Source organism: Hydra vulgaris, chromosome 05, assembly GCF_038396675.1.
Source record: "Hydra vulgaris chromosome 05, alternate assembly HydraT2T_AEP".
Classification (NCBI taxonomy): Eukaryota; Metazoa; Cnidaria; class Hydrozoa; order Anthoathecata; family Hydridae; genus Hydra; species Hydra vulgaris.
In genome coordinates, this window is record NC_088924.1 from 33557032 (window position 1) to 33629120 (window position 72089).

The 72089-nt window shown below is 27.3% G+C and overlaps 3 protein-coding genes across 6 annotated transcripts; 2 read left to right on the plus strand and 1 right to left on the minus strand.

The window, feature by feature from the left end:
• The first annotated feature begins 2475 nt into the window (after nt 1-2475).
• LOC100204596 (uncharacterized) lies at nt 2476-37310 on the plus strand. The gene is made up of 24 exons (XM_065797966.1): nt 2476-2808; nt 8509-8544; nt 15634-15702; nt 16710-16775; nt 16932-16978; nt 19545-19634; nt 19753-19813; nt 19892-19978; nt 20477-20518; nt 20621-20676; nt 20809-20872; nt 29316-29383; nt 30488-30918; nt 30993-31130; nt 32432-32611; nt 32761-33102; nt 33197-33307; nt 34657-34881; nt 35513-35577; nt 35655-36051; nt 36241-36344; nt 36424-36645; nt 36731-36916; nt 36997-37310. Exons 2-24 carry the CDS (start codon nt 8521-8523, stop codon nt 37222-37224), a joined length of 3303 nt encoding a protein of 1100 aa, XP_065654038.1. The 5' UTR covers nt 2476-2808; nt 8509-8520; the 3' UTR covers nt 37225-37310.
• A 780-nt stretch (nt 37311-38090) lies between these two features.
• On the plus strand, nt 38091-40585 carry LOC136080032 (uncharacterized). The gene is made up of 3 exons (XM_065796661.1): nt 38091-38618; nt 38761-39010; nt 39199-40585. The coding sequence occupies exons 2-3, from the start codon at nt 38788-38790 to the stop codon at nt 39465-39467; spliced, it is 492 nt and encodes a 163-aa protein (XP_065652733.1). The 5' UTR covers nt 38091-38618; nt 38761-38787; the 3' UTR covers nt 39468-40585.
• A 7249-nt stretch (nt 40586-47834) lies between these two features.
• LOC136080796 (uncharacterized) lies at nt 47835-53014 on the minus strand. 4 transcript variants are annotated; one of them, XM_065797970.1, is made up of 8 exons: nt 49894-53014; nt 49339-49436; nt 49104-49234; nt 48900-48996; nt 48615-48680; nt 48407-48491; nt 48168-48319; nt 47835-48023 (listed from the first exon to the last, which is right to left on the minus strand). In XM_065797970.1, exons 1-3 carry the CDS (start codon nt 50014-50016, stop codon nt 49135-49137), a joined length of 321 nt encoding a protein of 106 aa, XP_065654042.1. In that variant the 5' UTR covers nt 50017-53014; the 3' UTR covers nt 47835-48023; nt 48168-48319; nt 48407-48491; nt 48615-48680; nt 48900-48996; nt 49104-49134. The 4 variants fall into 4 exon arrangements, with proteins under 4 accessions (XP_065654042.1, XP_065654040.1, XP_065654039.1 ...); XM_065797968.1 differs by having other exon boundaries at nt 48615-48684; XM_065797967.1 differs by having other exon boundaries at nt 48615-48684; nt 48900-49032.
• Between the last annotated feature and the right edge of the window lie 19075 nt (nt 53015-72089).

Here is a 72089-nt window from a genome sequence, read left to right on the forward strand (position 1 = left end):
AACTTTTGAACCAAGCTATGTTTATATTTTTGATTCCGTAGTTTTCTAATTTTTTAATTAAAATACTATGATCAACAATTTATGTTATGCAAACTTTGTTTCTTATTTTTGTTTACGTATTTTAGATACAATATCTTTACTAATTAATGTTTGTAGTTCTATTGTGGGAAGCTTTTTTCACTTGATGACAATTGCATGGTTTATAAATTAAATTATGATTGTTTGTTAATAAATTTATACGGCTTTTAAAATCAATTTTTAAGATTATAATTCAATATAAATTTTAGCATTTTTTAGTCACGCTTTAAAAGAGTGAAGTTTTCGGCATTTATTAATAAAGGTATGTATGTATGTATGTATATATGTATGTATGTATGTATGTATGTATGTATGTATGTATGTATGTATGTATGTATGTATGTATGTATGTATGTATGTATGTATGTATGTATGTATGTATGTATGTATGTATGTATGTATGTATGTATGTATGTATGTATGTATGTATGTATGTATGTATGCATGTATGTATGTATGTTTTTTTGAGACTTATTTAAAAAAATTAACTGCGAGTAAAAGTATTTTTTTTAAACCTGATTTAATAATTTAAAAATTGTAGAACCACGTTAAACTTAAAAGTGGTTTTGTAGTAAAGATTTTGCAGAAAAAAATCCTTTATTTCAGAATTAAATTTGCTAATTCCTGAAAAAAGTTATAGAAAAAGATTGAACTTTAAAACGTATGAACTTTAAAAACTGAAATAAATTCTAAAAGATTGTAAAAAAATTGTAAAAAAAAGATGTAATAAAATATTAAAAATTTTTTTTTTACTAAAGAAATTATTTAGTTCATTTAAGTGTCTCATTTAACATGACTAAACTAGTATTCGTAAAAAGTGAACCTGATGAGAAATTTACAGTTAAACTATAACTCGGTTGTTATTTATTGTGACACGTATAGAACAACAATTGGTTCTCGGATTTAATAAAAATCTTAGGATAATCTATGGATGGCAATAGTAATATAGAACTCTATTTTTTTTTTTTTGCATTTTAAAGGTTTTATATACATTTAAAGACTAATTAAAATTAAATATTATTTCAATGCAAGTTTATAACTTTTTTTTTTTTTTTTTTTTTTGTTTCTCCTAATTTTACAATCTTTAAAGCTTTCCAAACATTCCTTTACACCATTTCAATTACTTTTTTTAATGTTTCAATTATTTTTATTTAACATTTTAATTTTTTTATTGAACGTTTCAATTATTATAATTTGAAAAAATGTTTTAAATGAAGCCTTTTGAAAAAGAAGCATTTGAAATAAGAAGCCTATGAAAAGATGCATTAGAAATTCAATTTATTTGAAAGGTTTTGATGTATACGAAAAGGTGATAATAATGCGCTTTATCAATCTGTGAAAATGACGTAATATTTAATTCTGCCAGCCCTTATAGTGATATGAGCAAAAAAAAAAAAAAATTATACAATTGGGTTGCCAATCCAATCAAGTTTAAAATCAATATTGTTTTGTTTACATAATTTTTTGATTCATTCGAAATAAATGATTTTTTGTCAACAAAATTTTTTAAATAATTCATCATCATGATGCAGTTATTTAAAAATTCAAAATTACATTAATTTTAACAAATATTTCTTACTAACTTTAAACTCTTTAAAAATATTTCTTTTAGTTTTTATTATATTTCTTTTACTCTATTATAACTTTTAATCTTATTTAAGGTTGGGCTAAGATTTTTTTTATCAACCAGGCGATCCTACAATGCAACGCGTTTTTATTAATTTTTTTTTTTTATCAATTTTTATTTATTGGAAATTAGGAGTAGGTGCGATTCTAGTTAAAAAAAAAAGGAAATGCTTTTTTAAGGATTTCAAAAAAGGTCCTCAAAAGTAAAAATCTGCCAACTGAAATGTGTCAAATGCCGACTAGCTGGTTATAATCCTCAAATAACCGACTATAAGTACCCCCTCCCCTCAATTATTCCCTCTCCCATTCCATCACACACACACCCTTAAAACCATCCCTGATTGGGAGAAAACTTTGCTTTCTTTTTTGCTTTTTTAAGATAAACTTTCAAAACAATAAAATTTTAAAACAGTTAAAAAAATCATTTAAAATATTTAAAAATAACATATTAAAGTAGCACAAGTAAAAATAAAAAAATTTCAAAATATTTTAAAGATGACTGATGATGATTAAAGGTGGCTAAATCTTTTACAAATGCTCATTATATTACTATATATGAGATAATATAAATTGAGAAATTTAGTTAAATTTGCTTTAACAGATAGGCGAATATACAAAAAAAACCTAAGGGGTTAGTTCTAGCAGAAATTGTTTATAATGCTTGTTTCAAAAAACAGCGAAGATGTTGAAAAAAAGTATAACTATTTAAACTGATATGCTGCAATTGGTTGTTATATTCTTATTGTTGCAAATACTTTTATTTGTAATTTTGTACACCTGACGTGAACAAACGCGTTCGTTTATAAACTCAAAAAAAGCACGCAAATTTCAAGCTCTGTTTGAGATTTAACTTGGAATTGAGTTTTCTTTATTTTATGTTTACTGCATTGAAAACTGTATGCTACGTTTAGTTGTGTATTTAAGATTTAGTTGTATGTTGGCTGTGCCAACTTGGTGCAAATAAAAATTTAGTTGCACCTTTTTTATCACTGCGCATAAATTGTTTGTTCGCTTAAAATTTCGATAATATTTTGTTTTTGATTCATTTTGAAGATCATCATATAAAAATTATATAATATTTGTGTAATTTTTTTATTCATTCAAGTAAGTTTTATATGCTAAATGATTTTTTAGATTCTTTGTTTTTTGTTATTATGTTTTATTTTGATTTACTTTTTATTTAAATTTCTTTTTTTAATTATATGATTTGGTAATCAATTGTTAATCTTGATACTATTATTAGACTCTTAATATTACCAGGATTTATTGTTCATTTGATAAAGAGTACGATTTGTATTTGGAGTATATATCCTATATAAATTGTTTTCACAGAATTCAGAAATTTATTAGTTGTATTATTGGAAATTTCTTCATGTTGAAATCAATTTGAAGTATTTACTATCAATCAAAAAGAAAACCTTCCTAAAGCTTTTAAAATATTTTCTGATAAAAAATTGAAAAATCTTACTGCTTATGAAAGTTCATATATAAGCAATTGTAGACAATCTTTTAATTTTTGAATTTTATTGTTTTATAAAACAGAAGTTGATACTACTAACCCAAAGATAAGTTAAAATTATTTAATTTGCACTTTAAAATTGTTTTTTTCTAAAGATATCTACTAAAGTTTTTAGGTATTTACTGAAATATAGTCTTTAATTTATGTTTATATAGTCTTTAAATTATGTTTAGCATATTAGACCTTTAAATTATGCTCAGCATATCATCTAGATTAAAAATTGAATAAAAAATAAATAAATTGTAAGATAAAAAGATTTTTTTTGCTTAAGCACAGCTGTTTTAATGTAGACTTATTTTATAAAAGTGTTCATTAAGTGGGGTGTCACTAAAACTGATTTAAGTATAAAAATATTTTCGATTTTGTTTTGAAATTTTTTATCTTACAGGCATTTCCATTTCTGTGCTTGATTTTTTATTTTTCTTTATTTTAGCAATTAAAAGCTGGAACTTAAAGCAATATGCATACTATTATGATTTTCTTCAAAAACATTTATAACAAAAATATTATTATCATATTTTAGGCTACCTTAATAAATTAAATATATATTTTGATCTTTTTTTTTTGCGTAATAATATTGCTATACTTTGAAAATAAACATCAATTTTTAAAACACTATACTTTAGCTCGAAATAATTGATGACTGCCATTTCTCATCAAAAATATATTAAATATGAATCGTAGAAGTATAATATTGCACTTAAAATACTCACAAACAATTTATTTTCTTAAAAATATCTACATGAAATTAACAAATTCGCAACTTCTATGCATGACTTCTGTGCATGATCATTCTTGAATTGCATTTAAATGATTGCTGTGACTCTATGATATATAGTGCAATCATGTAACTCTCTAGAAAGTTTTACTAATGTTTAAAATATTATTTAGAAAAATATATATAATGCTGAAACTTAAATTTTCTGAGGAATTAAAGTTTATTTATCTAAAATTTGAGTTTTTCTGCTCTGTGTGTGATTCTGCTTCAAATTTAATTTATTCTTTGTTAACATTGCTCATGTATACCATTTTTTGTTTACAAAATATTTATTTAGCTTAGAATTAAATGAGAGCAAGTTGGAGATCTTCAGTTTTATTATTATGAAAATAATAGGCAAAACATATACGAGTTTCCGCGCGTGATTTTTTGGAAATAATATAAAATTTACTTTCAATTAAACCCCGTTTAATTTTTGAGTAAACACATTGAACTTTATTGAATAAACTTTAACTTTAATTGAATAAATTTTAACATAAATTTAACTTAGTTTAATAAAAATAAAATATCAATAATATATTTTCAATATTTATTATCTAATGTTAACTCTGGCCAAATTTAAAGCATAAAAAATTACTTTACTGAAACCTATTGTAAACGGAAATAGGAAAAGTTATAATAATCTTAAAAGTTTGTGTTTTAAAAACACAAACTTTTAAGATTATTAATAAATTGTGAAATACTTCAGATATTTTAGTTCTTTAAAAAGATGTTCACAATGCTGATAAAATTTATTGCATAAAAAAATAAAATTAAGGATTGATTTTAGAATAATTAAACCAAACAATAAAATACTAGCGAGTCAGGCTATAAGATAGTCAATATAGCAACACTCCGTTGCGAGTCAGGCTATTTGTCAGTCGATGTAGCAGCACTCTGTTGCAAGTCAAGCTATTTGTCAGTTGATGTAGCAGCACTTTGTTGCGAGTCAGGCTATAAGATAGTCAATGTAGCAACACTCTGTGCATGATTTACAGTAAAAAAAATAGAAATAAAAACATTTTATTAAAAAAAATAAAAGCAAAAACATTGTTTATATTATTAAAAACATTAAGAATGTTTTAAAAACATTCTGAATGTTTTTAAAAATATTCTAGTCAATTAAATTTGCGTTTTTGCGGTTTTTCAAAAAAATGATTAATTTGTAATTAAATTAATGGTTTTAACTTTCTGACAACACGCAAATGTTGGACAAAAGTCAAAATGCAGCAATCTATAGAACTATATATATATATATATATATACATACATACATACATACATACATACATACATACATACATACATACATACATACATACATACATATATACATACATACATATATAGAGAGTTCCTACAGTTAAGCAGCCTAAAATAGTTCTATTTTTTGAGCTCTCTTTCATAGAGATTTTAAAAATATCATAAAATATTTATTGCAATTATTATTTTGAATATTTTAATAAATATAATAACTATTATTGTTATAAATATACAAAGAATCATAAATAGTTGTTATTATCATTTACTTTTTTTTTTTTTTAAATGCATTTGTAAACCCTTCTCTGTTTTTTTAAAAACAAAAAATTAAATTGTTTTAGACTGCTTAACTGTAGTATTTTGCAGAACAATAACAATAAATATTCCCAATATCGCAAAAAGGCAGTAAAAAATATATTCCTGGCTGAGAAAATAAAGCATAACCACCTTAGAGTCATAATAACCTTAGAGAGAAAAAAGAGAAACTGGATACAAGCTAGGGTCAGAAACAAGACACAAATCTAGGAGTGAAGGTAAATGATTAGGGCTTTCAGGAAGAATCATGTTCTATCTGAGTAGGAGATTAAGAAGTGTAGAAGTTATAGGCTTTAATGCCAGCAGGGTCAGTGGAATTAAAGTCGAGCCATTTAGTGAGGTAACCATTAAAGTCTCCAATAACAACAATATTGGTAGAGGGGTAAAGAGAAAGGACATGGTCAGGTGAGTGCAAGGAGGTGCTAGGTGGAAGCACTTAAAAGAATGGTCAAAGGATTCAAACCTGATTTCACAACAAATAGGTGAGTTGATGCATATATATACCCCTAAGGCAAGCATGTGGCTATTGGAGTCTTTGTGATTCAAAGGATATTACCCATCAACACTGAGATTTGAAATTTAGCGGAATTCCAATTAGTCTCATTAAGAGCAAGCAAGTCTAGTGAATTTTGCAAGAGGTAAGATTCAACTGATGGAAGGTTGCTTCATCGACCACGAATATTAGAAAAAAGATATTTTAAAACAGTTAGGTGATGGGGATGGTTTTTTATGCTTAATATTTTGATTTACTTTTGGCATATTTAAGTTTGAAGAGAACTTGACTCATTCATAGATCGAGCACAGTCTCCTAAGCAATGAGCTATATAATTTTCTCACTCCTGTTAATTAACCCTAAGTCATAACATAGGGCTGCTTATTTAGCCTCGACAATGTGCACCAAAACCATTAACACCATTCATAGACAACATAGCAGTGTTGTCTATGGATACTCTAATATTTAGCAGCTGTTGATGGAATCAATCTCTCTGAGAGCTATCATAGAGTTTAGAACCCTTACTACTAGCTCATCTCAGAACCATTAAACTGAGTTGTAGAGCTGAAGCCTCATTAGGAGATAACAGAAAGAGTTGAATAGGCACTATCAAGGAAGCGCAAGCAAAAAGCTATGAGTAGAGTCAAGAAGATCCAGCTGTTATCATCCTAGACAGGAAACACTAATTAATTATTCGAAGACCACAGATATTAGTAAATTATCATTTACTAATATCTGTGGTCTTCGAAGTAACTTTCTTTCTGTTGAGTCTTATCTCTTGCAAAGTTCAGCAGACCTACTTGCTCTTTGTGAGACTAATTTGAGTCAGCTGTCTCATCTTGTGATCTTGATGTTAATAATTAGTAAAGATTCCAATAGTCACATGCTTGGACTGGACATTCGTAAGAATTCACCCTTTTGTTGGGAAACTAGGTTTAAATCCACAGACAATTCTTTTATGTGTTTCATTTAACACCACTTCATTCTGTCACTTTTTTCTTTGTTCTTTGTTACTCTTTCTCATCTCAAGACTGCATTTTCAATATTATTTCTTTTCAATGTTATTTCTGATCAAATTCTTTCCAATCATATTTCTGATCAAATTGACCAAGCCCAATCTTTTTACCCTTCAACCAATATCATTGTTGTTGGTGATTTTGATGCTCATCATACTGAATGGCTTGGTTTAGTGTCAGCGACTCTGCAGGTGTTAAGACCCTCAACTTTTGCTTCTCTTAATTCTAACACAAATAGTCAACTTTCCAACTTGCTTTCCAGACAATTAAAACTCACAATAAAATAAGTTTATAAAATTAATTTAGGAGACACTCAAATAGTTACAATATAGTGTCAGCATCACTACTAATAGTTAACCATTTGCTTGTCATTGTTAAAATAAAAATGTTCTTGTCCCATTTTGAATTATGTGTGTATAACTTCAATACAGGAGGGGTTTTTTTATTATGTTTTTTGAAGTTTTTTAACCAATACTATAATCTGAAATTTTTTCAGATTGTAGTATTGTTTTATTTCTTTTTTAATGACTTTCAGTTGTTCCATACCACTGCAGGGCTTGAATTAAATGATAACGAGTTGCTATATCTCGAAATGCTTCCATTTCTTAAATTTTTAGCTTTTAAAAAATGGTAAACTCTGTTTTTATCACTAAACTTAGCTGTTTTTCAATAAAAAGTATTTATATTGATCTTAATTTAGGATATAAAACCATATTATTAACTATTATTTTTGTTATAATTTTTTTTTATTATTATTAAAAGTTATGATTTAAACTTTAATATTTTAATTAATTTTATAAATCATCAGATAAAACTGTAAAATAAAGCATACAATACGATGTTATATTAAAAACAACGGCAAATTTCAGCAGTCTTATTTAAAATACTTGATCATCAGTAAATTCAAATGAATTTACTGATGATCAAGTATTTTAAATTAGACTATTGCTAAAAACTATTTTAAATAAAAGATATTGCAAAATAAGATATAAAATATTTTTATATTAAAATCTTATTCAATATTTTCTTATAAATTAAAAACTCTTTAGCAGATATGTATACAAAATTAGACAGTGAAGTTTAAAGTTTTTTATAATCCTTAAATGATGTTTAAACAAACAATAATTTAAAATATGTAGATTTTGACAGATTATTTTTGCAATATTAAATTTATTGTTTTGTTTTTGCATTTGATGACCAGAAATCCAGATATCCCAATTTTTGATCACTTTATTCGAGCCTTGCACTGGTATATATTATACAAACTTTTGCATGGTTATTTTTTGTGTAGCTTTTCCCTAAAAATTGTCAAATTAAAGCTAAAATTTTTAAAAATATTTAATAAGTTTTTTTTTTAAATTTATTACTAATAGATATTATTGTTTATCATTGTTCTGTTTATTTTACATTCAGCATATAAAATTGATTTATAAATTGAATTTAGATAATTTAAAAAATGTCGGAACCAGATTCACCTGATGTAAGTTTTACCAAAGTTTATTTTTGAATTATTGTTTTTGTTTTTTCTCTTTTTTATAATTATAAGCAGTTAATTGTTTTGCCTATCACTAATTTTATATAAAACCATCTATCAGGGTTTGTTTTTTAAGTTGAATGATTAATACAGTTGATTATATGCACCATAATTTTCCAACAGCTTTCTGAAGCATTTTTTGTTATTTTTATTGGTGAAATGGCCGTTTACTGAAATTTGACAGTATTTTGAAATATCTTGTTATCACACTCGACAAGTTTTATTGAAGTTTTATTGAAACATATGTATTACCATATAATTCACATTTAATTTGAAAAATTAAAAATCGGTTTTAATATGTTTGTTTATCCTAATGTGAATTTCAACACTGAAACCATATGAACAATTTTATTTAATTCATGTTCAAAAAGGAGTACCTTGCTTCAATTTATTTAATTATATCATTTTATGAATTAAGTTCTGTATGAAACATGTATGTGCTATAAAGGTGGTTTATTAAATATATCTTGTTATATTTTCTGTATATTATTTGTTAGGGAATTTTTTAAATATATTTTTAATATATCATTAATTACTTTGCTACCTTAAACGTAAGAACTATCAAAATTTAGTGTTAATAAATGTGGTTTTTACAATATGCAAAAAATTTTTTACTTATATTATACTTGTAATAAAATTTACTCAAAAATGTATAAGCATGAGACTTTTTAAATCAAATTAAATCCATTTATTGATAAAGATGATTTTAAAATTAAAAAGTATTTATATTTTAAACTAAATTCAATAATTTATATATTGTAAACGTTTAATTTGATTTTAACTAAATGTTTGATTTTCTAAAAATCTTTAAATACTAAATCATTGTTTTCTTTAAGCAAAAAAAATAATTCATTTAATAGTTAAAAAATAAAATTTCAAAAAAAGTTATTGATTGCAAATATGCCATTTGATCCAATTACAAAATTTGTTGAAAAATATTATTAGATTTAAAAGGGTAGTTCCACATCAAATCACCCAGTCCGTTGAACCATGTGTCTTCTTTTTGTGTTATATTTTGACACATTGTTCCTAATTATAAAGAAATATTGAATGCAAAATTTCAGCTAAAAATCTTGAGCAGTTGACAAGATACTGCAATTTTAGTATTGACCTGATTTCCCAAAATGACCTGGTTTTCATAACATTCTGAAAAAACATTTTTCTTGAAAAAAATAAGAAATAAAAATGGCAAAAATATAAAAATAAACATATATGTTTTTTTGATGCTGAATTCAATAAATGTCCTTAAAATGCTGAAATATTAAAGGAGCATGCTTAAAAGTTGATAAAACAACTAGTTTCTATAAACCAACTTTAGGGCCCTATGTCTCAAAACACCCCTGTCAAGTTTTTCATTTTTTTCCTGTTAATATTTTCAGCTGCTTATAATCTTACTAGGCGCAAAAAATCTAACTGGGAAAACAACTGAAACATATAGAACTTAACTTTTAAAGATGTATCACTTTTTCAAGATATTCCCAAAAAGTATTTGTAAATAAAATAAAAATAAGTTAATCATAATTTAAAAAGTTACTTAAATATACAAGATTTTTAAAGGTATCGAAGGTTTAAGTTATTTTGACTGTGTTTGTAATAGTTAACAATATTGTTCCCATTTTACTTGTACTTCTTCTATTTCTGCATTTTCAAACACATAGTTTCTACTAGAGCTACAGCAAGCTTGTGGAACAGATAGTTTTTTCAATATGTTGATGTTGGGAATTAAACAGCAGTTGTCTCTTTCAGGATAGTTAAAACAGATTGGTGGACCTTTTGGGTGAACAAACTTAACTTTAGCATCAACTTCTTCTAGGTTGGTTTCAGTTACAATGCCGATCCACCACTTAGACATAGACTACAGCTACATAACCTCCTTGAGTGATAGTATCAAGTTGAAATAAATCTTGTTTCTTTTTAAGATTGTGGATTATTGTATAATTAGTATCCATACTACACCTCTTTGGCCCAACCATGTTATCTCCAAGATACAAGTACCAGGTAAAGTCATCAGTCTACCTTTCTTTTTGCTCTTCACGTTGCAATTGTAAGTCCAATCCTTTTATGTAAATGAAGTTAACAACCTTGATTTTCTCAACACAAAATTCATACATAGCTTCTGATGTGAGAATTTGGTTTCTGTATGATCATTTTAAACTTCTTGCATTGTTAACCTTTTTACAGTACCGCCAATACCATCACATGGTGACTCTCTGTGAGACGTGGCAAAAAAAGTTTTATTCAACTTTAAGGGCAAATTCACTCTCTAGTTGGCATAGATTGTAAAAGCTTTTACAATTTTTGTACTGTCCTGCGCAACCATCAGTGAATAAATGTAATTTGGACAGATTGGAAAGTTTTATTTTTAATATTAGTATGATTAGTTAGAATATTTTGTACACATAAGTTACATCATGTGTAATGTCGTCTGATATAAAACAGTAAGAAATATGTTTCATTACACCTTTATCATCTTTATATTATATCATTAATGGATGTAAAGAACATTGTTTGGTGTTCCAAAGATAGCTTTGTATTTCATCTTGGACTACAAAAGCATAATTTTCAGCAAAGTCGCCAATAATGATAATGTTTGATTGAACCATGTTTTTTTTTAGTTAGTTAAGGTATTGTGATTGAGAGTGAACAATAAAAGAATGAGCTTGTAGCTTTTCAAAGCAAGATACTAATAGCTCAACAAACGTTGGAACATCTGCTGTTAAACTCAATAGTGTTGCACGATTAGTAGTTTGCCACTGCTTGTAGTGTATCTTAAAATCATCTTTGTATTATACAAAAATCTCATACAAATATTTGAGTGAATTGTTTTTTGCCAGGACAATTATCACACTGTGCAAGCATACATTCTTTGTTTTCTACTGAGCTAACAGTTTTTGAAAGTAAATCCTTATACTTAGTTCAATATTTAAGACATCTACTAGCAATATAGCATTTTAGTGATAAGAACAAACACAAACAGAATGTGTAGCACTTGCACCTGGCAAAATGCACCACTTTGGTCTAAGTGAAGCAAATTTTGAGTAATTTATTTGTATTTCTGGATTGTTTTCTTTGTATAATACATATAGTTCCTTTAAATTACTCAAAAGCAGTTTTTTTTTGTTTATAGACGTTCTTTAGAATGCTAACAAGATCTTTTTTTTCCAGGCATAGTTCTATATAAATCACTTGAGTCATAAAACAATTTAACAGAATCTTCTATTTCTTTGTGTAAAACTTTACCTTTATACAGTGTAGAGATGGCTAACAATCCTTTTTTATTAAAATTTTTTTTTATTAAATAGCCATCTTTGCTTGGTATTCTGTAACTGCAAAGTTATTTTGTACTTATAATATTGACCAACTTAGGGGTGCCAGTGTTAGAAGTTGAACAATAGTCCTTTTGTCATCACATAGAATTTTTTCTTTTATCAAGCTCATAATTTCATCAAAGTTTTCAGCCTTCTTTCTCATGTTATTTATTTCATAACATAGTTTTGAGGGAACATTGACTTAACTTTCAGTTTTTCTAGTAAAGTTACTTGCTATTTCATTGATACGCGCAACTTTTCGCTTTCCTTCTGAGAGTATATGTTTTTTTGACTTTGAATGAGATTTTAGAGGAGATATATTAAAATTTTTTAATTCTTCATTGATTTCCTGTCTTTCTGATTTGAATGATGATATTAGAAAATCCTTATCTTGTTCACCCTGACTTTGCTCCTCTTCTTTAAGATCTTCTTTTCTGGCAATCTTTTGCTTACAAGGTTTGCCAAGTGTCTTCCCAGGAACGATATTTATACTACTTCTCATCATGACATGTGATTCATTTATTGTAACTACTTTGAGATTTTCAAAAAGTAATTGAACTGTATAAAACTTATCTGCACAATTGTTTAAAACATTGTTTATATTATGGAAAACACAAATTAAAAAAATATTAAAATATTTAAATTCTACTTCTACTTACTTTGTATTTTGTATGTTTATGGAATGAATCACAGCATGCTTTCTGCCATATAGGATACATTTTCAAATATTTTGTAGTATGTCTTTCGCATAATATTGTTAAGTTTGATAGTTCAATGTTACAGCGTAATGATATAGTTCTTTTTTCTTCATTGCTAAAAATTTCAATAACATCTTGTTGGCCTTTGCATGCATCTGATGGAACGATATTTAAACTACTTCTCATCATGATTTGTGATTAATTTGTTGTAACTACGATTTTCAAAAAGTAATTGAATTGTATAAAGCTTATCTGCACAATTGTTTGAAAGATTGTTTATGTTTTATAAAATACAAATTTTTTATTTTCCAAAAACACGTAAACAAAAAAAAAGTATATATGTTAAAATATTTAAATTTTACATCTACTTGTGATTTTCTTTGTATGTTTATTAAATGGATCACAACATGCTTTCTGCCATATATTTTTAAATATTTTGTAATATGTTATATGTATATGGTGCAATTTTTTTTAAATAATTTATTGAAAATTTGATATATCTTTGAAATTAAAGTTCTATATGTTTCAGTTGTTTTTCCAGTCAGATTTTTTGTGCCTAGTAAGATTATAAGCAGCTGAAAATATTAACAGGAAAAAAAGGAAAATTTGACAGGGGTGTTTTAAGATATTAGGCCCCAAAGTTGGTTTATAGAAACTAGTTGTTTTATTAACTTTTAAGCATGTTCCTTTAATATTTCAGCACTTTAAGTACATTTATTGAATTCAGCATCAAAAAAACATTATATATGTTTATATTCATATTTTTGCTATTTTTATTTCTTATTTTTTTAAGAAAAATGTTTTTTCAGAATGTTATGAAAACTGGGAAACAAGGTCAATACTAAAATTGCAGTATCTTGTCAACCACTCAACATTTTTAGCTGAAATTTTATGTGTTAACTTTTCTTTTTAAGATGCAACAACCAAAGAATTTTTTATAAAATTTGAGGACCCATGGTTCAAAATTTCTTAAATTTTGGGTGATTTGATTGCGGAATTATCCAAAAATAACAGTATTTAACAAACACTGTTTTAACTTAAAATCACTCATACAGTATAAATGTAGTACATTTTTCTCACCTATACATGTATACTATACAAGGTTGATAGATTCAAACCAAATAATTCAAACCAATCAAAAAAATATCTATTTAAACCAAACTAAATTTTTGTTGAAAATAATAAAACCAATTTGAGTTGCTCTAGATAAGTTGCAAAGAGATCAGACAAAAATAAGTGACGCTGTTAAAATTTTTATTGAACTGATAAACATGTTATTATTTTTATCAGCAGAAAAATATATATATTAGAAATTAGATACCTTTAGACTGTCAGTAATGCTCTTTTCCTTGCAAACATGCTAGATCCTAGATATTTTGGATCTAATCTTTTTGAAAATAAAGCTGCAATGACCTTTAGAGATAAAGTATTTACAAACTTGTTACCAGTAATATTCAAGTTGAAAACCAAATCTGCTCCATACAATAAAAGCTATTTGTATAGTGAATCTGTTTTAAAAAAATCACCAATAGAATGGTAGAAATCTCTTAAATCTTTGGACTGCACCATTTTCATGGATATTGAAGGTTTGTTAAATGCACCAGCTTCTAGTGCTGGAATTGAAAGAATCTTTTGACTATTGGACTTGTTCATTCCAAGTTAAGAAACAAGATAGGAGTAGAAAAAGCTGCAAAGCTTGTTTTCATATACATAACATTAAATAATTATCTATTGGTTGATGAATTACATCAGTAATGTTAATAGAAAATATAATTTACTTAAGTAAAATGACTAATGCTTTTTTTAATTAAAAAAAAAAAGTTAACTAAACAAGGCTTTTTTTAAAAAAAAGTAGTTTAAACAAAAAAAAACCCACAGTTTTTGGTTTTTTTGCAACCCTGATACTATATATACTATATATATATGTAGTGCATTAAAATCCAAATAATATTTTATGGAATAACATGTCTTAACCAATTATACTGGAGCTTTTAGAAGAATAAAGAAGTGGAGAAATAAATAATAATAAACTACCGAGAAGAAAAGATTAATCATATTAATATTAGCAGGAGATATGCTTTGCTTGAAATAAAAACTTGGAAAGTAAAAGTTTTAAAATTCTGGAAATTTAGATTTTTTTCTGGATCTTGATTTATTTTGCTAAATAACTCAAAAATTTGATTAGGAAGTTATTGCTAGGTTACATAATATTCTATTTGCAATCAATTGCAAAAACTTATAGATCAGGAAAAATTAATAAGTATTGGAAAGAAGTATAAAAATATTGTTAGAGGCAGGATTTTAACTGAGACTTTGAACTACATTTCATAGTTCTAAGTCTCATCTTTCATTCACAAAGTGGCAAACACATACTGGTAAAACCATCATCACTTATGCCACTTGGTTTGTTAGGAGAAGAAACGCCTTTATATAAAGAGAATTTTTAATTGACCAGAATGTTTTGAAAAACATTCTGGTCAATTAAATTTGCGTTTTTGCAGTTTTTTTAAAAAACGATTAATTTGTAATTAAATTAATGTTTTTAACCTTCTGACAACTAGCAAATGTTGGGCGAAAGTCAAAAGTAATTAAAATTTATGTATTTGTTGGCATAAGAATCATTTTTTTCCTTCCGTACTCCCAAATGCAACAATCTATAGAACTATATATATATATATATATATATATATATATATATATATATATATATATATATATATATATATATATATATATATATATGAATATAATATAATAAATGATTTTTTATAAATTAAAAAATGATTTATAATGAAATAGCTCATGTTAATGAAAAAAAGTCTAATAAATATGTTAAAATAATGTAGATGTTTATGACACCTAAACATATTCTGCTTTTGTTAAATTAACTCAAGAAATATTTTTGGAATAGAGACAATGGTTTTTAAAGATTTGAATCAAATAAAAAGTAAAACATTAAAAAGTTGGTAACATTTTTACTCAAATATAAACTAAAAATAAATAGTTTTGCATTTATGACTTTTATTTAGTGTCCATTATGTATGGAACTGCTTGAGATTGATGATCTTCATTTTTATCCTTGCACTTGTGGTTATCAGGTATTTTCAGGTTTTAATGGTTTATTTTTATGTTTGTTTTTTAAAAACCTATTACACTTTGCAATTTTCTTTTTTTATATATCAGCTCAGGTGTATAGGCTCTAAATATAAATGTTTTTAAAATTAATATACATTTATCATTTTTACAAGTAATATTGAATCTTATTGGGTGCATAATTTTAAAGTTGTTTGAAGTGTGTTATCATTATCAAAAATTTTAAATAAATTGTTTAATAGACAATAATTGAATCGCTTAAATGAAATTTAACTTATGTAAAGTTGTATTCAATTTTAAAGATAATTAATGCAAACAAAACTTATTTAATGACCAAATAATCCAGCTGTTTAAAAAATGTGTCAAAAACTGCATTCAGAAATATTGCATTTATTTCACTCCTTTCCTAATCAAGAATGTCAATACCTATCAGATCTATTTTATCATCTGTACTGGTGACACAATTTCAAAAAGTTTCGGACAAAAGAATTAAAAGCAACAAAGTTTAGTAAAAAGTTCATCAGAGTTTTTAAAAAAGGAATTGTTGAATACTGAAAATAAAAAAGTTTTTATAAAAAATTGTAAAACAATTTAAACTTTCAAATGTGTTTATATGCTATAATTGTAGCAAAAGTCTCATAAAGATATGTTAGCATGTGAAAAAGGTTCTTAATCCTGAAAAACACCTTGAAAATTGGTTTGAATAAGTTTGTATGTCTTAATAATTCATAAATTTTACAGTTTGTATATATATTATTTAAAAGTTGAGTTAAATGTTGCAAATGGAAAAAAGTTGACCATACCTAAACCATGCATACCTAGTCTTTGTTTCAGCTATTCAAATAGATCACTAGTACATTTTTGTTTTATAAACTGCTAACCAAATTAGTTATATTTTTATGTAAATTCAAATTAAAAAATACAAAACAATACATGAATTCTTCAACTTTAATTTAAATAAAATAAAAATTAGTTAATTATTATTTTTATTTATTTTTTCTTTTTTTATTAGATTTGTAGATTCTGTTGGCATAGAATAAAAACAGATGGAAATGGCTTGTGTCCTGCTTGTCGTAAAGTATGTTGTATGAAATAAGTTAGAAATTTATATTTGTTAATTTTCCCTTAAATTGTTTGTATTAATTTAATCAATTAAATTATGTCTTATTTGATTTTTATCTTTTTTTGTCAAGTTTTGCAAATATATTTAAAATACTCAAAATATTTTTTATAGACATACACTGAAGATCCAGCTATGTATCGTCCACTTTCTCAAGATGAGTGAGTTAATATATTACTCTTTGAATCATCAATGCAAAACTAATATGTGTATTACTACATAAACACTATTTTTCATTGTTCTGTATGTTTTCATAACTGATACATCAATAGCATGATTGTAATAGGATTGCGATACAGTTTTTAGTAAGATTGTAACACAGTTTTTAGTAGGGTTGTAATAGTAAGTTTGAACAGGGCAGTTTTAAAATTATTTAAATTGAAATTTTATCAGTCTCAAAAAAGTCATCTTTTTTTAATTGCTTAGAACAGTCAGCTAATTTTTGGATCTCACTTCTGTAACAGCTTATGGCTTAAAGTGGCTTGTGAATTTTAATCCAAGTAAAGCTCAGTTGTTTACTGCTAATTAGGGCTGTCAAAAGTAATGAAAATGCATGCCCAAGTACCCGTCAGGTAACTAGGTACCCTATAAAAAACAATATTTCTTATAAACAGTCAATAAAAATCTTTTATTCAAAGAGATTCGAAGCGGATGTCATGTATTTAGAATTATAATTTTTTTATATATTTTAATTTTTTATTAAATTTCCCATTTATGCAATTCGTAATTACGATATAGAAATACTAGGATGTTTACTATTTCAAGTGCCAAAAGTGCATGCTATCAATTGACCACATCCAGCAGTTGAGAATGCACATTTTGATGGTCTGAAGTTGCTGGTATGCGCATGTACTTGCCTGTTAAAATAGTATAGTTATATGTTCCATATTCCAGATTTTGAAAGAGTTTTGTCCAAGAAAAAAACTAGATCCTCAAGATTTTCTTTCGCATATCAAGTTAATATTATTAAATTGTGTTATTGCGATTAATGGTTTTAAACCTGTCAAACATTGGTTACCCGTTGTTTGATAATACTACCCGGACAGTAACCAATGGGTTGGTGCTTGTGTACCCATCAAGCCAAGCCTTACTGCTAATAATTATTGCAATGTTGATATTCCTGTTTTAATGAAGGGCGATTCACTGAGTCTTCCACCTTACCTCTTCTCAAATTATCTTTTAGTACTGACTTGATCATGAAAACCCTATATACAATCCATTGCAATGTTAATATCTGCTTCAGTTGTGTCCCTTTATTGTGCTTATCATTATCTTACTCCTGATTCCATCCTCTTCCTTCAATCTCTTATTCATCCTTTTCTAGATCCTTATTTAGGATAGTTCTTCTAATCTTAGTCAAAAAGAGGCCTTCTTATAGAAAAAATTCAAAAATGTAACTTAAGTGTAGTCAGACCTGTTTTAGCTGCTACGCTTGAGCCTCTTTTCAATTTTTGTAAAGTTTCTTTGTCTCTTTCTCTTTTGTACAAATGCTACCATGGTCACTGATCAAGTTAGCTATCAACCTATGACTTGTTATTCAGCAACATTGCAGAATAACAAGAAAATAATTCCATGCAGGAAACACAAGTATCTGATTCAACCTTAAAATGATGTCTTTACAATTCCAGTTGGAAAATGCGTTGCTGCTAATAAAATTATTATTATGTTAAATGTTAAAAGATTGAGATTCTTATTGACTGATTAATCAAAGTTCTAAATTTTTGGAGGAAACATATTGACTATATATTTATTGTTTAACTGGAGAGCGCATACATACATACATACATACATACTAGGGTGGTTCAAAAAATATCTTTTTAAAAAATAGTCTTAAATATTACTAAAAGAAGCGAAATTATATAAAAACTTCAAAAATAATAATCAATTTACATAAAAAACATGTTTAAAAAAATTATTTTATAAAAACTTAAAAATATTGACCTTTTTTATTTTTACCTTAAAAACAACAGTTTTTAGGCGATTATATTTGCAAAAAATATTTTTATGTAAATTGATCAATATTTTTGAAGTTTTTATATAATTTCGCTTCTTTTGAGTACCAGGTTGACATACCTTAGAAAAACTTTTTTTTTCAAAATATTAGGGACCTGTCAAATTTTTAAGGGTCTTGAGGCATCCCTAAAAATATTTTTTATTCAAAAAGATTTTAAACCTAGTGTTTTTGAATTACATAGAACATATTTAGTTAAGGGCAGCAGACTATTTTTAAAAAAGTTGTTTTTTGAACCACCCTAATACATACATACCTACCTACCTACCTACCTACATACATACATACATACATACATACATACATACATACATACATACATACATACATACATACATACATACATACATATATACATACATACATTGTGGCAAAATAGACTGAAAGGTATTTATGTAATCTATAATTTTTTTTGAATTTAATTTTATTTATTTTGCTTACTACTATTTAAGTATGGCTCCATCAATAACATCATTATTGACATCTGTGCACAATTAAGTTGTAATTAATGATTTTTTGTCTGAAAAAAATGATCAGTTTAGTTGTTCGTTTTTTATTTTGTTTTTAAATACCCTGGTTTATCAATCATTTGTATATCTGTTATTTGTAAATGTTTCTTTTTCCAAACGTGCATAAAGCATACAAATTTTTATTAAACATGCATAAAGCATGCATATTTTTACCAAGCATGCATAAAGTATACACATTTTTTTCAGAATTCAAAAAGCTAAGAAAGAAAGAAAGCAGATAGAAACACAGCGAAAGCAAAAAATTACAGATACAAGACAGCATCTTTCTGACATTCGGTATTAATGTTTTTACTTGTTCTTCCTTTTTCTTTGAGATTTAAGTAGTTGTGTTGATTTTTTTTTATTTTTAAAATAAGATTTATAATTAGTAAAACTTTTTTTTGCTTTAATTTAGCGTTATTCAAAAGCATCTTGTTTTTGTTGTTGGATTGTCAAAAAAAATGGCGGATATAGAGGTTAGTTTTTTTCTATGAATTATTTGCTTTAAAAATAACCATATGGTTTTTCATAGTTATTTCATTATTATTTTATAGGTTTTAAAGCAACATGAATATTTTGGAAAATATGGAAAAATAGTGAAAATTGTTATAAATCCCAACACAAATTATGCAGGGCCTCAAGTACTTTCTTTAAACAATTTTTTCTTTACGTTAAACTTTAAAATCAATATTAAAACAGATAAGTTATCTGCTTCATTATCGGAAATAGTATTTGCTTTTTCTTTTTTTTTTTTTTAGTTATTTTAACTAGTACATATACTAGTTAAAATAAATTAAGTAAAAAAAAACAAATGATTTTTCAAAAAGTTTGTCCTAAAAAATATTGGAATATACAAGGATAACTATCTCTAAGGAACATTCATATATTCCTTACATTTTAAAATAAAGACTTTCATTTAGATTTGTTGTTTTTGTTGTTGTTGTTGATAAATAGATATTACTTGCCTAAACACTCAGTCAATGTATGTACTGAGACCCCCTCTGTGTCAGTATTGAATATTTGTCTGCAGCTTAATCTACATTTATTGCTTTTTTGATTAATTTTCTATTCGTTGACATTTTATATTATTATAGTGTTTATTATTATTATTTTGTTAAACTTATTTTGTATATTTCTAGGGTCCAAGTGCAAGTGCATATATTACTTATACTAAAGTTGAAGTAAGTTTTTCATTTAACATTCATTGTAAGTAGTGGTCACAATGTTTTAATTTTGAAATCTTTTTTTTTTTTAAATCAAATTTGTGCAATATTTGTTTGTAGGATGCACTTAAGGCAATACTTTCTATCAATAATATGCAACCACCTTTAAAGATAAGGTAGTTATAAAAATTTAGATTTTATCCATAAAATTAAAATCTATGTTAGTTAATATATATAATAAGTCTATATTAGTTAATTTTAAGAATAATTTATGCTTTTTTTTTTTTTTTTTTTTTTTTTTTTTGCAGAGCATCTTTAGGTACCACTAAGTATTGTACTCATTATTTGCGAAGTATGCAATGTCCAAAACAAGTAAGTCTTAATATACAAATTTTATGTAATGAATAAATAAAAAAGTTCTATTGTCCGATTTTAAAATTTTAAGTTACCACAGTGGTACAACGGCATGTTTTTCAATGCATGTTTGATTTTTATTTGATCATAGCAAACTCATTTCAAGTATGCAAGCCTTCCCGGGAAGTTTGCGTGGTTGCACGCTTTGTTCATCCACGCTTAAAGTAATTTGTTTAGACACACTGACCACGGCAGTTTGCATCTAAACTTATAAAGCAATTCAATAATTAGTGGCAAAAAGCTAAACTTATCTACTGAGGAAAAAAAAGGAAACAAAATTGTAACGAAAAATCAAGTTTTAATTAAAAAAAAATAGAAAATTTAATAATTAAAAAAAGAAAAATTTTTTTTAAATATATATACAACTTTTGTATTCTTTTTTTTTAGAGTGGTTGATGTTTTTAACTACCGAATTTGATACAAGTTGATTTAAAAAAAGCATTATCTTTTTTAAAAATTTAACAACTGATATGCAATTTATTCATAATTTTTATCAGTCCGCATAAATAAGAAACTAGTTTGCTATGTAGCTTGAACTATGAGAAATTTTGTTAATTTTTTCTTATGTTTATTTGTTTTGACGTATTTTCGCTTTTAAAAATGCTTTTGCTATATTTGACGTTCTTTCTCAATACTTATATAATAGGAAAATAAGAAAATAGCTATTTTTCATTATATTCTTATTTGCTTTTTTCTTCAACTTGTATCAATTTTGGTAGTGGAAAATAACTAACGCCCTAAAAATAAGAAAACAAAAGAGTAAAATATTTAGGTATATATATATTTTTTTAATGTTAATTTTTTTTTAACTTATTCAGATTTTCTATTTTGTATAGTCTTTGTTTCATTTCTTTGAGTATTGTTGTTTTATTCTCTCTAGTTTCCTATAGCTTTATTTTGAATTCTTGAAACCCTTACTATATAAAAATGTGGTCAAGTTGACTAAAAAAATTACTTTAAGCATGGATAAACAAGGCGTGTGACTGCACATTCTTTCTGGAAAGGCTTGAATATGGATTGTGTTATTTTAAATTATGTGGCCAAAATTTTTGTTATAAGTCCTACAGATTTTTTTTATATCATATTTATTACCTGCAGCAATCCAGCAATCTGTGTTGGTTTTTTTTTTTAAGTTATTTTCCATTGAACCTTTTTTTGTGTCAAGCTGCAATTCAAATATTTTCTATTTTGTATAGTTATAAGTTCTTTGTTTTCATTTCTTGCTTTCCTGCTTAATGATAATAATAAATAACATTGTCAGCAATCCTCAAAATATTTCATGATAATAATAAACAACTTTGTCAGCAATCCTCAAAATATTGTTGCACATGCATATATATATATTTGCAAAATATTGGAGCCAATGTTCCCTGTAAGCTGAGTCCTGTGTGTGCTGCATTTATGCATGCAATCAAAACATATTAAAAAAACATTAATTTAAATTTTCTTGAAAATAAAATATGATTAAGTGATAGCAAACTGCTATTAAGCGCACTGCTAAATTATGAAAGTCTTTAAAGTAGGTAAGATTGTTGACTTATTATTTTATCATATAAGGCTTAAAACAGTTTAGTCAAATATATAATTTTATGTTGTAAATTTAAAAATGAAAATATGTAAAATAGTGTTGAATTTTAATATAAATTATGTTTTTGATATTTTTACGATCTTTTTTAACATTCCTGTTGTTGTAGTATTATTTTAAATAATGATTGTCTTTGAACACAATATCTTCTATAAACACTTTATTTTCTATAAGCATTTTTTTTTTATTATCAATGGCTTAGAACAGGCAGCTAATCGTGAATCTAATCTCACTAAATTCACAAGCCACTTCAAGCCCGAATCTAATCTGTGACAGATTGGGGCTTGAAGTGGCTTGTGAATTTTAATTCTAACAAGCATCAATTATCATAGTCTTGCTCAAAGGAGCTAGTTCCATCAATCAAAACTCATTCTCACTTGACTTGTCATTCAGTAAAGTTGTCCCATCCTTTTACTGTATCTGTCTATGCATGCTCTAAAAACTTTTATTTATCTATTTTTTTCCCTGCCACTCATCCCTTTGGAATTCTCTCCCACCTTTTTTTTTTCCATGGCTCATACAACTTTTCAAGTCTTCTGTCAACTGTTTCCTTGCTCTTTAACTATTCTTTGTTTTCTAGTAACACCCAACTTGATTGCGGTTGTTTGCAGCCATGTTGGGAGTGAATCAGAATAATAAAAAAATTTAATATATAAATTTTTGTTTTTTTTTTATTATAAAAATGTTTGCAATAAGAGAATCCAGACAAAATTAAAACAGTTTTCACATTGTTTAAACAAAAATAATTAAGATATAGATAATATAATGAGGTGGTCAATATCATTTTTAATATGGAAATCAATGATCATTTTTATGTAGTAAAATTCTTGATTTTAATTAGTTTTTTAATGTACATTCCTACGCAGAAAAGAATGTTGGTCTGATCAGAAAAGAATGTTGGTCTTGTTTATAAAATTTTATAAAGAGTATAATTCTCTTATAATAATTGTAAGATCATTAATTAGCGTTTTATAAGTTTTACTTTTATTTGTTTTATTTTAAGAACAAACCTAATATCAGTTAATATAGTTATACAATTTTACAAAATCATTCAAATATTATCCAATCAAATACTATGCAATCAAATATTATCCAGTCAAATATTATCCAATCAAATATTATGCAGGCATTTGTCTGGATAATATTTGAATGAAATCAAAAATAATATTTTAATTTTGGTTTTTAGATTATTATATTAAATATCTTAAATACTTTTTTAATGAAATTTTTTCAAAGTTTATAAAACTTTAATTGCATTTTTCGTTTTTGTTAAAAGTCTCTAGAAATGATGTGGGGCATTTTTGTCTAAAGACAAATAAAAAAGGGAAAATCCAAACTCATGTGTAAATTGAAATATTTCAAAAAAACCTTGATGGTAAACAGAAGCATTCATTAATCAAACCAGATATTTTTATGACAAAAATAAATATGCAGACACTTAAGTCTGATATTTGACTTTAAACAGAAACAAGATGACAAAGAAACTAAACAGCTGAATTTTTTTTTGTTAGTATCTTAATTGTTTTGGCAAGTTAATATAACTTATCATAACTTATATATATATATATATATATATATATATATATATATATATATATATATATATATATATATATATATATATATATATATATGTATATATATGTATGTATTTGCGGTAGTGGCGTAGTGGTAGAGCACTCACCTCATAAAAAAGAAGTTCCGAGTTTGATCCCCACCACATACCTGGTAGTACAGCGCAGTGGCCTTGTTCGTCAAGGTTCGTGTTCTGAAGTTATAAAGTTGAGAGGTTAAAGTAGTTTAAAGTATTGACTGTAGTGGCATTAAAATATATATATATATATATATATATATATATATATATGTATAAATTTTTTATTTAAAGTTGTGTTTATCTTTGAAATAAATGCAACTTTAAATAAAAATTAATAAGATCTTCTGGTGAAAAAAATTTCTAAAATAGTTTCAAATAAATAAATAAGATTCTATAACTTCAAGAATCAGTTTACAGAAGTAAAATAGTATTATGCTTTTTAGTAGAAAATATGAGGTCATAATCAGAACATGTTTTTTCAGAATCACATTTATATGGAGGTGTAAACATCAAAGAACTATAATAGAGTTTTTAGAGAATTCTTAAATATAGAGCATGATAACATATAAGAAGAAAAAGGAAAGAAGAAGCACTATAAAAAACAACATAAAATACAAAGAACACTATAAAATGTTCTATAATAGTTACTGGGTTTTACAATCGCTTTGTTTTTCTTCAAAAAGTTTACTTTTTATAATAATTTGCACACAGAGACTGCACACAGAGGGAACATTGGTTGGAATTTATTGTCTTTTGTGTGTGTCTTTGAATGACAGTTTTTCAGCTTTTCAAAACTTTTCATTTTTTCCACAGATGTATCGAAGAAGTGGCAACTTTAAACTTTACCATCAAGAGCAGTGTAGCACAAGTAAGTGTTATTTTGATCAATAACAAGATGTGCACTGGCTTTTTTAAGAGATCTTTACTGATTTTGTTTTGACTTCTTTCTTTATCATATATGGTTACCATGGAAGAAATCAACAAACTCTAATTCTTTTGTTTAGTTTTGAAAGCTTGCTAAAAACTTTAAAAAGATTTTGAAGATGGTGAAGTATCTGTTTGAAAATATTTTGTAATAATGGTGATATACAGATATTAACTGATTAGTGTTTTTGTATGGGTTATGCAAATTTCTAAGTGAGAAGATATATGCTTAAGAATATTGGTTAATGAAAATAAATTTGTTTGAGAATTAAGAGAATTAATGGCCTTCCTTGTTTTAATGAACTCTCTCTCTTCGACTATATATATATATATATATATATATATATATATATATATATATATATATATATATATATATATATATATTAGGGATATGACTTTTTAATTTTTTTTCAAATAAAATGTTTCCTGTATCATAAATCGATGAACTTTTACCTAAAATCATGAAAAAAGGCCCAAATAGCTTTCTGCAACAAAAAAAGGTCACCCCCAAAATAAAAATTTGATTTACCATTTTTATACATTCATTTTTGACCGATGTTTTAATCTTAAGCTTAATTCTCAGCTTAATTCTATTTATTTCATTATTTTGTTATGAATTTATAAATATAACGCCACACGTTACCATGGCAACAAAACGGCCGTGTGCCGGCAAATACTTGGAATTGTTATGTGATGACGTCATTGTGTTACCACGGTGATATAGACGACTGTAACAGACTGTAGAAGATTATAGAACTTAGTAGAACATTCTGGAAGCTCTAAATAATTATATAAGCGAGCTGCTGTCAGAGCTCAGTGTTGATAATGTGAATAGTTCTATGAAGTACTCTGCGTGTAACTGAGCTAATAAGGAACTACTGTAGCGAACTAAAGACGCTGTAAGTGTACGAAGTATAAGTAGTTGTAGCATTATCGTTAGGATACGGACTGGATTATCGAACTGTTATCAACATTGACTGGATTATCGAACTATAATTGGATTACTATACAGTTAAAGTATTTTATTAATTAAACGACTTTATTAAATGGATATTTACGCTCAGCTATCCGTAAAGTCGTAACAATATTATATGATGTCTCACAAGAAAAGTCATACCACAGTAACAAAGAACAAGAAGACTTGGACTAAAAATTTGGTGAGATTTCAAGAGTCACACAGAAGAAGAGGAAGCGTGGCTGTAGAAGAACATTCACTCGATGAAAAATCCAGAATACCACTTCAATTGCAGATCGTAGGAAGATACCAGTTTCTCGGAGCATATGTTAAAGGAAGAAAAGAACGAATAGACCAAATTTCTAAGGAAATTACAAAATTGTGGGACAATAAACTGAATTTTCCACGTGTGTCTGATCAAGTGATAAGAGCAAAGCTTATGAAGGTGCTGAAGGTCTATGATGAATGTGTCAAGCGTGGAAAATATGATGTTCTCAATGCATTATTTGACATCACGAAAGTGAATGGCCAGTGGTTATCCTCGGAAGATAAACGTCTATACCACCTACAAAAAGAAAGTAAAGGACAGGTGGGGTACTCAACAGGACAAGTGGCAAGTAAAGAAACCATTCACCCTTCCAAGAGAAGGAAAGTCCAGTCTGGAACAGCAATACCTTCCACATCACAAGTCCTGTCTACCACAGACAGTGGTACTGAATCTGAAAACTGCAAAAGTAAGAGTGAAGATGATGAAGACGACGACGGTGATAAAGACGATGATGAGGACACTCAGAAAAAAACTAGAAAGCACTACAAAAGTAAATTTGCTGTAAGTATGGTTACATCAAGTGGAGTTTCCACAAAGAAAGCTGCTAAAATATGCAATGTATTATCACAACAAGGTATTGATATTCCAACTCCAAGTCAATCAGCAATTTACAAGTCCATATTCAAAGAGGCAGGTAAATTAAAAAAAGAAATGATACAACAACTTAAAATGGAACAGTGGTCCTTACACTTTGACGGCAAACGAATAGATGATAAGGAATATCAGGTAGTTGTACTTCAGAATGAAAGAACTGACGTGAAACTTGATGCACTGCGTTTAAAAGATGGCAAAGCTGAAACTGTTGCTGAAAAAATTGCCAAACTTATTGATGAATACAATTTGTGGAATTCAATTAAGATGATCATTACTGATACAACAAACGTCAATACTGGGAAGAGAAATGGAGTTGTTGTGAAGTTGCAACGTATGTTTAAATTAAAGGGTGTCACAATACCACAATTTATTGGTTGTCAGCATCACGTACTAGACAGGATTCTCCGTCTGGTGATGGACGAAGAACTTGGGGGTGATACCAAATCTCCAAACATTGAATACCCATTTGTGTCTGAACTGTTGAATAAGTATGATGAACTGAAGGATAAGTTTGTGAATGGAACTGTAGAAATTCTTGATAAATCAGGGTGGAGAGACGATATGAAGTTTTTGTACCATTTAACAAGAGTGTTTAGGTTCTATGAAGAACAAAGAAACTTCCCTCTGATTCACTTTCAGAACATTCCTAATATGAGCAATGCCAGATGGAACTCAAGAGCCATTCTCGCCATTCTGGCGTTCATTCTTATGCCTGAAGCGAGAAAGAATTTGGAGAAGGTTTGCAGGTTCATTTCATATGAGTGGGCAGAACATTGGTTTAGTAGTCAAAAGTACAATGACAATGACTTCAAGAATTTATCTGATGTATTGAAGCCTTACAAAAAGGCATTGCAGTCATTCAAAAATCACTGGAAGAAAGAGCCATCCGTCATCGACATACCACGAAGTAATCAGATAGCTGAACGTGCAATCAAGGTGATGCAAGACCTGTATGCTTCCTGCAGAAAGAAAGACAAACTGCAACTTCGATTCATTCTAAGTAATAAGCGCTAGACTCTTTATGAGACGTGAGCATCATGTGACCCATGTACTAAACACAGTAGGCCTATAGACACAGACAGTTATGTATATTGTTGTACTAGACGCTTTAATACTGTTAATTTTGTAATACTTGTATAATTATATATCACATAATGTTTTTTGTTATATCACAGTACATGTTGCATAAATAAATAAAATAACAACAGGAGTATGACTCTTACAACATCTTCAGCCTTTAATATTCATTTACTGTACAAAAGTGTACCTATTGAAAATTCGATTTTTTGGTTTTGGGGTGACCTTTTTTCAAAATATGTCAAAATGAAACATCTATTCGTTCTTTTTACATAAAAGTTCATTGAATTACGATACAGGCCTAGTAGGTTGCAAAAAAGTCATATCCCTAATATATATATATGTATTGCATATTTTGGTAATTTGCGTGTTTAAAAAAATTACCTAATTTAAAGAAAAAGTTAAAAATAAACAAACCATAAACTGAAAAAGAAAAAAAAATGAACTAACAAATGATAAAATAAATAGCAGATAAACCGGAGAAAATAAAAGCATAAAAATAATATATTTTTTATTATAGGAGTGAATTAATAGTTCAAACCTAATAATTTAATTTTAATTTAATAGTTTAAAGTTGATAATTTTTCCTACATCACGATGTTAGTGTAGTGCTTAGGTTAATTAATTGTTAACAATCGTGCCTCGTAAATATTTACAAGGCACAATTGTTAGTACAATGATGGATGAGGGTTCAATTCCTTTTAATGGAAATTTTTTTTAATAATGGTTTCTTATTAGAAAATGTCTAAGTTTCAAATATCTTTAAGACTTTGATCTTTTTTTAAATTCCATGAAGTGAAATGTTTTAAGCCAAAATAAAGACATTACTTTTATGCTATTATTTTTTCTACTTATTCTTTTATTTATTTTTATCATTCGTTAAGATTTTTATTTTTTTTAGTTTAATTTTTTATTTTTATGTGTTTTTTCTTTTTTCAGTTTATGGTGTATTTTTAATTGTAGTTTTAGTTTACATTTGTTTACTCAACTCATCACAAACGTTCAGATTTATTATTCATTATCAAAACTTGCCACCATGGCCAAGTTATCAACAACAAAAATGATTTGTATGGTCATATAAAGCGTGCAACAGCACACATATATATATGTATATATATATATATACATATATAAACATATATATACATATATATATATATATATATATATATATACATATATAAGCCAAAAATATATCAGAAAATTGCATCCTTAGATATATTATCCATTGTATGTATATGAATGTGTAATTCTATGTATGTAATTTAACTATTAATTATTGCATAAAATGTGTTTTGTCAGAAAACACATTTTATACAATGATAAGTACAATTTATTTAGGATTGTATGTATCTGCATGATGTGGGCGAAGAAGCTGCTAGCTTCACTAAAGAAGATATGCAGGCTGGGTAATTAATTACTTCTGATATATTTTTAATTTAAAAAAAGTATTTAAATTAAATACAAAGCATTCTTGTTTCTATTGCCATTTTATGATCAAGAAGTCTTTTGATTTGGTAAAATCTGTTAGTAAAAACTCTTTCACAGTATGCCAGGTAATGTTGTACTCTTATTGGTTGTCATGTTCCAATCATGATAACTATTATTAAACTCACTCACTCTGATTTCATGACTATCGCTACAGGAAAGTTACCAGTACATGGTGACTTTGCCCAGGTGGCTTTGCACATTTTTGTACACTCTAACACTTAGGATATTGTTCCAAGAAGATAATATTGTTTTTCTATCTGAAATATTTATGGGCTATCTCAATATCTGGCAAAGAATGCAAATAGGTACAATAATACAGAAAACAATATAAAAGTAAAAATACTATACATAGGAAAGTATAGAATTTGTAAATTTAACAATTTGTTTTTCAATCATTCAATTATTTCTAAAATCTCAAAAAACTATTGCAATGTTACACAACAACAAAAATATTTTAGTACTCATCTAAATGAAATAAAAGATTTTAGAACTCAAAAATATACTCAAATATGGTTTAGGTCATATTTTAAGTAGTTTATTCAGAATGAATAATATTTTTGTATATATTTATGTAAATAGTTTAAACAGTTTCATAACTTTTTTAAGCTGAAATTTGTGTCATATTTTCTCATATTTTCATTGTAGACAATTTTGTTTTGATTTTCTTCATAGACTTGTTTTCATTAAACTTTTTTTTATACATAAATATTTTTTTTAAATATTTCTTAGAAAAATACTAATTTTTTGAAAATTTTATAAATAAATTGCTCCATGTTTGTGCATGCACTTGAACTAATTTAGCATGTTAAACAGCCCAAACTAAACAGGCTGTGCACACTCTAGATAAATTGTATGGCAATTAATGGTATTGTTTTATACTTCTGTTATCTTCACTCTTTAATATATGTGAGAAAATACATTACATCAATTGATTTTTTTTAATTGAAAGTTAAAGGGGTAATAATGAAATCTTTAATAAATATGTTTATAACATTTGAAATATTTTTTTTTTTTTTTTTTAGAAAACATCAGATTTTTGAAAAAAATCTTCTTGAGAATTATGCTGCAAGAGTACGGCAACAGCAACAAATTCCAAACAGTTCAAGTAAACAGTACTTGGAAGAGGAGAATAGTGAAGCCTCTTCTCTGGATAATTGGGATGCTGAAAGTGCTGATTCATCTTTATTACCTTCTCAAGCATCATGGGGTACTTCAAAAGAAGAACATTTTGATAATTGCCCGAAAGAAATAGAGAAAAAAAATGATCAAATTTTAAAAGAGAAGCCTGTTTTAAAATCATCTGCAAGTAATAAGTTGATATCATCTATAAAAACTACAGAATCTTCTGGAGAATCTTCTAAATATGTTCAGAGTGTAGGTGAACAATCAGGTTTCCATACTACAAGAGCTATAATACAGCAGTGTGACTCGCTGAACCCAGAGTTTTCTACAGGTTTAATTTTGTTTATGAAGAGTTTTTTATAAATGTGTTTGTTTTGATAAAGACTTATATTAATATTTTTTTAGGTTGGGCAACATCGACTGAGACAGCTCCAAAAGAACCAGTTGAATCTGCAACCGAATTATTAAAAAACAATGTATGGCCTGGAATGCTTGATCTCGGTCTCAGTGATCTTAAAGTAAATTCAATTGATGACGAATTAGGTTTGTTTTTCAGTTTTTCAAAAATATCCATTTAAAATATGCTTATTTGTTTTTTTACTAAAAACAAATTAAAATGTTCTTAATTCTTTAATTTTTTCTTTTTTAATTTTGCAACTTTTGAAGTCTAATGATTTAATGGTTTTTAAAAGTGTAATGATCTATTGATAATGTAATAATAATGCCATAAATTTGTTTATAAAACTCCTTGTTGTTTATAATGAAAATTTTGAAACTAATTAGTGAGAAAGATAAATTAACTCACAAAGAAAAATCCTACACACTAATGTAGACTTATCTTATATTTGAGGATCAATATTATTTTTATTTAGATAAATGTTCTTTTTTTCTTAAAGTTGTAATTTTTCTTCTTAAATGAATAAAGTTGTGGGTTACTTTACTATTTTTTTTACTTTACTATTTTTTTTACATAATTTTTTAACAATTTTTGTATTTTGATACTTTTTTTCGATTTTAATTTTAAATTTGTTTTAATTCTCACTTTTATTTTTAAACAAATCTTTCTTTTTCCAAATTTAATGATATTTAAACTTTAAAGTGATTTTATGTTAAATTAAAAAAAATATTTAAATACCAATATTACAAAAAACACTTAAACACTGAAAATATACTCACTTACTTTAAACAAAAATACATGAAAGCACTAAAAATATAATTGCTTACTTTAAACAAAAATTTTACATGTAAGTGCCGCAAATAATGGACCAGGATGAAATAAGTTTTTATCAAGTTCATTTTGAAAATAAACTGTTTGGTTTTCTATTATTTTTATTTAAAGTTAAAATAAAAGAGATATTTTTATCTCAAATTTAAATTATTTAAGTATTTAAATGACATTTCAATTGAGTAAAATGATAAAATCTTTTGATGATAATGCTAAATATTATATAAAGACTTAATACTAAATTTTCTATAAAGAATCAATACTAATATTAAATTAAAAAAAAAAAATTGAAAAACGTGTATGATTTTTTAAACAATAGTCATGAAATTTATGTTAGATTATATACATTGATTATTTATATGGCAATACACCACTGTGTGCACCTTGTATATATTTCATTTTAAAACCCTATATACAGGGTGTTTAATTAGAAAATCTCTTAAGAAAATGTGGGTTTTTTTTTCTTTCGAAAAATAAGAAATTTGTTTGCATTATTATGCAACTTATCACTTTAAAACTTCAATGATTAACCACATGTGACTAACTAATGCAGCCATTGATGACAACAGTGAAACCACAGATCAGCAAATAATACAGAGTATATTTATATTCTTTTTAGGTTTTGATCCATTCAGAGAAAGTACTTCTGGTTTAGAAGACTTAATTGCTATTGAAAAACAACAAGCTTTAAATGCTCCTCCTCAGCCCTCGTTTTCTTGGGATGCATTTTGGCCATCTTCTTTTGCGCCAAATTTAAAAAATAGCTCATCAGGAAACTCGTATTCATTGTTTGGTAACAGTAAGTTTATTTCATACTACACACATTTAAAAAATTTTCTTTTATTCTAAAAAATCGTTTTCCGTAGTAATAAAAAAATATTCAAATTTTTTTTTCTAATTTTGTATTAAAGTTTAATTTTCTTAAACTTTTAGATTTTATTTTTTTAGGCCAACAGCAAGTTTTATCTCGACCTTCTGCTCAAGTAATTCACTCTTTTCAGCCACCAATATTATCGTCATCTCATAGCCCTGCACGTAATCCATCACCACTTCGCTTTATGTCTCCCCACCAAACTCAAACACAGTTTTATTCATCTTTTCCCAATATGCAACAGCATAACCATGAAATGATGAACCAGATGCGTTATCCACTACTTCATCTGCAATCATCTAATTTAGGTGGTCAGTCACAATTAAATATGCCACCTTTGGCTAATATTCCTACAGAGAATAAAAATTGGCAGGATGGTTTCCGTGCTTTATTTCCAAATATAAACATCAGTTTTGGAAGTAAACTAATTTGATTTTTAACAACTTTTCTTTTTTCAACTTAAGTAAACAGATTTAAATAGTTTGTTTTAAATAATTTTTTATTATTTAATAGACTCCATTAATAATGAATCAGATAAAATGTCTAATATGCCTAACATCGTGCCAGTATCATCCAATTTTGTTCATGCAACCCCACCAAATGCACAATCTTGGAATACAAACAGTAAGTCATTAATGATATATGTTTGTTACGGTTGATTTTTTTTGTTTTTTATATTTTTATTATTGTACTTTTAATTTTTTTGAAATTAAATATTAAATTAATTCTTATAAAGGATTTTTTTAAGGTAAGTGTCATAGTTTTCTATGGGCCTTAACACCCTTCACTGTGTAATAATCGTACGCAAGTGTATCATTTTACACTAATACGCCCTTTACCTCTTTAACTCTACTCTAAATTATACCTTTCTCTCATTATAAAAAAAAAGAAGAAAGGAAACCATCTAGAAATATCTATTTAATATAAACTCCACCCTACTAGTTATTTTCCCTGGTACTCTCATCATTTACTATGAGTTTTACCAGCAGTTTATAATAATTTTAATAAAATGAAGATACTTAAAATATAATGAAATTAGTACATAGAAACTAGTAATTGAAACATGATGTAAAACTTCCCATTGTGTGTGCATTAGTAATAAACAGGTGTCACATTGTATTGGTAGTAAATAGTTTTCACATAAGATAGTCAAAAGGGCTAAATTCAGTATAGCTTACAGACTATTTAAGAATACAGATTAGTGACCAGGATATGCACCACATATTATGTTTAAGTTGTGGATCTATTCTAAAAAGTTTATGGAGATGTTCTGGTAGAGCAATGTCATATGTAATTCTTAAAATTTGATGTTACAAAGTACAGAAAAATGATTGGAACGAAGGTAAAACATGCACATCATCCAGAAATACCATCCTCAATACAACTGGTATCACATGATGACAGCCTGCCATTACACTTGCTACTTGTTTTTTATATACTTAAATTATTGAAGCATTGTATATAAATAAATGCATATCAAATATTGGAGTTGTTATATCTTGTTATTTAATTTGATTAAATTTATTTTGCAGACAAAAGAATCATAAAATATCTTGTCATAAGATACAATGAGCATCAGAGAAATGGATAAAATCAGAGTTCAACTTTGATTTTATCAACTGAAAGATTTGATCAGATATTTAAATTTTTCTAAATTCTGAACTTTTTACATTGCAACTGAAAAAATAGAATTGACTTGTTAATCAACCAAAAGAATACAATTTTCTTGTAAAGGGTTATAGAGTATTTGTATATCAAAAACAACATAAAGAATTTCTATTATGATGTTTGGGGTAATATTTGCTGCTGCAACAATGTAAATGGCATGTTTCTTTACGATTTGTTCCCATTGAACGTCAAAAAATAAGATGCTAACTCAAAACTGATTTCATTTTAGAAATCAGCTTCAAAATCTTTATTAAAAAAAAAAGAAATTGTTATGAGATTTATAAAAACATTTTTTTTTCCTGTAGATACGCGTCTTCCACCACCACCTGGTTTTTCAGCTACTAATCCTCCGTTTCAAGTTCTACCTCAAGCTGCATCTTCTTTATTAAATACATCTCCTGTTCAGGTTTCTGCTATACAAAATATTAATTCAAATCTTGTGGCCGGCCCAACTTCTCGTCCTTTCAACATTGTGGCAGTACCATCACAAAGTGAAGATCCAAGTATATTGTGGTCAAAATTACTTACAGGTATTTTTTACAATAATTTTTTTCAAAACCTTTTATTCTAATTTAAAGTGTGTGATAGCCAAGGCTGTAAAATCTGAAAAAAGACTCCAGTTTCTGAATAGTATTTATTTCTGGTCTCAGGTCAGCCCATGGTCACCAAAAATGTCATGAAACTTATGGTTTACATTGAGAAACAAATTTAGATTTAAAATTTAAATTTTAGGCTAAAGTTTTACATAAGGACACTGAGTTAAAAATTTGTAGTTAATATTATTCTTGTACTCTAAATAATCCTGATTTTTTTTTTCCAAGTAGTGCATGTCTCTCAACATTTTTTGAGCTCCTGGAATAAATAATCTGAATCTTTTTTAGAAATTTCCATCTCTGGTGATAACTTTTGATAATAGATTTTGTTAAGATTTAAATACTTAAGGCTTAAAACTTAATTACCTTTTGTTTATCTGCTTTATAAAAGTAGACTTTAGATGTAAATAACTTTTGATAAAAAATACAGTTAAAAAGTAAATCTAATATGGTTAATTGACTAAAAAAAATGTAATAACTGGAATAAAAGAAATGTAACTGGTAAAACTGGTAAAAAGAAATGTAATAACTGGAAAGCGAGAGAATTATTTAGATTAATCTATTTTAGATGAAAATAAAGAAGTTAACGTTGACAATATGGCTTTTCCTTTACCAGGCGAAAATACTAACCAGGTATAATGATCAATAAGAAAACCTATGAGTTTTAAATATTTTTTTTGAGATTAAGATCATCATTTATTTTATTTAAGAGTTCTGGTAATGCTTTACCACAACAAAATCAACAAGGAATGGCATCCTGGAATATTGTTGTTAGTGGAAACCAACCACAAAAAGTTAAGCAAGATGATATGAAGAATCTTCCAAGCCAACCATTACAAATATCTGCAAAAGAGTCCTGCAACACTGAACCGGTTAAATTACAAAAGTCATCCCCTATATTTGGAAATCAAGTTAAACCTGTAGCAAAGAAGCCGACAGCTCATGTTAAACCTCTAAAGTCAAGTATACTATCAGATGGATTTACCACAGTCAGTGGTTCAAGACAACCATCTCTAGGACAACAGTTGTCTGTTTATGTTAATCCATCTTCGCGTGTTAGTGAACTTGATGACTTTACTAATGATTTTCCGACTATTAGTAACAATGGTATAAATTGTTTAAAGAGTTTTAATGAATATCATTATTTTTTTAATTCATATTTTATAAGTTTAGTATAAATAACTACTTGTTTTTAACCCTGCGTTTGTTGCTGTTCTTTTTATTTTTCCTTATTTTTTTTAACTCTTTCGTATTAGCGTTTTGTTACTTGGCTTAAAAATATTTTCTTCATTAAAGGCAGTATAAATCTTGGCGATTACACATCAATTGGATTCCAATCCAAGCAACTTAATAAAAAAAAGAAGAAGAAAGGCAAAGATGGTTCAGAGCTAGTCTCAACTGTAAATGTTTGTACTACTTATGGTTTGATATTTTTTTGATTTTTAATATGTTAAAAATACCTTTTTTTGTTTAATCCAGGTTTTAGTCGGTCGAGTTGAAACAGAAACAAATGATCTTACTGATGACGAACCTCTTAAAAAAAGTGTAAAGAATAAGAAGAAAGTGAAAAATTCTCCTCCTTCTATACGCAAATCTCCTCTGACGGTTCAGAAAATAAAGAACACAACAAAAAGCCAGCCAATTAGAATCTTAAAAAGCGATGCCGGCACAACATCCACAATACTACATTCCCCGACACAGGTATTCTGAATATAATACTTGCCAGACTGTTGTGACGTCTTTGCAGTGTTTGAATTTACTGATTCATTGCCAGTGTCACTTTCAGGTAATAGCAGATCAAAATGGAGTTAATTGTAAGTCATCCTCGTCATCTCAAGAGCAAGAAATAGTAAGTCGGTTGACTGAATCGACTGAAAAACTGCTGAAAAATGTGCTTTTTGAAACGGAAGCAATCAAACTCAATACTGAGCAAATTTCTAAAGATCTGAAAAGTGCTCTTGAAAAATGCAAGGTAAATAATTTTTTGGCTTGTTCTTTTTTTTTATTTATTTTTTTTTTTATTTCTAATAATAAATTACTTTTGAACAATAGGAATCTTCATTGTCACTATCTGACTTGGAAAAAATTAATTTGTTGTTGAGTTCTGGAAAAAATGCATCTTGTGGATTTGACGATGACTTGCAAGACACGACAATTTTAGAGAAACAAGTTGAGTCTGCAAGACGAGAAGCTAAAATGCTAGAAGCACGTTTAAATGAGGTTATTCGAAAGAATATGGCCAGTGAATTAGAAACACTTAAGAGGAATACAAAACAGTAGTTTTTATATTCGAATGCGGTAAAATACTAAAAATCCAATAAACGATTTTGATTGTAATTTTAATAATAAAAAATTTCAAAATTATATAATGGTGTCGTTTCTTCCGGTATTTATTGCTTTTAATCTAAACGATGTGCAACTGCGTAATGAAAAAGGCTTGGGTGCTCTTTAATTCGGCGCCGTGCAGATTTTTTTAACTTTTTTTTACTGAAGGCCAGTTTTCAACATAAAGAATTTTAAAAGTATTGAAAATAATTTTTTATAGCTATAAATATAACACTTAAGCTTATGTTTTAAATTATTATTACTCCAAAATTTGAATCATTTTTGTACAAATTTCGGTCAAACTTTTAAAGCTCAGTATTTCAGTTTTATATGTCCTCGCTTATGGTAGGATTTGCGTGTATCGTGTGCTACAAAATTTTCGGTTGACTGATTTATAATGTAAATGCGGATTTAAATTTAATTTTGTTTAAGATCAATACATTTCTATCATTTTATAATACATATTTTATATGCATTTTTAAATGCGTGAATTGTTAAGGACATTCCTGAAGCTCTAATACAAAATGAGGAAATAGGCTTATAAATAAAGAAGCATTAAACATGTGGAACTTTTTATTTATTTTGCTGTTTGACAAAAATAATCAGCATACATATATACAAGAAAGAAAAAATGTCTGTACAGGTAGGTACACGTTAAAATCTACAAAAAAAAGTATCTATAACTGAATATTGGAAACTTCTTAAGTGCTGAAACTTTCTATACTTAAAAACTACTTTAATGAATGTCTTCCCTAGCCTTTTTTTTTAATCTCTATGGTTTTTATTAAATTTTTGTGATTTAAAGAAAAGTCACCTTTTTTGGTTGTTACCCCTTAAATACCGCAATCAGGTTTTTTGCTTATAATTCTAGAGCCGTTGATCGGATTCACTCAAAATTTTGTAAGCATTTTGTTTTCGGGCCATAGTATTGGTACACACATTATTGTAAACTTATTAAAAAAAAAGACATAAACAACCCTTAAAAACTACAAAATAAATCCTTACAAATTACAACTTCTATGGTAAATTCTAATATAATGTAATTAGAGGGACTACTATTAATTAAAATTTGTAGTTAGTTTAACATATAAGGCACTCTAACTATAAGGCATTATATTTTTACTTAGTAGGAGTATTACTATTGATTTTTTATGCATACAATTGTTTTATACCATATGTATTTTATAGATAAAAATATTAGTAATTTTGTAAATGGGGAAACCAAAATTTGTGAGAAAAGAACCTTTTGTTGTTGGAAAACCAAATTCAAAGGCAGAGGCAAAAGTCCAGAAATATACCAATTAACAGGGCATTGAACTGCACCAGAGGTATGGCAGAGTCACATTTAGGTAAGAAAATAATTAATAATATTGTATCTTTTTGTACTTTATTCGCTGATATGCTCCATAATTAAAACAATGATACATAAATGTCTTAGATTAGCCCTAGGCTGTATTGTACTAGCAAAAACATTTTGAATCTACCTTTTAGATTCGTTGGCTGAAGAGCTTATTAAATATGAGATTTTCAAAAAACTCAAAAAAACTTAAACCTGGTGTGTGGAAGGATGATATTGATACAAGAAGAATTTTTAATTTTGACAAAACACCCCAGTTTATAAATTATGGGGTTGATGGAACAAATACAGGTCTCGCGTATGCTGCACATTGGGAACCTTGCAGAAAAATGATTAGGAAGAATCGTGAGTCAATAACAATATGCCCAGTTGTTTCATTAGCAGGTAATAATAACACAAACTATTTATGAATATGTACCTATGCAATAATTAGCATTTATCTAAAAAAAAAATGTTTTCATCACTGTGGAAGTGTTAGTTAATCAATTTAGTGTTAGTGAATGTTTTTATCACCATAGCGATGTTAAGTATAGGTTTAATCATAAGTAATATTTTTATATTTTACATTTCAGGTGAAACTGTTGTTTCACAAGTTATTTTTGCTGGTAAAGATATCACTAGTCATCTGGCCCCAAAAACAGCTGTCAAAAATATTAAAAATTTAATTATATTATCTACTGAAAAAGGAAACCAGGATAACCATTCTTTGTTGGACCTACACAAAAAGTTTGATATGTATTTTTTAGAGGAGAATATACATCGACCTGTTGTAATGTTAGCAGATGGACGCAGTTCAAGATTTGACTACAATGTTCTACATTTCCTCCATGAAAAAAATTAACTTGTTTATAAGTCCTCCTGATACAACTGGGGTTACTCAACCGTTGGATTAAATTCCTAATCAGAACATGCATCGTGAATATGATAAAAAAAGAGATAAACTTTTTACAACTTTCAAACAATAAACCTAGAAGGCTTCATGAAAATTTTAGGAGGAATGTGGGATAAATGGGCTTTAAGAGATACCATAATTAATGCTACAAAGAGAGTTGGCATCTAAAGAAGGTTTAAATGTAAATAATATGCAGCAAGATAAATTTCAACATGCTGCTAACTGCATGGCTCAAAATCAAGAGCAAGAGCCTTCTAGCAGTCTTGCTCCAAGTACACCAAAGAAAATATCCACACGTTCATCAGCAAATGTTTTTTTAACACCAATTACTCCACATTCATTTCCAGAATTAGCAAAAACAATTCATCGGTTTGGATCAGCTAATTATTGGAAATTTATGCTTGAGCAGTCGCAGATAATTATGAAAGAGAGTTATGAAAAAAGTTTAAATCTAGAAGATATACCAGGTTTGCTTACAGTAAACAAGCTAAAGCCAAAAGACTTAAATAAAACGAAAAATATACGTGTCACCAATATACATGGGTTAATGGAAGCCCAAAACATCATTGAACAGGTCGAGTTGATTGAAATTGGAAAAAGAAAAAAAAAGGATCAAAACTAGAAAAAAAAGCAAGAAAAAGATAAAGAAAAAGAACAATTTTATAAATGTAAATTAAAATGTGTTTGCAATGGCATTAGTGCAATAAAGGGTTTTAAAGAGTGCCCAGTCTGCCACGAAATAAAGAAATCAGTATGCAGCAAAATTTCTTGTAGAATTAATGGAATGAAGCCAATAATGATTAAATTAGCCACATCAACAGAAACAAATGCTAAATATAAAGGCGATTAACGTGGAAAGCGATAACATCAATTTGGGAAATGTTTTATGTTGTTTTGAAATGTAACTTGATTCTGAAAAGAAGTTTTGACTTTGTGTCTCAATGTTTGTATTAACCTTAGTACCCCTTAAAATCTACAAGCGTCTTTACTGCTGGTAAAAAGCTCACTTTATCAACCAGAGAAGGATATTGTGAAAAGTTTTTTAATTTTTATTTGTAGCAACAATATATTTATCTAAAAAAAAAGGAATTGCAAACTTATTTTCAAATTGGTATTTACCCATCCCAAAAAGTGTGTTTTTTTATTTTAAAATTAATTAATTTTTTATTTCTAAATTGTTTTTATCACATTTTTTAAATATGAAAATAGTCGAACTTGTATTTTTTTTGGAGTCTCAAAACAAATAATATTATGCGCTAAAGCTCACACAATGCTTGACTCGAACATAAATTATGCCTTTTTTAAGGTGTTTATGTTTTTAAGGTGTACCTTTCTGTAACACGAAGACAGTAAAATCTTGTGGACAAACACCGTTTTTGTATATACAATAAACTTTTATATAAACTTTTCTTATTACAATGATCTTTATAAAATAAAGAATTAAACGACAGGGGCTCAAAGAAAATGAAGATGACAATACGTCATCGCAATCTTTTCATAGAGCCCCTATATATACTTTCAATAGAATATAGATATATTAAAACTGATTATATTAGAACTGATTTTTTCACATGATATCGAATTTGTGTCTGTTCCTTACTAATCAGGAAAACTACATAAGTCCGGATAAATTTATTCAAAAAACAATAAGCGTCGATATTTTATAGAATTTTACAAATTGTATTATAAACACGACTCATTAATAAACAATATCATTGAATATAAGCATATTAAAAGTATAAACAAATCTGCTATTATCTGATTCTTCGCTCTTTGGAGTCTAACTAAGTTCATCAACGTTCCATTCTAATAGATGTTTTAAATAACTTGCGGCTATGAAAATATCCATTTTTTTTAAAAAAATTCAATGCAGAACAGCTCATCAGTAAAACATTTTAGTTCATGGTTCTTCATTTTGTTCTTCCTAGATTAGTTAATTACCTGTTAAAGTTTATTAAATTATTTCTTAAATTTTTTTTTAAAAACAACAAAACTTTGAATTGTTATTATAAATAATATTGAGATCTCTTTGCTTTTTTTAAAGTGTTTTGCCTACACTTTTTTTTCACTTTTTTTTCACTGCCAAGAAAGTTAGACCTGCATTATAATTTAGTATTCATAGGTTATCTAACAATAACAAAAACTTAATATATAAAAAATATTATACTCACAAAAAATATTTGCTTTGCTGATTTAAGAAACAACTTATTTTTCTTTTTTCACAAATTTTTTATTAAATTTAAAGCCAGACTTTCAAAAATGTTAAAACTCACTGTGCACAGTAACTTTTAATAGCACTCTTTATGCTGGTTGCACGTGAAACCACGGACTGCAAAAACATAGCACATGCAAATATATTTTTACTTATAAAATATGCCTTGAAGGTAAAATCATCTGAAAAAAAGTTTGCTGAGATTGAAAGTAACCATTTTAGAATATTAAATCACGCTTAACTTGAAAGTTATAACTGACAGACCAGGAACAAATGTACCACTTCGCATCCAGTTTTGCTTTTTATACTTAATAAAAAAAGTTAACTAACCGGTTTTTAATAAAAACCTATTTCAGTTAAATTGATTTTGTACCATGTTACTACAGAGGTAGCCAGTTTCACTAATAAAAAGTCAATTTATTGCAGAAAATTTATAACAAATAAAAAACTGGGTACCAACCCATAGTCTAATCAATCAATCTTTACGGACACACAAAAAAAAATGATCCAAACATTTTTTTTTCTTTTCTTGGTTGTTAATTTGCAAAATGTATCATTTATTTTAATTGGTAAACTGCAAAGAAAATCGAAGAAAATTAGAAGTTATCTTAACTAATATAAAGATTTAATGAAAACCTGGGTTTTTTTTCCCCCGAAAATCCCGCACTTAAAAAGGCAAATGAAGAGTACACGGGAAAAAAACGGCGCATTTCAAAAGTTTTGAGAAAGTATATATTAATCATTTATAATTTTTTTTTTTTCTTTTATTCTTAATTATTATTATTTGCCGTATATTAAAATTTACATGAAATAAATCGTGTTAATAAATAAGAGAGCTGGAGCAAGCAGAAGACATAAACTGTCTTATCATCGAGCCCCATTTACATTGAAAAAATCGTCAGTTTGTATACAAAAATGAAAAGTAGCTAGATACATAATAAGAATTTTACACACGTTAGTTACAATATAAATATTAATATAAAATAAATATTAGAGTTGAAATATAAAGCAATATATCAAAGATTAACAATATAAAAGTATTAAAGTTTTTCAACAAAAAATTAAATAAAAATAAAACTGCAACAAAAGGGAAGTAGTGTCAATAACTATTTTTTAGATAATTTATATTATTTATGTATTCATTTTAAAAGAGATATTTAAAATCAAATTCATTTTGTAATAAGAGACTCTTAGATTCTTTCCTAAATTGTTTTAAAGAGATGTTTTGAATATTATTCTTTTTTTGTAATAAATTTTGAAAAGTGTTTCCATAGAAACGGTCTACGGTATTGGATTTGGTAAGAACTTAGTTTTAAATTAGTTTTTGGTAAAATAAAGTTGTTAATTGAAAATTTAGTAGGATGCTTGTGCGAAATTTCACTAAAGTAAGACTGAATAGGAGAAAGCCCATGTTTTATTTTAAACATGAATTGTAGAACTTAGTGTATATTAAGTTTATAGATACTTAGGGCACCAAGCTTCCTTAAAAGAGGTTCGCAATGAAAAGTTCTGTGTGCACCAAATACAATCCTGCATGCGTGTTTTTGCTTACTATAATTTTTTTTTAATTTACTATAATTAGTACTACCCCATACAATATTACAGTAAGAAATAAAACTATGAATAAATGATGAAAAGTATATTTTTTTCAAGGAAGCAATGTTAAAATATAGTTTAGTTTTATATAATATGGAAATATTTATTGAGATTTTATTTTTTATGTATTTTATATGTGGCTTCCATGACAAATTTTCATCTAGTATTACTCCTAAAAATTAAGGATTGGTTCCCTTTTAATAAATGCTTTATTGATTAAAAGATTAGGTAATTTTCGTTAGTTTTCATATAAAGCAAAGAAGTAAATTGGAAAAAATTATTTCTTAATTAATTTATCTGAAGTTTACACTTTTAATAAAATATTTGTTGCTTTTATTAAAAAAATTTTTTCCTAACTTTATATAAAGACTTTTATAAATGATTAATATATACTTTCTCAATGATTAATATATACTTTCTCAAACTTTTTAAATGTTCTTTTTCCCGTGTACTCTTCAAATTTAAAAAAGTTTGAAATGTACATTTTTTTATTAGTTAGTGCTAACTTGTTTTGGTTTAAAATATCTAAAATACTAAAATTGAAAGTAAGTAAAAACACGTTTCCGCTTCGCGACCCATACCGTACCAGTTCGCATATTTTGAAACCTTACACCAACGCTGGCCAGAATTTCTGACGCGATAGCCACATACAAACGCATACTAACTAATTGCTATGCCAACTTCATCTTTAAAAAAAATAAATGGCGAATGCAAATTCAGATTTTTTAGACAGCAATATTTAAATTTTTTTAATATAAATTGTTCTTTTATAAATAAACGTAGTATGTAGATAATTCGTTTAGTAATTAGTTTTTGTTAGAAAAAAAAAAAGCGAAAGTAAAAACTAATCTTTAAATGTAAACTTGGTTACATAAATAAATGTAAACTTGGTTACTTGGTATAAATTCACATTCAAAAAACTATTTATAGAACCTGGAGATTTTGAAAAAATTTAAAAATTTAAAAATTTAAAAAAAATTTTGCGATTACGATCATTTTTATAAATTTATATTTTAAATCTATTTATATATAAAATTTTAAATCTATTTATATATTAAATATATTAATATCTATTTATATATTAAATTTTAAATCATAAACATTTTTTTAAAGTTAACACAATTACAACAGTCATAAATTTTCTTATAAAAATAATTGGGAGCAAGATATAAAAATCTAAAGATAAAAAAGTTTCTTTAGTAAAAAAATTATTTGAATTAAACTTGCTTTCATTTGAATTGAAACTTGTTTATAACCACCAAATAGCACATGTTATTAAATAACTACAAAATACCAAATAAATAAAAAAATTCACTAAGAAATAAAACAAATTTTTCAATCAATTTCAATTTAATTCAAATTACTTTTATTTTTACAATTAAAAAAGAACTTTTTCGCCATTCAGCAAAATATTAGACATAACAGAAAGAATTCTTTTTATTACATCATTGTTTTGTGAAAGACCATTAGAAAATTCTTTTTGCATATTAGCTGCACATTTACTAAAAATATATTAGGCACTAAAATTCTGCAGCCGTATTCTCATCTCTCCGTTAAGCTTAACGGAGCTTTTGTCTGAAATTTCATTACAATATTTCTAAGTAAAGAAATGACGAAAATTTATATAAATTCGTTAAAACAAAACTTATACCAAAATAAAACATTTATGTTTAAAAAATTATAATTTTAAATAAATTTTTTATTAATGTAATTTAAAAGAAATTTTTGACTAACGCTCCGTTAAGCTTAACGGAGAGATGAGAATACGGCTACTGAACGCTACTGGTAAGTTTTTTAAAATCTGGTTTCAAGCTTGTAGTTGATATTCTAAACAACTCTAAGAAATGTTCACTAGTTAGGTTGGCACGATTCTTTGATTTAACAAATTTCATAATCGAAAATAAAGATTCACATGTATATGTTGAACCAAAAGTTGACATGTTTTATGCTAATCCTGTTTAGTTAAGGATACTTAACTTTGGGAACCATTTTTCAAAAATTTTATGAAATTTTTATTTAAACATTTAATCAATTATAAATTGAATTATAATTGATTAAATGTTTATTTAAACATTTATATCAATTAAAAAAAGGATTTACTAAAAATGCTAATGATGATTTAAGAGCATTCAAATCTTTAAACCTGTTTTAAAAGTTTTCGAATAAGTACGGTGATTTTTACCGGTGTGATTAAATCTTATGATCATCATACTGAATCGTAGGATTAGGATTATGAATCATCTTCTTCATTTGAGAAAATGATTAAAAGTTTTTAAGGTAAGCTTTTTCTCAAATTGAGCAGATTTTTTTTTGAAAAATAAATAGGTCAGATGTATTTTTTTCTTTTCCCTGAAGTGACAAGTTCAGATTTTGTAACTGTAACATTACATCAGTTAAAAATAAAAGATTCACATTGTCAAGGATTTCAAGTGTCTTTTGCTTTTCAATCAAAAAAGATTTAATTGGTTCTAACTGTTATACAAACCTATAAAAAACGTCACTACTTAAAATAACCTCACAGCAAAGTAAAACAACAAATCACTTGGTTTGTCAACAAGATCCGATTCGCTAATAAAATTTTAAAACTTTTTTTGCATCAAATATAATTTACAATCCCCTACACTAATTTAAAAAATTTTTAAAAATTGAAAATGTTTTGTTGCTAAATGTTCTCGATGAATCACAAACTGGAATGAACTTTGGATACGTAGGATTACTTTATGGTAAACTAATCATATATATATATATATATATATATATATATATATATATATATATATATATATATATATATATATATATATATATAATAAGGATCACTTTGTAGTAAACTAATAAACCCAACATATTTTACAGCCATTTTTGGTGCACCATCTATAGAAACACTAACAAGCTTGTTCTTAGAATTGGCTTTCACCAGAACAGTGTTAAAGGCTTTCTTTAAATCAATTCCAAGAATTTTGTTTTTCCGCTCAGCCAAATTTAGCAACTTTTCTTGTTACAAGTACATCTGGTGTTACATGTCTAACAAATACTGCCATTTGAATTTATCTTAAATATCTGTTGAACCAATGTTAAAGTGAATGCTTCACAATTATTTAAGTCATTTAACAAATGCTGTTCAACTTCAACACTAATCTCAGATATTCTTACGTCAAGTTGTATGTCGAGAAATAGGAATATTTGAATACAATCTTTGAATTTTGCTTATATTAGGATCTAAAACTGAGATCACATCTAAAAAATTTTGCTTTACAAACTCTCCATCGTGTAAGTTTGTTTACTTCTTGCAATATTCCAAGCTATAATAAAACTTGCTTCTGTTGTAATATGTGATTCTTTGCTGGAAGATGAAAATTTTTTTAAATTTCTCAGCATGTTTTGTTTAGGTTTTATAGCTTATTTGTTCTAAATAAAAATAACATTTATAATTTGAGCAATATAATCTGACTTAGATAAAGATCAAATGTTTAATTTTTACTGTTTCATAGTCGACGAAAGAGTCCACCTTATATAATATCAGATTTTTTTAACATAAATTTTCAGATATTTATACGAATATAAGATTTTTGGCAATAGCCCGCTAAAAAATGAGGCGTTGATTTGATGTTGATTCAATGTTTCTTGTCAACATTGATTCCATATTGATTTTTTGTCCAAAATGTTAGCCACTTATCAACGTTGATTTGGTGTTTACAAAAAACGTTGATCGAATGTTGCTTTTCAAAGTTTAATCAACAATCATTTTTTCTTGGTGATTCAACACTGATTTTTATAATAGCCGACGGTATTTTGATATCGCTTTTTGATGCATATATCAAAAAAATATATATCAACAGTTTACGAAATATATATATATATATATATATATATATATATATATATATATATATATATATATATATATTTATATATTTAAACAACTTTAAAATGTATTCTACAAAATAGAGTGCTCAATGTTCTTAAAAGAGCTGAGCAATTATAAATTAGTAGGAAATCACTTAAGAAAATTTTTTTTCATTTAACACTGTATTTCATCAATAAAAAGACTCATCAGAAATGCTCTCATCAATAAAAAAACTAAGTATTTCTGATGAGTCTTTTTATTAATGAAACACAGTGTTAAATGAAAAAAAACTTTCTACTGATTTATAATTTATATATATATATATATATATATATATATATATATATATATATATATATATATATATATATATATATATATATATATATATATATATATATGTATATATATATATATATATATATATATATATATATATATATATATATATATATATATATATATATATATATATATATATATATATATATTATGTATGTATATATATATAAAATATTTGTATATAAAATTTAAACATATTGCTCAAATCTTTATTTGTTTTGTAAAAAACAGGCTGTAAATAAAGGATTTAGCAAAAAATTTATTGATAGAGCAATTCAAAGCTAACTCAAAAGAATAATGAAAGAAAGTAGGCACTGCATTAAGTAAGAAAGTTTTTTATTGAATTTAACACAAAATTTACATTTTCAAACAATTTATTTAGCGTTTGCAGCATTGCTCATTTTCAAAACTTTTCGATTGAGTCGTGTTCCTGATTGCCTTAAAAATTTCGAAATGCCTGAATAACATTCGCAAATTTTTGCATCATGATGCTGTCGTATAATCGCATCTAAATCAAAAAATCAAATCAAATTTAAAATAAATCAAACTGCAGAAATTATAGCAAACAGTTACATAAATGACTGACTAGAATAAACAAAATATATTTCCTGTGAAATAAAAAATCTAAAAAAATGCATAAAACCATTCTTACCCACTATCATATGATACAGGGTGTATGTTTTAAATTTATCTTCAATGAACCACCCGAGACATTAAAACAGGCCCCAGCGTCCTCGTTCATCAACAACTTTCCGAAAGCAAAAGCCGATTTATATTACCTCCACAACGACTAAGAGAACTCATCTATTATTAAAAAAATAAAAATTACTTAAGAGTCAGAATACATATTATGTTCATTCTATATGAATGAAATTATCTTAATTTCAATACAAGGATTTTTAAAATTGACTCTTGAATCACTTTTCTCTTTTATCTATTTTTGCCATCCAACTCAACGCAAATCTTTTTTGAAAATCTTTAAAAAAAAATGTAGTAAAATAAACAATATTATTATTATTTATGTAAAATATTTTATAGAAAATTAACCATGAAAAATTACCTAAATGGAAAAAATAAATAAAACTTTTATTTAATTTACCCTGGCAAGACAAATGTCTTTCTTTGCTATCCTCTTTATCCAAAACACAATTTTTAGAGCCATTTTCTACCTAGGTATAGATAAATTATACATACAAAAATTAAATAAAATTTTTAAACATTACATAGTGATTTTTATTTAAACTTGTCAACAAACATATATTTATAAAATATTTGTCAACAAAATTATATTCTATAACATATAGTTCTGATTTCTATTAATTTTTTTACTGCACACGCACACAGATTTTAATTAAAACAAAAGCAACATTAGGACTTTTTTTACCAATATATTTGAAGACAACATCATTTTCCCTTGAGATAGATTAGTTTCTTTCGAGAAGTCATTGTTATTTTCAGCAACTGAAAAGCTTGCTATTTCACTGTGTAAAGGGGAGTTGATATTGATTTAAAAACATCTATAATTTAGTAAAAAAATAAGCATTTTATTTTAACAAACCATTATTTTACTTTTACAAAAATAGTTAACCTGCTATATTTGGAATCACGTTAGATGTTCTTTAGCTATTTGAACTTTCAAAATAGTATCTTCCGTATAGTTCTTCATCACCAACCACAATATCTTCATCACTTTCACAAAATGTCATTGCTGTCTTTCTCCTTTAATATAAACTTTACTTTATAAACAAAAAAAGTGCATGATTTGTGTAATTCTTTATTGCAAAATTTTTTATTTGTTAAAAACTAATTTGAGTAAAATTTACTTTTGCTTTGTCCCTTTTTTCTCTTCGGTGTCAGTTTCAAAATTTGAAGTATCTGCTGCTTTCTCTAAGTGTGACTGAGCTTCTTCATAAACACAAATCTATGTACGTAAAATCATTTATTAATATCTAATGAAGATGTAATTGAAATGTTTGCGGCAAAAGCAGGCCCTATGAGAATGGAGTGCAATTGGTGCACCGCATAAAAATTAATGAATTTTAATGAAAAACCCATGAAAAATAATGAATTTTTTAGTTTTTAAAAAACACTAAAAGTTTAAAAAAAAAACTAAAAACATTGTTAAAAAAACTTTTTTTAATCGTTGGAAATCTTCTTTAAACATTCTAAAGACATTCAGAACATATAATTTAAACAAATGCCCGTTGGAATATTGGATTTAAAATAAGTGATATTAAATGAGACAATAGTCATATTGTAAAGGGGGGCTAAAATAAATTTGCTCCAGCACATGTTTAACTTCTCCAGTGCCCTGGTCAAAACATACAGTTCAATATCTAATTCAATTATTTTACATTTTTTTATAGTAATATGCAAACCTTTAGTGTGTAAAATCCTAGCAGGGTATATCTTCCAATCAGAGGTTGATGCCTGCAAGGTTGTGACAGCTTTACGAATCGCAGCGGAACTTTTAAATGGCAGCCAGAAGCATTTCCCATCATTTTTCATCCAACAAATAGCAATCACTTCCACTTCTTCAATTTTTCCATTTAAAAATTCAACAATGGCAAATGAAATTTCAATATTCTGGTGCAATTTAATTCTAAACAATCTTATATAAGTTACAGAATAAAATTAAAAATACATTAGAGATTAAAAAAAAAAGGAACTTTGTAAAACGCTTTTTAGATTTATTAATGTAAAACGCCAGTGTAAATATTTTATTATTTCTATAAACATACCAGGTATTTGTTTCACACAAAAAATTTATAAATTAAAATGCATTAAACTCACTTTAAATTTGTTCAATGAACTACATATTTGACAAATTTACAACAAATTTTACAAAATTACAAACAAATTTTACAAAATGACACATGCACAGACATTCTTTAAAAATTGATGGTCTGCAAGTATAATCAAAGTTTGTGTTTTTAATTCAAGAAATCAGTGATCACAATATCACAATGTCTAAGCAGAAAAAAAGCATAACCACCTTTTTAAACAGGTATCATCAAGCCTTTCTTCAAAAGTTCTTTTTTTTTCGGAAAAATTCTATTTAGGTTGGCTAATGAATTTACATAACAAACGTCTAAATAAGATGTTTCAAAACAATCAGGAAAAAACTTTCGAACTGAATGACGATTTAGAGCCTTGCATTTTACAAGATCTACAAAAACCTCTTCTACTAAAATAAACCCTTTGCCTTGAATAAAATAAACTCTGTCTCATAGATTTGATGTGATCTTTTTATTTACCACTTAGGCAGAAATTTCTTTACCATTCCTTTCTCTAAGAAAAATATCCAACTTTGTTCTCTCATCTAATTGATTCACTATTTGGGCAACAGTCTGATGTGATTTTCGCACCATTTTTTTAATTCAACCCAAAAAGTTTTCAAAAGGAAAAGCTGATAGATGATCAAGACTCTCCCCAAAGTTAACACAATCATCAGCTAAATGAATCATGCTATGAACATTGTATGTTACCAAGAAAAAACCCCATACAAAATTTGTACTTCTCTGACAAACCATATAAGCAGCTGTTTAGCAAATGCCACTAACAATTCATTTTTGGCCATTTTATTAGAAAGCAGTATGTGCATAGCAATTGAAAAAGAAATAAATAAGTCATAGTTTTATTTATTTTTCCTTTTTAAAACAACAGGTCCAGCATAAAGCAGAATAATCGAAACTCTGTTGCTTTCCACTTCTCAAGTTCATTTAAAGAGCGTGGTCTACGTTGAAAATTGGATGGTGTATAACTTCGTAAATTTATGAGTTCATTTGAAATACTGTCTTTAACAGATTGACTTATTCTAATACATCGGGGACCTTTACACCAGTTTATTAGAAGTTTTTTAACTACTCCAAGACATATAAGATGCATATAGTCTAATGGGAATCCAGTTACCATTGGGAAATTTAACTGAACAAGTAGAGAAAGACTCTCAAGTTGGTGACCTTCTTTATAAAAATTATTTTTAAAAGCCATGTCAGTACAAAGTAAAGTAGTCGTTTCCAATAATCTTACACCATGTTTTTGTGTGCCAACTGCCATACATCTTTCACAGCTATGATAGCCACTATGCCCTATAATGCATTTAACAAATGCTCTTGCAGACGCATCACAAACAAAAGCCTTAATAGTTACCAGCAGCTGTTTATACCCATTAGTTTGCAATTTTTTCATTTCAAGAATAAAATCTTTAAAGTACTCATCCAAATTGTTTGGTTTTCCCTGACCATGCCAAATTGCAACAGAATAGGATCCTTTTCTGTTAATTGTAACTAGTATAGGCCAAATGGAAGTCTTTTTACTATTGTACATAGGTGCACCATCAATACTTACAATTAGATCAAGCTTTTCCTTATTTCAGACTGTTGATATGTAATAATCAATTGCACTTTTAACTTCAAGATATATATAATCGCCTCCACTGACATATAGAACATTAACTTTTTAAAGAGATTTTTGTAATGTCTGCCAGCATTTCGATATAGATGGAGTAAATTTATTTAAGTGAAATAAAAGTGCATTTAAAGCATCATCTTTTATACAGTATTTTAATGATCACTCATATAAAAAATCTTTTGCTGAAGTTAGAGTATCAATACTACTGTACAAACTATTTTTAAATGCAATGTCATCAACATCACAATAATTAGATTCAACTTTACTTAAACAAAATTTATTTTCTGGCGAAGTAATTGAAAACATCAATATATCACTGTGCACATCTTCAGAAACTTCAAAAATCTTTTGAATGTCTAAATCTAGATGAACGCAATTCCCTATACCAACAATGTTGCACTCTTCAAGAAGATATTTTATTCTTTTTTCAATATTTCATTTTTCTTTCATAAATTCTCTCATATATAGGCTTCTGTCATATTTAGGCATTATTATCTTTATTTTATTACATCACAAAAGAAAAAAAAATAAAGGCATTATTATTCTTATACAGAAAAAATCAATTTAAATTGCATTTTGTACTATATGATTTAAGTTTGCAGTCAGAAATTATCAGGCAAATACTTGCCGCCATTAATAATTTGCTATGATAATAGTAATGTTATTATAATAAGCATTAATAAGCCAAATTGCTGCTAAGTTGTGACTTTTTCATGTTAAATTGTTAAAATATTTATATTAAGATGTTCTATTATTCTCAAATAGTTAAAGAACTACCCTAATTTCATTAGGATAATCTTTATTCAAGAACTGAAAAAATAATTACTTAATAAAATATATGTTTTTCAATAAAGTTTATATTCATTTCTACCGCATAATACAATTAAAATTTGAACAAACGTTTTATAACCACCAAAAATAACAAAAAATTCCAGCAGAAAATGCTCATCAAATTACTGTTAGTAAACGGCTCGATAAATTTGTTTTTTGTCAACAGTAAATCAACGAACGCTCAGTGTTTGTAAATAAACGTTGATTTGCTGTTGATAACATTGCTGTTGTTACAACATCCATTTAAGGTTGATCGCCGTTGATCGCAAATGCCAACGCAAAATCAACGTTGATCAACATCAAATCAACGCTTCATTTTTGGGAGGGAGGGTGTGTTAAACCACCACCTCCATCAAATCAACGCTTCATTTTTGGGAGGGAGGGTGTGTTAAACCACCACCTCCATACCCACCTTAACATAAAAATAAACCTTACAAAAAATTACAATAAATTTTTGTGAATGATAATTACCAATTTTACAAAAAAGACACTCGTCGATAGAAAAAATAATCATTTTTTATTTGGTTAAAGTGGTGGTTTGATACCCTCTCTAGCCCCCGGATACAATCGGTGGGTAGAAGCTATTATAAATTTGTAGCGCATAAGTGTTACAGACCTACCTTTTAATACCAAGCAATAGACATTTAGATAAGAACTCACAAATTTTAGCAATTTAGGTGAAAGAAAACTAAATTTTGACCACAATTTCTTCAACAAATCCATATATTAGAAATTTACTACTAGAAACAATGTAACTTTTTGTATAATTGTTCAATTTTGATAATATTTCCTTTAAAACACTGTGCTGAAGGGCTTTCTATTGATATATAACATTCTAGTATTTTATGAATTTAAAATTTAATGTCACGTACTATATTATGAGCAAGTTTTATAAATTAAACACATAGGTTTATTTTCTTTTTCAATAAATCCGTACTTTTGTGTCTAATCAAGATAAAATAATTTTTAGTTTTTATCTCATTGGGATTATTTCTTTTTAGCGTTGCTTTTTCAAGAGTTTATAATCCAAACTTGCAACAATAAATTATGAAACTTTCTTTAAAAAAAAATATCTCTTAAAGCAAGTTTCTTTAAATTTATTCTTTATAAAGAATAAATCTATTACAAAATAGAAAATTTATTAAAATATTTTTGTTTTTAATATTTTAATATTTGTTATCTATTTTGTACTTTTGAGTTTTCAAAAAAATAGAGTATTTACAAATAAATAAATAGAGTACATAACAAATTAATGTATAATTAAGGAGCATTAAGTGTTTTCAATAATAATTTTGTTCCATTTTTAGGTCGAATTCCTCCTCTTATGACTGGTTTGTGAAAATTTTTCTACTTAGAATAATTTAAGAAATGTTCTGAATGTTGATCTTTTTCTAAAAGCGAAAACGAAGTTTCGTTATTTTTCATAGCATTTACTAAAAGCGGTATAATGTAACAATGTTCAAACAGCTTTTACTAAAGGCGATATAATGAAACAATGTTCAAACCAATGATATATTAAAAATAACTAGATGTCTAACTTCCGCGTATTTTTTGAAGCAAAAATCGGCCATTATGGGGGGCAAATTTAAAAAATAGTAAATCACGGTTGTTTGGATCAAATAATATTCGATATTTAATATTCAAAATTTATAAATCATGGTTAATTCTTGTGCTGCAGCTGGTTGCACAAATAGAGCAATGAAAAACGACAACAGAGCATTTCATAAATTTCCAATTAATAATAGGGAACTCTGTAAAAGGTGGATTGTTGCGATAAAACGTGAAACATTTATTCCTACTGAGCACAGCCGCATATGTAGTGATCACTTTTTACCTTCAGATTACAGTATACCTGATTTTAATAACAAGCCTAAATTAAAACCTTTTTCTGTGCCATCTGTTATTATTGATTCAAAACCAAAAGTCAAAAGAAAGTTTAGTTCTATATCGCCACAAAAAAATAAAAAGAGACTCATTAAAAAAGTTTCAGAAACAGGCAGTCACCATCACATCGATTTCCATTCGGATATAAGTGATAACAATAATGTTGCTGCTAATAGTAACGAAATTTATATTAATAGTGTTATTTTAAAAACAACAGAGAGTATTGATTGCCAGGACCTGGCCCAGGTGGATATAGATAGTAGCTTTAATATTATCGAAAGTAGTAACACAATTATTAATGATGATACTATTATTTCTAAAAGTACATTATCGACAAATGCAAGTCCAACTAAAGCAAAATTAAAGGCAAAAATTAAAATTCTTAAACAAAAGTTGCGACGAAAAGAAAAAAAAATAAATTCATTAAAGGTTATGCTAAAAAATCTAAGCAAAAAAAAAATTGTTTCTGAAGATGCTGCTAATATTCTTTGTGAAAACTTTAGTGGATTGACTTTTGATATTATAAAAAATCAGTTTAAAAACAATACCTCACTTCCAAAAGGGCATAGGTATACTGATGAAATTAAAAAATTTGCAATAACACTGCATTTTTACTCACCTAAAGCATACGATTTTCTACGGCCTATACTCCATTTACCTGCTTCAAGCTCTCTAGCCAACTGGACTTCCTCTGTAGATTGTGAACCTGGTTTTTTTGAAGATGTTTTAAGTTATATTAGTATAAAAGCAGAGACTGACATTAATTATAAAGATTGTGCATTAATTATAGATGCAATGGCAATCAAAACATCAATTCTAAACGATAAAAAGACAGGTCGATTCATTGGATTTACAGATTATGGAAAAGATATTGTTGCAATTGAACCAGATACACCAGCTACAGAAGCATTGGTTTTTATGCTGGTAGGATTACGAGGTCATTGGAAAACACCTATTGGCTATATACTGTGTAGTAAAATAACAGCTGAAAACCTTTCATGTCTTATTAAAAAAGCATTAACAGTTTCCTCTGATAAAAAAATTAATGTACGTAGCATTACATTTGATGGTGTAAATGTTAACTTTAATTCTGTTGCATCACTAGGATGTACATTTGGGAAAAGACTAGAAAAAATTAATGGAAGATTTACTTTTGAAGGCTATAATCACTACTTGTATGTAATCCCTGACCCAAGTCATATGCTAAAATTAGCTAGAAATGCATTATGTGATTTAGAGGTACTTAAGGATTGTGATGGAAAATACATTAAATGGAGTTATATAAAAGCTTTATATGAAATACAGGAAGAAGAAGGATTAAAATTTGCAAATAAAATCTCAATAAAACATATTTATTTCCAGCGTCACAAAATGAATGTTAAGTTTGCTGCACAAACACTTAGTAGTTCAGTTGCAGATGCAATTGAATTTCTGATGTTTTCCAAACATCCAAATTTCAAGCATGCTGAAGGAACTATAAATTTTATAAGGGTCATCGACAAATTATTTGATATGCTGAACTCTAAAAATCTTTTTTCAAAATCGTATAAGAAAGCTCTTTTTTTGAATGATTATCCTTATTGGAATGCAACTTTTGATCAAATAATAAACTACTTATCAAAGTTGACAGATGCTAATGGTACTCCATTATTAAAACATAGGAGAAAAACCTTTGTATTAGGGTTAATTGTGGCTGCAAAAAGTCTTCAACACTTAGCCTATGAGCTTTTGACTTTAAACGTTCATCCTTTTAAATTTTGCCTAACATACAAATTTTCACAAGATCATCTTGAGTTACTGTTCTCTTGTATTCGTGGAATGAATGGATTTAATAATAATCCAGATGCCCTCCAACTTAAGTCATCTTTAAAAAGAATTCTTTTGCGCAATTCTATTGTAGGCTCAAAGCATGCAAATTGTTTAACATTTGAGGATATTGCAAATGGCTCTATTTTTGCATTAAAGTGGAGTAAAAAGTATGCAATTTATTCAAATCCTGAAACAGATTTTTTAAACTTTGATATTGATATTGTTACAATTCAAAATTATCTTGATAATACCTCTATCTATAAGGAAGCAATACTAGGATATATATCTGGATTTATTGTAAGAAGATTATTATCAAAGATAACATGTTCTGTGTGTGCAAACTCACTTATTTCCCAAAACAATTTTGTGGAACATTCTTATGGAACATCAGTTCTTTCATTGATTAACATAAAAAATAGGGGTGGGCTTATTGCTCCAAGAAATGATGTTATACAAACTATAATAGTATGCGAGAGTGTTTTCAAAATTTATGTCTGCGGTGACAATTTTAAAAAACCAAAAATGAATGTGGAACGAAACCTTAAACTGAAAATGATTTATGCAGTTAATAAAATTATTAGTGAAAAACATTTTTTTAAAGACCTAAATGAACACGATGCTGAGCATGAAGCTGTCACTGAAGACATGCATTCCACACAACTGATAAAAATGTTAGCAAATGACTTTTTTAAAATCAGACTGCAAAGATATGGCCAATTATATACAGAAAAAGTTTTAAAAAAATCAATGATTGGTCTACGTCAACAATCTAATAAATTAATTACATTTAAAGGTTTATAACATAAATATAAAATAAACAATATAAAAGGATAATAAATTACTTAAAAATTCAGTTTATATATATGTGTGTGTGTGTGTGTGTGTGTGTGTGTGTGTGTGTGTGTGTGTGTGTGTGTGTGTGTGTGTGTGTGTGTGTGTGTGTGTGTGTGTGTGTGTGTGTGTGTGTGTGTGTGTGTGTGTGTGTGTGTGTGTGTGTGTGTGTGTGTGAAAATATTATAAATAAAAATATTAAATTAAATTTTATTAACTGTTACTTTTCTTGATTTGTTATTTATATTGAAAGACTCGTATTTCAAAGGAAAGATATTCTTTATATACCTGAATACCTTTGGAGCTTTTTTTGTATTGAAAACCTTACTTGATTATAACATAACATTGAACTAAATTTATTTAATTATTGACGGTAAATCAATTATAGAAAAAAGTAATAATGATTTTTATGATAACAAGAAGTTTTTAACCATAAATAAAATTCTAACATTTCTAGAAGGAACCTCTAAGTTGTGTCACACAGAGCTTAGTTAATAGTCAAAACAGTTTTATAAAATGTTTCATTACAGTTTTTGACTCTGTTTACCTTGCAGTTATGTTATAATACCTCCTAGCATTACTGCAGAGGGTAATTAATGACTAACAGGTGCATAAAATGTTAATAGATTATAGATTAAAATCCAACTAAATCTAAGATTTGAGTTAAATGTTAAATTTTAAAATCAAAAAAACATGAAATAAGTATGATTTTGAAATGTTTAACAAAAAAAAAAAGCATATTTTACTTAATTATTAAATTTTAAATCAAAATAACATCAAATTTTTCAGATATCTGTGTATCGATTTTTTATTGATTACATTAAATTAAACAATCTTAAGCTTTGTATTTGTTTAGTTTTGATAAATAGCGTAAAGATTTTGCCCCCCATAATGGCCGATTTTTGCTTCACTTTTTCTTATGCCGATTTACGGCAGTTAGACATCTAGTTATTTTTAATATATCATTGGTTCAAACAGCTTTTACTAAAGGCGATGAATTGAAACAATGTTCAAACCGCTATTATATGTACTTTTATTTTAAATATTTGTTTTTGTACTTTTTTTTAATTAAATAAAAGTTTTGTTTCTCAAATAAATATTTATATTTTTTGTCTTTGGAACTTTTATTTTGTATGGATATATTGGCAATTTTTGCTTTGGTTTTTTTTTTTTTTATATTTCCGTTTAATTTTTATATGTGAATGGAAACCATTTATACTTTTATCACCTTTGGTGATATAGATGATTTCTTTTCTCATTAAATGTCGATTTTCGGCACAAACAACTGCCATAATATTATTTTATTTCCAAAATCGAAAAAATTAAAAGATTTTTTTAAGAGTACTTTACAGAAAAGTTACTAAAATTCAAGTATGTCAAACAGATAGAGCTAACTTAATTGACATAACTAGGACCCGTGACCCGTATTCTGTGTCCTCATTTGCTTTTTAAACGAATCTTAATGTTAGAGGGTTTAAAAAAATTAATTTATAAAAGCGTTTATTATGAAGCTTCCAAAACACCGGGAGAAATGCTGCGCAATTTTATATACTTTATACTATACTATGCGATACTTTTGTTATATACAAAGTATTGAAATTAGTGTTGTTAACTAAAAGCCAAAAATTTTAAATCGAATAATTTTCTGCCGTTTACTATAATCTATTGAAGTAAAGAGGCCAAACTAAGAACAAGTTTAGATATATTCGGATGTGGAACATAGTTTTCATGGCCCGTATCGTACGAGTTCTGACAACTTTTTGAAAAAGATAATACTTTTTGTAATTTTTATTACGAAAGTGTATAAATATTTTTTGTTTTTGTTTTTTACGTCAAATGGCATATTTATTTATTTTAAAATTATTATTTCGTGTAATATATTGGCCGTATTTGCTTTGGTTTTTATATATCCGTTGTATTTTTATACATGCATCATAGAGCAACACATTTAATATTTACTGATAGGGTTAATAGACAGATTCTTCAAAGTACTGAAATACTCTTTTCTTGCTTTTTAACAAATAAATTATTATTATTATTATTATTATTATTGTTATTATTGTTATTATTGTTATTATTGTTATTATTGTTATCATTATTATTATTGTTATCATTATTATTATTATTATTATTATGTCAACTAACGACAGAGATGGTATAGATGTATCGATAGATACTACATAGGCCAGTGGGCACGGGATGTAAAAATTACATCTTTTGAACGTTTAAAAAATGTTTCAAAAAGATCACGTGCCGAGTGATCCTAGAATTCTTTTAATACTGTTTTAAAACTATCTGTGCTTTGAGTCAAGTTCTTTAATAAATTTAAAAATGACTAAAATACCAAAAACTATAAAACTCAAAAAACCATTGTCATCACCAAGATTCTCAAATCTATCATTCACTAATAATAGTAGTCTTTAAAGTAACTTTTCTTCTGTTTTATCTCTTGCAAAGTTTACCAGACCTACTAGCTCTTTGTGAGACTATTTTGAGTTTAGTTGTCTTATCTTGTAATCTCAGTGTTGATGGTTACGTTCCTCTAATTCGCCAAGACTCCAATAGTCACATGCTTGGCCTGGGCATTTACATTCGTAAGAATTCACCCATTTGTCGGGAAACTAGGTTTGAATTCACAAATTATTCTTTTTCGTGCTTTCGTTTAGCACCACTTCACTCTGTAGCTTTAATCCATATTCTATATCGCTCTCCTTTATCTCAAGACTACCCTTTTTTTGATGCTATTTTTGATCAAACTGATCAAGCCCTCTCTCTTTATCCATCAGCCAATATCGTTGTTGTTGGTGACTTTAATGCTCATCACACTGAATAGCTCGGCTCTAGAGTCAGTGATTCTGCCGGAGTTAAGGCCCACAACTTTTACCTTTTTCAACCTCTAACTCAAATAGTCAACTTTTCAACTCGTTTTCAAGAGAACCTGAAACATTTACCTTCTCTACTACTACGGAATCATTTACCTTCTCTACGACTTATATCTTGTTTCTGATCTTAGTAAGTGCTCAGTTTCTCCGCATTCTCCCTTAGGTGTTTCTGATCACAGTTTTATCTCTCTAAAACTATTATCTCGTTCTACTTTATCAACAGAATCCCCTATCATCGTACCTCTTATAGCTACCTTAAAGCTGACAAGGACTCTTTCCGTGATTTTCTTCGTGATGGCCCTTGGGTAGAAATCTTTCGTCTTCCTGCTGATAAATGTGCTTCTAACATGTGCTTCTTACATAAATTGTATGTATGGTGTGTGCTTCTTACATAACTTCGTTGATTCAAGCTGACATGAAATCTTTTATTCCCTCTCGACGATTCAAATTCAAGCCTTACTCCTTGGTTTTCCTCGCATTGCGCTGCAGCGATTTTCAATTGTAACCATTACTTTCATATCTAACAGAAAAATAATTCTCCAGAAAAAAGACGTCTGTTTACTATTGCTAAAAACTATTGTAAAAAAGTTTTGTCTAACGCTAAAGCCCGCCATTCTCAGGCCTCGAAATCTTATATTTCATCTCAAAAATTAGGCTCTCGTGACTTCTGGAGAATTTTAACAGTATCTATAACAGGGGCAAATCTGTTGTTCCATCTCTCTTGCATGGTTCAGATTTTGTTACCTCACCTAAAGACAAAGTTTAATTGTTTGCTAAGAACTTTTGATCAACATCAACTCTTAATTTCACTAGGTGCGTTCTACCTGATACAGCCGACAAACAGGTTGATGCGTTGCTTGATATTTGTATCACTCCAGCTCCTATATCTAAAGTGACTCCCTGCTTAGACTCTTCTACAGCTTGTGGTCTGGACAACATACCTGTTATAGTTTTGCAGAAATTTTTTACGGAGCTGTTGTCTATAATTTCAAAACTATTTAACAAGTGCTTATCAGAGTCTTGTTTTTCAGCCTGTTAGAAAGCGGCATCTGTTATCCCTATTTTCAAAAACAATGGAGAGTGATCTGACTAGTCTAACTACTGTCCTATTAGTCAACTTCCGATCATAAGCAAGATTTTTGAGTCTTTCATTAACAAACACTTAACCCTTCATTTTGAATCTAATAACTATCATCAATATAAATTTTGATCTTCTCGTTATACAGCTGATTTGCGAATGGTAATACCCCATAGGTTTTATCGTGCATTAAGATAAGTGTGGAGAGACATTTCTAAAGCTTTTGATAAAGTTTGTCATTGCTGGTCTTCTCCATTTTCTTACAGTGTAACGGGTGTTGCGCAAGTTATCGGACAAACTTGAATTTAATTTTTTGAGCATAATAATTTGTTTTTGTGGTTTTATGCGTAGGCATAATCGTTCTATAAAATATAAAATTTATTTTTTGAAACACAATTATTTAAAATGAGGTTAATTTTAAGAGAATCTTTTCGAAAGTGACTATATATATAAAAAAAGAAATTGTCAATCAGAGAAAAATAGGTTTTAAATTCGGTGTAAATCAATCGAGAATTGGTTGTCAGTTAAAAAAAATGAATATTAAATATAGAAAACATGATCAGACTATAAAAATGCACTAGAAGAGCAATTAAAGGCTAAGAAAAGAAGAAGGAACCTAGATAACCAACTCTATAACACAAGATCACTTCTGGTCATCGATGACGAAAAATACTTTTGTTTTGCAGGGGACAAAATGCCAGGAAATTCTGGATACTACAAAAAAACATGCCCATAAAGTGTTCGTTTTAAAGGAAAAGAGAAATTTCCAAAAAAAAATATTAATGTAGATAGCCATATCTAACCGTGGTATGTCCGAGTCATTGTTTCGCACTTCCAAGGCTGTAGCTATTAATTCATTGATCTATGTTGATGAATGTTTAGAAAAACGACTTCTTTTTTTTTTTTTTTTTTTCACAACTTCAATAAATTTACACATTGTTACGTTACAACTACATGATATAATATAATGCAACGTAAAAAATAAAAAAATATATATACAACATAATATTACCATAAATAACATATCATAATAAAAAGTGGTTTAGCAAGTATAACTAAGTATAACGCAAACTAATAGTGTTTCTTATCATAAAAACTATGAGTATTTATTAAAAATAAAAGAATAAAAATAAGAAATAAAAAAGATAAGACAAGAAATTTTTTTATTACTTCAGATATATACATGTTGTTGTAAAGGAAAACTCGTAGAAGTCTAAGAAGACTTATCATTGAGTACCTCTTTAAATGGTTAAATAAAGTCTATTTCATGTTTATATATTGTCAAAAGTGGTTTAACAGTATACAGTCAGTGATACACATAAATATTTTAGTATAAACTTTGTTGTTAAGTTTAATATTTTAGTATAAATTTTGTTGTTAAGTTTAATTCATGTCAATATAATTGTTGATAGTAAGTATGAGGTGTTTTGAATTTTTGTTTAAGTTGGCAGGATTATTTAAATACTTTAGGTTCTATATTTTTTGATATTATTTTGTTATATAGGTACAGACCCCGTGAGAACTTTGTTGTTCTTTTAGGCAGTGTGAAGTTGCCTGTTGCTCTTGTTAAATATCTGTTAGAGTTAACTTTAAAGAAGTTATCTAAAAAATACGATAAGACTAGTCCAAGTTTGTATTCAACCATGAGTAGTTTATTTTGGTAGATGTTTATTTGGTAAAAATTTAGAGCATTCAAGGTTTTTAATAAGGGTTCAGCATGGATGAGTTTATCTTTATTATAAACTAATCTTGATGCATGTTTTTGACTTATATAAATAGTACTCAATTTGGATTTGTGTGTACTTGCCCATGTTATATTAGCGTACGTAAGATAACTTTGAATGTAAGAAAAATAAAGGGATTTAAGATTATGTTGGGACAACATAGGCTTAACTTTGTAGAGTATCCCAATATTTTTTGAAATTTTAGTGTTTATTGTACTTATATGGGCTCTCCAAGATATATTTTCGTCAATAAGGATCCCAAGAAATTTAGTTGTTTCTGTTCTTTCAATGTTTACCCTATCTATTTTTAGTGAGGGAAAGATAGTTGGTATATTAATTTTTTGTTTTTTGGAATAAAACAGTATGTATTTTGTTTTTTCTGCACTTAGTGATAACTTATTTAGTTTCAACCATATATTTAATCTTTTAAGCGCTTTGTTCATACATTCATAAAGGTCTTTGATGAAGTTCGAAGAATAAAATAAGTTTGTGTCATCGGCAAACATAATTACATCAATTTTATCCGAGGCTTTTGTAAGGTCATTAATTTATAGAAGAAACAGAAGTGGTCTAAGAATGGAACATTGGGGGACACCACACTCGACTCATAGTAGTTTTGAGTGTTTATAGTTATCTGAAAAAACACATTGTTGTCTGTTGCTTAGAGTTTTTGAACCAGTCAAGGGTTATGTTTTTTATCCCATAGCTTTACATTTTTTTTTTAAGTAAGATATTATGATTTACAATATCAAATGCTTTTGACAGGTCTATAAAGATGCCTAGAACAAATTGTTTTTTATTAAAAGAATCACATATATTGTTAACTAGGTCTAGAATTGCGTGTTCAGTTGAATATTGTTTTTGAAAACCGAATTGCTTTTTATTTAGAATTTTATTTTGGATTAAAAACTCATACAATCTGTTATAGATTACTCTTTCGAGAAGCTAAGAAAAGGTAGGGAATACTGAGACAGGTCTATAATTATTAACTAAGTATGTTTCACCTGTTTTAAATATTGGTACTCTTTAGCTACTTTGAATTTGTCCGGTACAACTCCTGTTCTAATCGAAGACTTAAAAATTTCAAATATAGATTTATTTATCGTTGTAAAGACATTTGCCACTACCCTACTGCAGATATCATCTATACCTGGAGTTTCATTTAATTTTAAGGAATTTAGAGTAACATTAAGTTCTTGGTAGTTTAGTTCTTTATATTTTATTTCGCTTTGGGTATCACTTAGATATGATTTGGATGAGATATTAAGAGAATTAATTTTTGAGGCAAGATTAGGGCCAATGTTTACAAAAAATTCGTTGATTTTTTCAGCAATCGTATTTTTGTCACTGTACTCTATATTATCTATGATTATTTGAGCAGGTAAACTATTTAATTTTACTTTTTTGTTCCCAATTATTTCTTTTATAGTATTCCATGTTTTTTTTCATATCACCAGTTGAATTTTTTATTTGGTTTGAGTAGTAATTTTTCTTTAAACTTTTTTTTATTTTTTCAAATTTTTGTATTGTCTGTAAGTATTTAGATTTTTTTCATTTTTTTTTTAAAACTTGATGTAAATTTTTTTTTTTTTTTTGAAGATTTTTATATACCTCTGGTAATCAATGGACATTGTAAGTATTTTCCTTTTAATTCTTGTTCTATAATTGGGAAGTGATTGTCATAGTGCTTTAAGAATTTTTCTAATAACTCATTAAAGGCGGAGTTGGTACACCCAAGGTTGCATTCTTGGTAAATTCTATCCCACCATACTGCCGATAGTGAGTCTTTAAACTATTGAATAGTAAAATTATTAATTTTTCGTTATAGACTTTGATTTTAGAGTTTTTATTTTTTGTATCTTGAAAAAAGGAAAAGTATATCGGAAAGAGATCTGATATATCCGTTTTGATTACACCTGCTTTTAATGAAGAATCATATAATGAATTAGTCAATATGTTGTCTATTGCAGTGATTGAATTAAATGTTACCCGGGTTGGTTTGTTTATTATAGAAAAGATGTAGTGTTGAAATATATCGTCAAAATAGTTTTGGTAACAGCATCTTTATTGTACTGTAGACAGTTTATATTTATGTCTCCAATACAGAATAATCCCAGCCAACATTGTCATACGGGTACCGTATGGTGCCCATACGGGTCGTCAACTGGGTCTCGTATGGCAAGACCAACGGTATCCCTCCGGATCTTGGCCGCGGTTTTCATATGGGTATGTCCACTGGGTATCCTGTATGGGTCCCAGTCAAATCCCATACTTTAATACCGTAAGGGACCCATTTGGGTTTGCAACTGGGACCCATATGGGAAACCCGTCGGCAACCCGTCGGATCTTGGCCGCGGTTTCCATATGGGTATGCTCGCCGGGTATCTCTTAAGGGTCCCACGAGGTTTACCCATTGCAAATCTTGAAAAATTACGTTTAAATGTTTAAAATTTATAGAAAAAACAAATTTATATATAACTTAATTGGTTTATTTCAAAAAAAATAATTAAAATTACAATTGAAATTAAGCAAACTTTTAAACGATTCTTTAATCGTGTATCGAATGCTTAATCACGGTTAACTCGCGAATTGGAAGCTTTTCCATTGTTGTTTAAACGACTTCTTTGAAAACCTCTTTACACAATATCTCGTTTCACTATGACCTGTAAAACAATTAAAGTTAACTGTTAGTCTTAAATATTATAGGTAACATAGATTATTTTTAATATGTTATAAAACTCTTACGATTTCTCCTAAAACTCTTCAGATAAAAAATGTAATTTTCAACATCGAAGGTAGAAAAAGATAATCTTTAATTTTATAATCGATATTTATTTAAACGTTTTAAAATATACTTGTAATAAATAAGCACATGCTTGTGATTCATATTATAAATTAATAACGTTCCTTTAGTTACTGATAAATAAATTCTATAAAACTATTATAGAAATATAATTTTATATTTGGGTCAAATTATTATATTTCAACTAATTTAAAGAAAACTTTGTGGGACACTATCTCTGATCATCCTAATTTTTACATATTGTTATGTGCATTATGTAGATAGGTTAAATTTGAATTTCAGACTTCCAAGTACAACGGTTCAGAAATTATTGCCTTAGAAGCATGACACTGTGACCCCTTCGACTAAAATTTAACGACTTAAGTTGAATTATCTCAACAAAATGGTATCCGAGCGATCTAAAATTTGGTGGTTGATTTCTTTCCAACTATATAAATGTTCTTGCGAAAATAAAATAAATTTATCATTTTTATATCTTGAGTTATTCGCTTTATTAATTATTTGGTAAAGTAAAAAGACAAAAATGGGCAGAAAAACCCCTCGACGAAATGGTCAAAACAGACTACTTTAGAGCAGTATAACTTTTTTCTCAATTTCAACAAGTGTCTCATTTTTTCTAGAACTATTTTCTGGATTGTTCTCTCTTTGAAAAAGTGGTTTTTATTAACTTGTGTTAAATTAGAAAAAAATTATGACCTCCTCAACTTTGGAAAAAATCATAAAATTGCTAAAATATGCCAAAATGAAACTAACTGTAGCATTATTCTATCTTGATCTCTTTGTAGTTGCACTAGTTAATTCTTTATAAATGTTGTATGACCTTGTTCCTTTATGGGAGAAGCATCCCCATATTCCAACTGGTCCTCCTCTGCTTTGTATACTTGGTACACAAAAACACTTATTGAACTTTTCACCAGCCAGCCTCTTGATGATTAATCTTGACTTGCAATTTATTACCTCAAATTGAATTCGTTGCTGGAAATAACTTTGGCGTAGTCTTCTACAGACCAGTGAAGTCTTTCTCAACACCACTTTAATCTTTTTATGCGACCAGAGACACGCAAAAGTGGTTTTCAAGCAGCGACATAGCAATCTAAGTCTTACTTATTTAGGCATCTTCGTGCAGTCCATGTAGTGAACCCTTCAGCAAGTTCGTGGTAAGAAATTTTAGTGTCTTGTCTAACCTTTTGATAGAGATAACTTTGGGTTCTTGAAGCTAGCTTTAAAGGCCTACCAAGCTTTGGTAAATCTTTAACATCATTATGTAGCTTGTGGTTTTTCAACGTTGTTTGTACACATTTAAGCAAAACATTGCACATTCGAGCTATTTCTCGTTGGCTTTTTGTTTTATCTTTTAGTAGACCTACAATTTGTCATCGTACCTTGTCTGAAACAGTTTTTCTGCCCATTTTTGTCTTTTTACTTTACCAAATAAATAATAAAGCGAATAACTCAAGATATAAAAATGATAAATTTTCCAACTATATAAACTTCGCAAGAACATTTATATAGTTGGAAAGAAATCAACCACCAAATTTTAGATCGCTCGGATAACATTTTGTTGAGATAATTCAACTTAAGTCGTTAAACTTTAGTTGACTCAATATTTTTGCTACATTAGAGATACAGGTATGTTCTAATTAAAATAATAACTCCTCAAGACTGGTTAACCTAACAAGTTCTAATTATATACCATTCGATAGAGAATCGATTATTTAAAACATTTACTACGCTTTTAATTGTATTATTTAGTTGGCTTCAAAGATAATTGTGAAAAAAACAAAAATTTCACACAATCAGAGTAGTGACTCTATATTTATGCAATCCACTGTATATATATATATATATATATATATATATATATATATATATATATATATATATATATATATATATATATATATATATATATATAAATCATGTCAGTGTATTCTACAAATAGAGTGCTCAATGTTTTTAAAGAACAGAGCAATAATAAAGTAGTAAAAACACTTATCTATCTTTTATCTTCAACATAATGTTTCACCATCAGTAGGTTCATCAGAAAGAACCCTTCTTCCTGATAAACCTACTGATGGTAAAACATTATGTTGAAGATAAAAGATAGGTAAGTGTTTTTAGTAATTTATATATATATATATATATATATATATATATATATATATATATATATATATATATATATATATATATATATATATATGTATATATATATATATATATGTATATATATATATATATACATATATATAATATATATATATATATATATAATATATATATATATATATAATATATATATATATATATATATATATATATATATATATATATATATATATATATATATAATATATATATATATATATATAATATATATATATATATATATAATATATATATATATATATATATAACGACTAAAAAGCTCCAAATTCCTCAAACATAACCTATTCTTCACAGGATTCGTCTGCTTTTTAAAACCTTTTTAACTAAACAATGCAATGCAATGGTTACTGATCCATCAAAATTAGGAATACTAAACTTCTGTTTATGTACGTGTTTATTTGAGCGTGTTTATTTGAGCGTGTTTATTTGAGCGTGTTTATGTACGTGTTTATTTGAGCGTGTTTACTTGTACATGTTTATTTGAGCAACTCTTTATTCTTGGAACAAGCTTTTTTAATTGATCTGAAAAAGTTTTGTATTTGAATGAGGGACATCTATCAAGTACTTAAAATTTAACTGTATCATTTCCTATATGTATTAAAGAATGGACATTGTAAACTAGTTGATCCTTACCGTAAAGTTCACCAAATAACTGCACAAAATAAGTAACTGATATTTTTTCAACAAAATAAAACATTATAAAATTAGAACTGCAACTGAAAGTACTAAAAAGTTTGAATAGATTTTTGGCTAAATCATCCCCTTTAAACAACTGGCCCAGTGTATACTAAAAAAAGTCTAAGTTCAGTTGCTTTCCATTATCTAATTAAGACCTTGGTTTTCATGGAATGTAACGACATATCTGGAACAATCCGCCAGATAAAGTATTGACTGTAATCTGAAACAATTTACAACATTTGGGTCATTTAACCATAAGTTGATGATTCTTTCTATACTCCTAAGCATACTAAATGTATAAAGTCTGAAGGAAACTTTGTCACCGTGTCAAAATTTAATTCCATTTAAAACACCACTAAGATGTTCAGAATGCTTTTGACGACAAATATCTGAATCAGTGCTTAAAATTGATGAAATATGTGGGAGTACTATCTTGCCACACCACTCTCCTTTCTGAACACAACGCTTACATCAGTTATAAACATTTTGCCTCTAATACAATTAACAAATGCTCTATGTTTTTTTTTTATTTTTTTTTATTTTTTAGGTGCCCCAAGAAGTCCTAACGGTCTTGTCACAGAGCACCGCGGAAGTGCATTTAACCAGGAAGTTCACGCCTCCTTCCTTACCATGACGCGAAAATATGTCCAGAGCTCGTTTCGAACCTGGGTCTCCTGCTTATAAAGCAAGCGTTCTAACCACTACGCCACGGCCGCACTTGCTGGTGCATCACATATGATAACAGCAAGATTGCTGGTGCATCACATATGATAACAGCAAGATTGCTGGTGCATCACATATGATAACAGCAAGATAACCAGCTCTAGCTGGTGCATCACATATGATAACAGCAAGATTGATTTCATACTCAATATTTTAACAGATAAAAATCATCTTTTGGAAGAATTTTGAACTTTATCAAAAAATTATGTAGATAATCAAAAATGGAATTAGGTTTTTGGGCACCACTTTTTAAACAAATCTCTAAAAATCCAATTTGGGTCGCCCAAAATTGTGAGTCCTAGGCCTAGGCTCTAACAGCAACATTTATAAACAGCAAAAGCTTTTTGCAAATTTTATTTAAAATTTTTTACATGTATGTTTAAATTTTGTCACTATTTTAGATTTTCATTAAATAATTTCCTTCATGTATTTTGAATATAAAATATTTATGGAGTATTATTCTCCTTTATTATCAGCTATCAAGCTGATTGAACTGACTTGATTAGCTTCAGCTTTAATTTAAAGCTAATGAGTTTAAAGCTGAAGCTGAAATATCAGCTGCAGCCCCTAACTTACAGACAACATAGTTAATGTGATGTATATACTTTATCATTATACATGTGTTTTTTTTTATACTTGAATACTTATTTTTTTATTTTATAATTAACCCTGAGCGAGATCTCGTCTCGTTCTCGTTTCTCGTGAGAAATAGGACTTCTCGTGAGAAACGAGAAATAGAAAATTCTCGCGAGAAGTAGAATGAGACTAAAATATTATATTATTTTCCAAATTAAAAATTATTATAATTTACAAAAGGGTAATTCCGCATCAAATCACCCAAAATTTAGGAAATTTTGAACCATGGGTCTTCAAATTTTTTAAAAACTTCTTTGGCTGTTGCATCTTAAAAAGAAAAGTTAACACATAAAATTTCAGCTAAAAATGTTGAGCAGTTGATAAGATACTGCAATTTTAATATTGACCTGGTTTCCAAAAATGACCCGGTTTTCATAACAATCTGAAAAAACATTTTACTTAAAAAAATAGGAAATAAAAATGGGAAAATTATGAAAATAAACATATATAATGTTTTTTTGATGCTGAATTCAATAAATGTACTTAAAACTCTGAAATATAAATGGAACATGCTTAAAAGTTAATAAAACAACTAGTTTCTATAAACCAACTTTGGGGCCCAATATCTCAAAACACCCCTGTCAAAATTTTTTTTTTTCCTGTAATTTTTTTCAGCTGCTTATAATCTTACTAGGCAAAAAAAATCTAACTGGAAAAACAACTGAAACATATGGAACTTTAATTTCAAAGATATATCAAATTTTCAACAAATTATTTTTAAAAACTTGTGAATAGAGTTCTGTAAAATATTAAATTTGGTTTATAGACTCCATAAAAAAACAAAAACAATTTTGTTATATTTAAGGAAGTCTTAATTATATGATAACTTAGTAATTTGATCTTAACAACTGAAAAAAACATCCTGTTTTGTTTTTATATAAAAACTGATTAAGTGTGATATTAATGTGCATTTGTTTGAAAAAAATTTTGACAACTATATTTTGTATAAGTTTATAATAACTAATTTATAAAAAGTTAAGTTATAGAACAGCATTTATTGGTAAAATGTTATTCAAATTTTAACAAATTAACAATTTGATATATATATAGATTGTATATATATATAAATATATCCCCAGTGGGCACAGGACGTAAAAAAGATGTCTTTTAAACGTCTTTTGAACGTTTTGGACGTCTTTTGAACGTTCAAAAGACGTCTTATTTAGGTCCTGTGCCCACTGGGTCTATAAAGAAAATTAACAATATCAGTGTAAAAAATTATACAACAGAGGGATTCTGAAAAGGTTTGAACTATTTCTATATTAAAATTTTTTTTCTTTTGAACTGAAAATTAAGAAGGAAAGAAGAATTCTCTTTTTTTTAGGAAATACATTCATACTAAGTAATTTATCTTAAGATGAGTTCTATTGGCTTAATGACATCAGATGCATGCAAAGGCCAACAAGATGTTATTGAAATTTTTAGCAATGAAGAAAAAAGAACTATATCATTACGCTGTAACATTGAACTATCAAACTTAACAATATTATGCGAAAGACATACTACAAAATATTTGAAAATGTATCCTATATGGCAGAAAGCATGCTGTGATTCATTCCATAAACATACAAAATACAAAGTAAGTAGAAGTAGAATTTAAATATTTTAATATTTATATTTTTTTAATTTGTATTTTCCAAAATATAAACAATGTTTTAAACAATTGTGCAGATAAGCTTTATACAATTCAATTACTTTTAGAAAATCTCAAAGTAGTTACAATAAATGAATCACATGTCATGATGAGAAGTAGTATAAATATCGTTCCTGGGAAGACACTTGGCAAACCTTGTAAGCAAAAGATTGCCAGAAAAGCAGATCTTAAAGTCAGGGTGAACAAGATGAGGATTTTCTAGTATCATCATTCAAATCAAAAAGACAGGAGATCAATGAAGAACTCGATAATTTTAATATATCTCCTCTAAAATCTCATTCAAAGTCATCAAAACATATACTCTCAGAAGGAAAGCGAAAAGTTGTGCGCATCAACGAAATGATAAGTAACGTTCATTGTTCAATGGTCCCTCAAAACTGTGTTATGAAACAAATAACATAAAAAAGAAGGCTAAAAACTTTGATAAAATTATGAGCTTGATAAAAGAAAAAATTCTAT

Bases quoted from the DNA above. Each gene is read 5' to 3' on its own strand.
- LOC136080032 (XM_065796661.1), top strand. From the start codon at position 38,788: ATGAGATTTTCAAAAAACTCAAAAAAACTTAAACCTGGTGTGTGGAAG. The intron at 39,011-39,198 runs GTAATAATAACA...TTTACATTTCAG, and splicing joins CCCAGTTGTTTCATTAGCAG to GTGAAACTGTTGTTTCACAA.
- LOC136080796 (XM_065797970.1), bottom strand. From the start codon at position 50,016: ATGATGGGAAATGCTTCTGGCTGCCATTTAAAAGTTCCGCTGCGATTC. The intron at 49,437-49,893 runs GTTTGCATATTA...TTACGTACATAG, and splicing joins TAGGATTTTACACACTAAAG to ATTTGTGTTTATGAAGAAGC. The intron at 49,235-49,338 runs GTAAATTTTACT...TTTATATTAAAG, and splicing joins AAAAAAGGGACAAAGCAAAA to GAGAAAGACAGCAATGACAT.
- LOC100204596 (XM_065797966.1), top strand. From the start codon at position 8,521: ATGTCGGAACCAGATTCACCTGAT. The intron at 8,545-15,633 runs GTAAGTTTTACC...ACTTTTATTTAG, and splicing joins CGGAACCAGATTCACCTGAT to TGTCCATTATGTATGGAACT. The intron at 36,646-36,730 runs GTATTCTGAATA...TGTCACTTTCAG, and splicing joins TACTACATTCCCCGACACAG to GTAATAGCAGATCAAAATGG.